This window comes from Vigna unguiculata, chromosome 7 (genome assembly GCF_004118075.2).
Source record: "Vigna unguiculata cultivar IT97K-499-35 chromosome 7, ASM411807v1, whole genome shotgun sequence".
Taxonomy (NCBI): Eukaryota; Viridiplantae; Streptophyta; class Magnoliopsida; order Fabales; family Fabaceae; genus Vigna; species Vigna unguiculata.
Genome location: NC_040285.1, coordinates 38,671,985 through 38,739,527, shown reverse-complemented (window position 1 = coordinate 38,739,527; position 67,543 = coordinate 38,671,985). Strand labels below are relative to the sequence as shown.

The 67,543-nt window shown below is 30.8% G+C and overlaps 6 protein-coding genes across 11 annotated transcripts; 2 read left to right on the top strand and 4 right to left on the bottom strand.

The window, feature by feature from the left end:
* The first annotated feature begins 14,562 nt into the window (after window positions 1-14,562).
* Window positions 14,563-24,049, top strand: LOC114190989 (serine/threonine-protein kinase prpf4B-like). 5 transcript variants are annotated; one of them, XR_003605908.1, is made up of 15 exons: window positions 14,563-15,055; window positions 15,608-16,746; window positions 16,906-17,075; window positions 17,721-17,887; window positions 18,012-18,080; window positions 18,399-18,471; window positions 19,039-19,195; window positions 19,295-19,337; window positions 19,458-19,586; window positions 19,698-19,812; window positions 19,920-20,083; window positions 20,315-20,389; window positions 20,491-20,894; window positions 21,171-21,819; window positions 21,919-23,550. XR_003605908.1 is itself a non-coding variant. In XM_028080097.1 (12 exons), exons 1-12 carry the CDS (start codon window positions 14,702-14,704, stop codon window positions 20,677-20,679), a joined length of 2,964 nt encoding a protein of 987 aa, XP_027935898.1. In that variant the 5' UTR covers window positions 14,564-14,701; the 3' UTR covers window positions 20,680-21,026. The 5 variants fall into 5 exon arrangements, 1 of the variants encoding a protein (XP_027935898.1); XR_003605906.1 differs by having other exon boundaries at window positions 14,564-15,055; window positions 19,295-19,586; window positions 21,171-21,230; window positions 21,768-21,819; window positions 21,919-24,049; XR_003605907.1 differs by having other exon boundaries at window positions 16,909-17,075; window positions 19,295-19,586.
* A 1,008-nt stretch (window positions 24,050-25,057) lies between these two features.
* Window positions 25,058-27,164, bottom strand: LOC114190634. Of its 2 annotated transcripts, XM_028079593.1 has the most exons (4): window positions 27,016-27,164; window positions 26,596-26,760; window positions 26,420-26,501; window positions 25,058-25,359 (listed from the first exon to the last, which is right to left on the bottom strand). In XM_028079593.1, the coding sequence occupies exons 2-4, from the start codon at window positions 26,710-26,712 to the stop codon at window positions 25,208-25,210; spliced, it is 351 nt and encodes a 116-aa protein (XP_027935394.1). In that variant the 5' UTR covers window positions 26,713-26,760; window positions 27,016-27,164; the 3' UTR covers window positions 25,058-25,207. The 2 variants fall into 2 exon arrangements, with proteins under 2 accessions (XP_027935394.1, XP_027935395.1); XM_028079594.1 differs by lacking the exon at window positions 27,016-27,164 and having other exon boundaries at window positions 25,058-25,356; window positions 26,596-26,965.
* Window positions 27,165-32,713: 5,549 nt separating this feature from the next.
* On the top strand, window positions 32,714-36,678 carry LOC114192308 (dihydrolipoyllysine-residue acetyltransferase component 4 of pyruvate dehydrogenase complex, chloroplastic). The gene is made up of 6 exons (XM_028081997.1): window positions 32,714-33,706; window positions 33,811-34,002; window positions 34,173-34,260; window positions 34,358-34,428; window positions 34,541-34,624; window positions 36,293-36,678. The coding sequence occupies exons 1-6, from the start codon at window positions 32,846-32,848 to the stop codon at window positions 36,395-36,397; spliced, it is 1,401 nt and encodes a 466-aa protein (XP_027937798.1). The 5' UTR covers window positions 32,714-32,845; the 3' UTR covers window positions 36,398-36,678.
* Window positions 36,679-37,858: 1,180 nt separating this feature from the next.
* Window positions 37,859-41,176, bottom strand: LOC114190663 (ACD11 homolog protein). The gene is made up of 4 exons (XM_028079636.1): window positions 40,603-41,176; window positions 39,461-39,633; window positions 38,993-39,138; window positions 37,859-38,198 (listed from the first exon to the last, which is right to left on the bottom strand). The coding sequence occupies exons 1-4, from the start codon at window positions 40,810-40,812 to the stop codon at window positions 38,092-38,094; spliced, it is 636 nt and encodes a 211-aa protein (XP_027935437.1). The 5' UTR covers window positions 40,813-41,176; the 3' UTR covers window positions 37,859-38,091.
* A 1,737-nt stretch (window positions 41,177-42,913) lies between these two features.
* LOC114192190 (ubiquitin receptor RAD23c-like) lies at window positions 42,914-46,595 on the bottom strand. The gene is made up of 12 exons (XM_028081825.1): window positions 46,330-46,595; window positions 45,268-45,429; window positions 45,106-45,156; window positions 44,884-44,963; window positions 44,687-44,773; window positions 44,372-44,549; window positions 44,034-44,189; window positions 43,887-43,958; window positions 43,746-43,793; window positions 43,555-43,664; window positions 43,356-43,434; window positions 42,914-43,267 (listed from the first exon to the last, which is right to left on the bottom strand). The coding sequence occupies exons 1-12, from the start codon at window positions 46,393-46,395 to the stop codon at window positions 43,145-43,147; spliced, it is 1,212 nt and encodes a 403-aa protein (XP_027937626.1). The 5' UTR covers window positions 46,396-46,595; the 3' UTR covers window positions 42,914-43,144.
* Window positions 46,596-51,262: 4,667 nt separating this feature from the next.
* On the bottom strand, window positions 51,263-52,201 carry LOC114192192. Its single transcript, XM_028081827.1, has one exon. It carries the CDS (start codon window positions 52,082-52,084, stop codon window positions 51,548-51,550), a length of 537 nt encoding a protein of 178 aa, XP_027937628.1. The 5' UTR covers window positions 52,085-52,201; the 3' UTR covers window positions 51,263-51,547.
* Window positions 52,202-67,543: the final 15,342 nt, after the last annotated feature.

Genomic DNA, 67,543 nt, shown 5'->3' with positions numbered 1-67,543 from the left:
TTAGTTCTAATTTGAGATAAGTTGGAGAAAGTCCGCATTCAATCAGGTAAAAGTTAACAATAAGAAGCATAACAATAATAATTTTATAATATTGCTATTAATAATATCAAAGAAGTAATAAATTTATATAATGACAATAATAGATAATAATATAATGTATTTGTTTGTTTATATGTTATTTGCTTGTGCACTTGTAACTTCATTTATGTATTTAAGTTCATTCTAAACATCAATTTAAGTATTTTGTTTTTTTAACTTAATTTAAATTTTACTTTCAATGTTTATATTTTAATATTCTTCTTATTTCATTTGACTTTTCAATTTTGTAATATTACTTTTCTTACACTATTATACACGATAATACCATTAAAATTCGTAATTATTTTACAAGCAGATATTCAGATGATGAGAACAATTATTTAACTAAATATGCAAGTTACAATTATTAAAAAAACGTAAATTTGTTAAGTCTAAATTCATTTTGAAGACAATGTAGAAAAATATTGGTTAAAAAATAAATTTTAATTAATATATTAATTAAATAACTCACAAATTTCTCAATTTTGTTTTTCATTTTTCCTCATATTTTCTTAATCCTTATAACATTACTTTCACTTTCAAGTTTCTTCCTCGTTTCTTGATCTCCACAGTCACTCTCGTTTTAAATATATCACAAGTCTCGTTTTTTATTTCTGGAAAATCAATCCGGTGATGTAGTGTAGTCCAGTTTTTGACCAAGGCAGAGCAAACCAAAATACTCAAACTTGTCATTTGTTTCATTTTAGATTTAATTCAATTTGAATTTTTTATAAATTTATAAATTTCTAAATGAGTTCTTTTAAAATTTTATGATTTATTGAATATTGAAAATCAATGGAGTACTTATGGTTAATTTTTCTTTTAAAAGGTAATATGAGGGTTAAATAGTGTAATTCTTATTTTGTTTTGCTTACTTATGTTTATGAGTAATTATACAATATTATAACTTTTAAAACGATTTGCAAATATATAACTTATAAGCGGATGGATTTGTGAGATAGTTTAATAATACCATCTCGTCTCTCACAATAAGATTTGCAGTGAATTGATAATATTTTACAATATTATCCTTGCCACATTTTCAAATTACCATACTTTTTTGAACATATTTTTATCTTTATTAATTATTATATAAATATTATTAATAATTATTATATTTATACATAAAAATATATATCATTCCATTATTTATTAAATATATATAATATAATAAATTATAATATTAAATAATGTATACAATAATTAAAATATTATTGAAAGTATAATAATTAATATATTAATTTATAATAATTAATGATGCATGTAAATAAATATTATTAATAATTAATAATAAGTGAAATTTTGTTAAAATATAATATATATATATATATATATGTATATAATTATTATTCATATACATATATATAATAATTTAAATATTGTTAAATATTGACTTTTGGCGCTCAACCATGCACGCTTTAAATGATGAACGTATTTTCTTGTGGTTCAATCATACACCTTTGTGTTCCTTTGAGGGGATGGATAAGTAGAGGTGTCAATTTGGCCCATAACCCATGGGCCAGCCCTGACCCACTCTTCATAAAGCCCCTTTTTAGGGGGGCCCCAAATGAGGGGGCCAAAAAAAAGCTTCAGCACCCAAAGCCCCCTCTCTAGTGGGTTAGGGCTAGGGCTAAGGTGGATTAGCCCCCAAAATAATACTACATTAAGCCAGAGTCAAAGATTAAGTTGAGCGACCCAAACGGGTCCGACGATCCGGACGGGCTCGACAACCCGGACGAGCCCAATGACCAGGACAGACCCAATGACAAGGACAGACCCGACGACAAAGATGAGCCCGACGACCAGGACGGGCTTGACAACCCGGACATGCTAAACAACATGGACGGGCCCAAAAACCCAGACGGGCCAAACGACCAAGATGGGCCCGACGACCAGGACGGGCCTGACAACCCGGACATGCCAGACAACACGGATGAGTCCGACGACCCAAACGGGCCCGAAAACCCGGACGGGCCAAACGAGCCCAACGATCTAAACGGGTCGACGACCCGAACGGGCCCAACGATTCAAACAGGCCCAATGATCCAGACAAGCCCAACGACCCGAACGGGCCGACGACTCGTATGGACCCGACGATCCAAACGGGGTCGACGACCCAAACGGGCCCAACGAGCCAAACGACCAGAACGGGTCCGACGACCCGAACAGGCCAGATGACCCAGATGGGCCCGACGACCCGAACGGGCCCGACGACCCGAACGGGCCCGACGACCCAGACATGCCCAATAACTAGGGATGGCAACGGGGCGGGGCGGGGACGGGTTTCACTATCCCATACCCATCCCCGCATAAAAAATTCATCCCCATCCCCATACCCAAACCCAACGGGTATCAAACTTTTTTCCCATTCCCATCCCCACTGGGTAACGGGTATAATCTCGTATCCATACCCGTACCCGTGTTCTAACTACTTCAATATTAATTTTTATAAAAGAAAAAAAATTACGGTAAAGAAAACATAATATTATGAAATATTCAATATTAGGAGGATTTTCTTCGATGTCAAATACCTTAAAATAAATTATAATTGTTTACATTTTATATTAGAATACCAAATAAAATTTCATGTGAACCAAAACATTTATTAAATTTGCAAACTACAACATTGATGAACTTAGTTGATAAAATTAAAAAATATTTCAAAAAAAATATAAAAGGAAAACAAATATTCAAATTAAAATATATTTTAAATGTTTGTTTACTTCAATTTTTTTAAATTCTAATGAATCTCTTTTTTATACACTAATAAAAGTTATAATATATCACTTGATCAAAATGACACAAAGAACAAATAATAAACATAATAATAAAAGAAAAACAAATATTCAAATTAAAATATATTTTAAATGTTTGTTTACTTCAATTTTTTTAAATTATAATAAATCTCTTTTTTATACATTAATAAAAGTTATAATACATCACTTGATCAAAATGACACAAAGAACAAATAATAAACATAATAATAAAATTTTGACATAGATTTTGTATCTTTTGAACTTCAATATATGTTGGATAGTGACGAAAAAATATTCATAGCAATTACATTAAATTTTTATATTGTAGTAAATAAAAGTTATTTATACAATTAAAGTGAAAAAAATTACAGTATGATTAATAGTGAGTTATAAAATAACAAATAATTAGATAGAATATATCGAAATATTATTCTACATGATGAAAAAAAACAATAAATAAAATTATTAAAAAACTAACAAATGTGTGTTTTAGAAATAATTTGAGAGACTATCGAAAGAAATCGCACAAAGAAATCAAATGTATAATTAAGGTATGATAAAATGAAAAATACCTTAGAGAACTAATTATAAATTACGTTTGAAGTGGTTAAAATTAAATAGAAATATCATTAGTGACAAAAAAATTTGTCATTAAATTACAAATAAATTAGTAATTAAATTGGTCACTAAATCAAGTATCGATTCGATCATTGAATCAGTCACTAATTTAGTCATTGATTCAGACAATAAATCAACTACTACCACCAATGACGAAAAATAATGACTGATATGGGTTACTAACTAAATCAGTCACCATTTCATGTTTTTCTTGTAGTGAATTATCATATATTATTCCTAAATATCATTATATATATATATATATATATATATATATAATTTTAACCACTTCAAACATAATTTAAAGTGAAAAAATTACATTATGATTAATAATGAGTTATAAAATAAAAAATAATTAGATAGAATATATCGAAATATTATTCTACATGATAAAAATAAAAACAATAAATAAAAATATTAAAAAACTAACAAATGTGTGTTTTAGAAATAATTTGAGAGACTATCGAAAAAAATCACACAAAGGAAATCAAATGTATAACTAAGGTATGATAAGACGAAAAATATCTTAGAGAACTAAGAAAACTTTTCAAATATCAACATATATACTTAATGGTTGAAAAATAACGAAAATTATTTTAATGAAACAAAAGAGTTCTTCAAATTAAATAAAAATTAATAATAATAATAATAAGTAAAGAATTTTTTTTTATATTACCTTAAATTGAGAGTATAAACATTCTCATGTGAAAGGAAAATTTATAATAAATATAAATATTAAAAATAATATAAATATTCAAATGTGAGGCATAATATTTTTTTTTATTAACATACATCATTTTAACATAATTACATAAATGTTATGATAAGATAAAAAATATATTGGAGATAAGAATGAGTTTCATGACAAATGAAATAATTAAAAGAAAAAAAAATAGAAAAAAAAATATATATATATATATAGGAGTTACTTGATTAATTGTGAATATTTTAATAATTTAAACGAGAATGGAGATATGGCGGGGACGGGTACTATGGCGGGTATATGTACATCCCCATACCCATCCCCATACCCAACTGAAAAATTCGGGGATTCCCCATACCCATACCCATACCCAGTCAATGCGGGGATTTCCCGTCAAAACGGGGACGGGTTTGGACAATACCCACGGGGACGGATTTATTTGCCATCTCTACCAATAACCAAGTCGTGCCAGACGACCCGAATGGGCCCGACGACCCGAACAAGCCCGACGACCTGAACGTGCTTGACGACTCAGATGGGCCTGACGACTCGTTCGGATTGTCGGGCTCGTTCAGGTCGTTGGACATCTTTGGATCATCGGGCCTGTCTAGGTCGTTGGGCCCGTTTGGGTCGTCGATCCCGTTCGGGTCGTTGGGTCCATCCGACTCGTCGGGCCCGTTCGGTTCATTGGGCCCGTCTGGGTGTCGGGCCCGTCTGGGTAGTCAGACTCGTCCTGGTCGTCAGGCTCATCCAGGTCGTCAGGCCCGTCCTGGTTGTCGGGTCCGTTTGGGTCGTCGGCCCCGTACGTGTCTTCGTGCCCGTTCGGGTCGTAGGGCTCGCCTGGGTCGTAGGGCCCGTTTGGGTCGTCAGGTCCATACAGGTTGTTGGGCCCGTTGGGGTCGTTGGGCCTATCTGGATCATTGGGCTCGTTCGGATCGTCGGGCCCATCTGTGTCGTCGGGCCTGTTAATATCGTTTGTCTCGTCCGGGTTGTTGAGCCTGTCCGGGTTGTCGGACCCATCCGTGTTGTCAGGTTTGTCTTGTATTCGGGCCCGTCTGGGTCGTCGGGCCCGTTCGAGTTTTTGGGCCCATTTGGATCATCGGGCCCGTTCGAGTCGTCGTTCTTGTCGAGGTCGTCGGGCAGGTCCGAGTCGTTAGACCTATTCGGGTCGTCGTGCTTGTCCGATTTGTTGGGCCTGTCCCACAGATAGTAATATATTTAAAAAAATAATATATTTTTCATGTGGAAGATGAAAGCCCATGGGTTGGCCCTGGCCCATAGGGCTTTTGTAGGATTTTTGGCCCTGTGGGCTTCTTTGTTGGGGGCTTTTTTTCAATGTGGGCTTTTTTGGCCCTAGTCCACATGGGCCAGGGCCAAACTCTGTGGGCTGGGCCAAATTGACACCTCTAGATATGGGGGAGAGTGTGAAGATGAATTTGTGTAAATTTGGTTGGATGAATTTTTGTGTTTTTTTTAGTGGATTTAGAGAGTAAAGTGAGTGGATTTGGAGAGTAAAGTGAGTGGATTTAGAGATAAGTTTTATGAAAGTTAGTAAGAAATTTGATTGATGTGATAGATAAAATTAATTGTTAAAATAGATATGAATATTAAATTACCATAATACCCTTGATGAAAAAAGATAATAATTTTATAATTTGATGATATAAAAATAATTATAATTAACTAATGCAAATTAAAAAGATATTAAAATTGTATAAAATTTAAAAATAAAAAAACTATGAATGTAAAAAAAGTTTATCCGATTTAATTTTTAAAAAAATTATACAATTAAATTAAAAAAAAAATTATATAAATAAAGTTAAAAAAAGTAAAAAAAAAAGTTTAAAATAATAATAATAATAATCATTATAATATATATATATATATATATAAATTAATAATAATAATAATAATTACATATATTATTAATTTTTAACAATAGGATAATTATTATTAATTATTATATACTTTTACTCATTAATAATAATAATAATAATAATTTTATATATATTACTAATTATTACATATTAATATATTAATAATCTTGCTAACAAGTGCTCTAAGGACACTGGTTAAGGATAATTAATATGCATTGGATCCTACAAAAGTACATAGATAAGTGTAATATTAAATAAAATCAGACCTAATAATCATTAATGCAACTTTTTTTTTAAGACAAAAATGCCCATAAATATTGTACATGTGTAGAGATGGCAAATAAACCTATCCCCGTGGGTATTACTCGAACCCGTCTCCGTTTTGACGGGAAATTCCCGCATTGACTGGGTATGGGTATGGGTATGGGAAATCCCCGATTTTTTTCAATTGGATATGGGGATGGGGATGAGGATGAATATATCCCCGCTATAATACTCGTCCCCGTCATATCTTCGTCCTCGTTTAAATTATTAAAATATTCACAATTAATTAAGTAAATCTCTCTCTCTCTCTCTCTCTATATATATATATATATATATATATTCTTTTTATTTTTTATTTCTTCTAAATGTTTGGTTTGTCATGAAACTCATTTGCATCTCCAATATATTTTTTATCTTATCATAATATTTATGTAATTATGTTAAAATGATGTATGTCAATTAAAAAAAATTATGTCTAACATTTGAATATTTCTATTATTTTTTAATATTTTTATTTATTGTATATTTTTCTTTTACATGAGAATGTTTAATACTCTTAATTTAAGTGTTTAATAGCATAAATATTTCATTTGCTTGGTAATTTAAAAAAAAAATCTTTACTTATTATTATTAATTTTTATTTCATTTCAAGAACTCTTTTATTTCGCTAAAATAATTTTTGTTATTTCTCAATCATTGAGTATATATGTTGATATTTGAAAAGTTTTCTTAGATCTCTAAGATATTTTTTGTCTTATCATATCTTTAATTATACATTTATTTTTCTTTGTGCAATTCCTTCCAATAGTCTCTAAATTGTTTATAAGACACACAATTGTTAATTTTTTAATATTTTTATTTTTGTTTATTTTCATCATGTAGAATACTATTTTGATAATTTTTATCTAATTATTTTTTATTTTCTAACTCATTACAATCATACTTTAATTTTTCCACTATAATTGTATTAATAATTTTTATTTACTACAATATAAAAATTTAATGTAATTGTCATGGATATTTTTTTATCACCGTCCAACATATATTGGAGTTTAAAAGATACAAGATCTATGATAAAATTTTGTTATTTTTATTATTTGTTCTTTGCGTCATTTTTTTATCAACCATTGAGTATATATGTTGATATTTGAAAAGTTTTCTTAGATCTTTAAGATATTTTTCATCTTATCATACCCTTAATTATATATTTGTTTTCTTTTGTGTGATTCCTTCCAATAGTTTCCAGATTGTTTATAAAACACACATTTATTAATTTTTTAATATTTTTTTTGTTTATTTTCACCATGTAGAATACTATTTTGATTAATTTTATTAATTATTTTTTATTTTCTAACTCATTACAATCATAATTTAAGTTTTTCACTATAATTGTATAAATAATTTTTATTTAATACAATATAAAAATTTAATGTAATTGTCATGAATATTTTTTATCACCATCCAACATTTATTGGAGTTTAAAAGATACAAGATATATGATAAAATTTTATTATGTTTATTATTTGTTCTTTGCGTCATTTTTTTTATCAACCATCGAGTATATATGTTGATATTTGAAAAATTTTCTTAGATCTCTAACATATTTTTCATCTTATCATGCCCTTAATTATATATTTGCTTCCGTTTTTGTGATTCCTTCCAATAGTCTCCAAATTGTTTATAAGACACACATTTGATAATTTTTTAATATTTTTATTTTTTGTTTATTTTCATCATGTAGAATACTATTTTGATAAATTTTATCTAATTATTTTTTATTTTTTAACTTATTACAATATTACTTTAATTTTTTCACTATAATTGTATAAATAATTTTTATTTACTACAATATAAAAATTTGATGTAATTGCCATGAATATTTTTTTACCACCATCCAACATATATTGTGGTTCAAAAGATACGAGATTTATGTTAAAATTTTATTATTATGTTTTTTATTTTTCTTTGCGTCATTTTGATCAAGTGATGTATTATAATTTTTATTAGTGTATAAAATATATATTCATTATAATTTAAAAAATTAAAGTAAACAAACATTTAAAATATATTTTAATTTAAATATTTTTTCCTTTTATATTTTAAAAAAAAATATTTTTAAAGTTTATCAACTAGGTTTCATTAATGTTTGCAAATTTAATAAATGTTTTGGTTCTCATTAATTTTTTTTTTTGTATTCTAATATAAAATGTAAACAATTATAATTTATTTCAAAGTATTTGATATCAAAGAAACAACCATACTCCTAATATTGAATATTTGATAATATTATGTTTCCTTTACCGTAATTTTTATTATTGTATAAAAATTAGTTAAAATTAATATTAAAGTAGTAAGAAAACGGGTATGAGTATGGGTACAAGATTATACCTGTTACCCGATGGAGATGGAGATGAGACAAAAGTTTGATACCCGTTGGGTTTGGGTATGGGGATGTGGATGAATTTTGTTTACGGGGATGGATATGGGATAGTGAAACTCGTTCATGCCCCGCCCCGTTGTCATCCCTATACATGTGTATTTAATATTTTATTTAATGTTCACAAATAAAATTTAAAAACTAATTAAATAATAAAATAACTATATTTTAATGTTGCTAAAAATTAGATATAAGAAAATTTAAATTAACAAAAAACCAACAAAAAAACAGTGTTAAACATCTAAAACTTAAAAAAAATAACATAAGAAAGTATAAATTAACAGAAAAAAAAATAGTGTTAAACATCTAAAAATGTTACAAAAAATGAATAATGAAAGTGTCAATTTAAGACTTAATTGATTTTTTTTCTTTTCAGTAGAAACCTTAAAAATTTCAAAATCTTGTTTTGTAACAGTAAGTTATTGTCTACACATTTAAAAGGGTATTTTTGTCTTTATAAAATTTATTATGTGCATTTATACTATTTTAATTACTTTATTTAATTATTTCAACTTTTAATGAAAAAATAATGATATCAAAGCACATTTATTATTCCTTAACCAGTACTCTTAGGACACTGGTTAACATTCTCCTTACATTTTTAATAATATTTTAATTATTAATGATTATTATAAATATTTTTAATATTTATTATTATAATTTATTATATATATACTTACATAACATATAAATGTTATACAACATATATGTCATATATGTTATGTAATCGGTTACGTAACCGGTTATATATATATATATATATATATATATATATATATATATATATATATATATATATATATATATATATATATATATATATATATATATAATAAATTATATTAATAAATCATATATAATATATAATTTATATATATTTATATTTGTATATTTAACAATTAATATAACAATTATGAATAATATATAAGTAAATATTTATTTAATGATATTTTAATTATTAATAATTATTATATTTATATATTTATAAAATGGGTTGTGGATGAGTTATTCTATGAATTATTAAATTTATTTTACTTTTCTTCAATTATGAATTAGTATGTCAGTTTTAGTTGTTATAGATCTAAGGTTATAAAGGTAAAATTTATAATAATTTGTGTAAATCATCTCAATATCAAGAGTATGGAATTTTTGTATCATCTCGCAAATCCGTCTTTGCATTTATATTTAAATCATCTCATTGAAACACGAAATTAAGTGAATATTCATCCTTCCAAATCAGCATATTTGATAAATCTTTACAAACGAACACGCCGTAAGTGTTGAGCACATCTCTCGTGGCTCAACCATGCATTACCTTAAGTATTAAGCACCGTCTTATCGTGGCTTAGTTCCAAAATTCATATTTTGGATCTTTCCTTGACCGCCTTACTATAGTTTAGCCGTGAATTTTGGGTTCAGCTACATCATTTTTAATTATTCAAGAAATTGTTATAAAATGATCAAAAAATCGTCAATTTCTTATTTTTCTTCTTTTTGGAATCTCATTGTGTAATTATAAGTTAAAATGGATTGTTTACTTACCAAATATAACCAATTAAAATATGATAAGTATCAAGTTAAGATAAATATTTTACGAATTCAAAACACTTATCAATATTTAGTACTTAATTTAATTTATTATTTAAAAATTTCACATAATTAATAATTAATTCTTTTTCATATTTTAGTTTATTCATTAAAAATATATGTTTATAATTACACATAATTATAAAATTATTTTATAAATATATTATCCTTTAAAATTCAATATAAATATATTGATTTTTAATACAATCAAGATTGAAAAAACAGATTTGTGAGTACGAACGGGTCTAATATTTAATCTTTTATTTCTTTATCAAATTTAAGGTGTGTCTAACAAATTTTCATCAAAACACGTTCCCTTAAAAAGTTTGTTTAACAAAACGTTTGAAAGACACACAACTTAGTTTGTTGACATCAATCAAACAAAATTTCTTAGAGAGTGTTAAAAAATAAATAAATGTACAATTCAACATTTTCTTATCCCTTTATTCTTTCTCAAATTCTCACAATAACTTCAAAATTAATGTAGTAGTAAAATTCATAATAATTTATTTTAACTTGCAGAACTACTAAATTTAAAACTTTAAAAATATTGGAATTATTTTAATAATGCATTAATTCATAGTTGGTTATTGACAAAAAATGAAAAATATTTAAAGTCTAGTTAAAAACAAAATACATGGTACGGATTCTTAGGTATATCTATCTTATAAGCATTACAATAATACATTTTAGGTTTAATTAGTCATTTGGACTATGTTTTTGTCAAAAAATGTCAAGTTAATTATCAAAGGTTTTTTAGATTCAATTTAGTTTTTATTTTGAAAAAATTAACGAAAATTGAGACTGAATTAAATATAAGAGAAGTGACAATGATATTGACTTAACATGTGGGAGTGAAAATGGCTTGACAAGTGACACTGTCAGATTCATGTGTCATAATGCTCGTTTGACACGTTAACAACTATTTCAAAACTAAAGAAAAAAAAATTTAAAATTTAAAAAACCACACAGTGATACATTATTGATAAAGTTTACCTTCTGATAACAATTTAAACGTCGTCACGAAAAATGACTAAATTGACCACAATTTACAAAAATTATGACCTTTTTGAACATTTTAAAAAAATGAGGATCAAATTTAATAAAATAAACAAAATTTGGGATCAATGATATATTTAAGTCATGATCTGTCATCAACGTTAACACATTAACACAAGAATTATGTTAATTACACTAACAAAACAAATCATAATTATTAAAGACTTCAATTTTGATGAAAATTACTTGATCCATTTCAATAAATTACATAATTTTTTTCACAAATCAATACCAAATTGCATTAATTTTCCACATATTAGAATCAAATTGCATCAATTTTCACAAATCGATATTAAATTGAAACTAAAAAAAAAAATTAGATGACGAACTAGACAATTTTAGATGAAAATATTGACCAAATGACTAATTAGACCTATATTTTAATATAGGTATAAATACACATTTGGTACCCAAACTTTTTCAGAAAGTTCAATGTGGTACCCGAACTTTAGGAATGTTCAATTTGGTACCCCAGTTTTCTAAAGAGGTTCAATTTGGTCCTCTCCGTTAAGTTGGAGTTAACACCGTGTCCGTACAGGACACGTCAAGCCATGAAATTTTTATTTTTTTTTTAATTTTTTTTTCAAAAAATTTAAAAAAACTGTCACGTGTCAGTTTATCATCGTGCCATGTGGCAGCTTACAAGCATGACACATGGCAGTGTAATAGTTGTTTTCAATTTAGTACCCAAATTTAAATTTTTGGTTCAATTTAGTACCCTAATTTTTTAAAATCATTCAATTTCGTCATCTTCCATTTGAGACCAAATTAGTAAATAAGCTTAATTACAACCTATATATACATGTTACAATAACTTTTTATAATATATATACATCAAATCATTTCACCTAAATTCTTAAATTATTTTATTTTTTTCATTTTAACCTTTGTAATTTTTTATACATGAAATTTTTTACACTTGTAAAAAATAAAATAATTTGAATATTTAGGTGTAGTGATTTGATGTATAAATTCAAAACAATTATTTTAACATGTTTATATAAATTATAATTAAGCTTATTTACTAATTTGGTCTCAAATAGGAAAGGACGAAATTGGATCATTAAAAAAAATTTGGGTACTAAATTGAACCAAAAATTTAAATTGGGGTACTAAATTGAAAACAACTATTACACTGCCACGCGTCATGCTTGTAAGCTGCCACGTGGCACGATGATAAACTGACACGTGACAATTTTTAAAATTTTTAGAAAAAAAAAATTATTTTTTTGAAAAAAAATAAAAAAAAAGAAGAAATTTCATGGCTTGACACGTGTCCTGTACGGACACGGTGTTAACTCCAACTTAACGGAGATGACCAAATTGAACCTCTTTACAAAACTGGGGTACCAAATTGAACATTCCTAAAGTTCGGGTACCACATTGAATTTTTCGAAAAAGTTTGGGTATCAAATGTGTATTTATACCTTTAATATATCTATGAGATATTTTTTAAATGTTTATTAAGAATATATTGTATAGATGAGGTATGAATCTACCCTATTTAAGATTTTTTCTCCATTTTAAAGTAAATAAAATCTTAAGACAATGAATTTATGAGTTTTTTTTATATGCTTTTTAACTTTGTTACTTTTACCAATTGTTAAACTAAATTTGTTGTAGATTGTTCTTAACAATCCACCCTTTTAAGAATGAGTCGTTTCTCCTCTAATGTACAATAACTTATACTGATATATGTGTTGTAGTGGTTGTTGTTATTGTTGTTATTGTCATAGTGAACTAAATCGGTCACCAAGATGAACTCATGACTATGATATCATTAATTGGTTTTCTTAAGATATAAGAGATATTTATAAACTAAAAGATATTTATCAAATTGAAAGATTTATAAAAAGTAATTTAATTTAAATAAAAGAATATTAAGTAAATATTCTAAAAAATTATTATTATGACATAATGCAAATAAAATTTCACATAAAATAAGTTAATATAAATATGTCAATTTTAAAAAAAACTGTTGAAAATAAAACAAAACAAAATTATTCTACCCAATAACTAGTAAAAACACATGCTTCACTTTTTTTTTATGATATACAAATAATAAAATTTAATTATAAAAGTATGTGTAAATAGTTTTTACAATTTTGTAGACATTTTTATTTATTTACTAAGGATTTTTTTTATTAACAGTTTATTAATTTAAAAACATTAAGTAAGAGAATAGTCAAATTAAAAAATGATTAAATTTAAAAAAAAATCCCTTAAAAAATAAAATTAATAAATAATAACCCAAAGAATAAAATTTAAAGACAAATATGTACAGGTAAAAAAATATTTTTGTACAATAATATAGATGTACTAAAATTTACAAATACTACGAATTTATTGGTATAGTAAAATAAACATTATATTACATATGCCTAAACATTCTAAAATTATAATATATTATATTATATTATATTATATTATATATATATATATATATATATATATATTATACTTCTACAATTCCAAATCATAAACCTGTGTATGACTAGGGATGGTAAAAATACTTACGTTCGCGGATATCTGCGGATAAAATATGCGACGAATAGTTAGTACCCGCGAGTATTTATTATCTGCGGGTAGCAGGTATTTTAATACCCGCTTATAAACGGGTCGGGTGCGGGTATCATACTATCGTAATCGCAGGTACCCGTTACCCGCAAAAAAAAAATAATTTATATTTTATTAAGTCAAATTTAATTAAAATTAAAATTAACAGTATATTTTATTATGTCAAATATAATTATAATTATAATTTAATTTAATTTATTTATTTTTATAATTTTATATTAAAAAATTTATAAAATATATTTTTTTAAAAATATTTGTGAATATTAGGTACCCGTGAATTTTAAGAATATCTACAAATATTTTTTAAAAAAATACCCAACAAATAAACAGGCGGGTGGCGAACAAATTTGTTTTTATGGATCGAATTGAGTTACAGGTAAGCACTATCCCTACTCGACCCAACCCGTTTGTATAACGGAAGAACACATTAGTTGTCAAATAATTCACAATAATTAAACTTGCTAATGTATTATGCTTTTATTTAGCCATAGAAATAATAAAAAAGAAAGAATAAGAAAGAAAAGAAAGATAATAAAGAATCAAGAAGGATTACTTGGAGAGGCCTACAAGTAGACGCGCTTGTGAAGCACGTACAAATTAACTAGTTGGTACTTGTAGGTCAGGTCCTTCAATCTGATCCAATACCGAAACTCCGCGCGTGCTATAATCGTTCGCTCTTCTGCCATTGTAGCTTCATATACAAGCACGAACCCAAAAAACCCTAACCCTAACTACTCATCCAATCATGGCTACGGATGCCCGTGACTCGCGTCACAAGCATCGCCGATCACCCTCCCCGGAGGACGTAGACAGATCCTCGAAGCGCCACAAGCACCGCCACCACGGCCACCGCCACCGCCACCGCCACGGGAGCAAAAAGCGCGACGAAGATATTGAATTCGATGATCGAACCATTGCTGCTGTTCCTTCTCCAACTCCGCATAGACATCTCCCGGAGGACGATGTGGAGGAAGGAGAGATCCTCGATGACGAAGCTCTCGATAGTGAGGTAGGGAGAAAAGAGACGGAATCTGATGTCGAACCTGGTGAAATCAAGGTGACTGGAGATCGAGATGTTCAATCTGATAATCAAAATTCGGTATGTTTCGATTGATTTCGTTTATTTTGTTTTAGTTCACTTGTTTTCATTTTTGTGTATCAATAAACGTGATATCTGTTTGGTCTCGGAGAAAGTAGAGGCAATTGGAGTAGATTTGAAAGAAATTTCTGTTTTTCGTAATTCTGTTTTTTGGTTCGAAATGGTTTTTCTGTCTGAGTATTTTAGGTGTTTCGGTGTATCTCACTTCCTCTCGATGACCAAACAGAGCACAGCGATTCTTTGTTTTCGGACGTATAATGAGTTTTATTTTTTTAATTCCTGAGAGCTTTGGTATAGTACCCTGTCAGTGTCTCATAGATATGTAAGAACCTGGTTGCACTACACGAACATGAGTGAATTGCAAAAGAAGTCTCTCTAGGCGTTTCAGTGAAGACTGGTGGCTTACAGTTAATTTGTAAGAGCTGGTTATGAGTTTTGTAAATTTAATTTTGCTCATGGACTGATTTTAACGCACCGTTTATTTCATTTGGCATCACCTCCAGCACTTTGGTTTTCTGCATGTGCACTCAATTTTTCATTTGTGCTGAACAGGGACACCTGGCTGTAAATTCAGAAACTAATGAGGACATCAAGGTTCATAAATTTATTACTCCTGCAACCAATGCAGATGGTGTCTCTCCTAATCGTTTAAGTGCCGAGACTCAAGATGGAAAGCTTGCTACAGATGGTCTGGACAATGGTTATTTGAATCCTAAATCTTCCAGGGCGGATAAGTGGCGAAATGGGGAACCTGGACATTTTAAAGGGAATGAGAAACTAAAAGGTGACTTTGATAATGAAGCACTGGAGGTTGATGTTAGGAAAACATATTTCCATAGGAATTCGTCATCTGAAAGTGGAGGAGACAAAGGTAGAATATCAGGAAGTTCTCCTTCTCATGGCAGATATAGAAGTCGATCAAGATCAATTGGTCATACAAGAGACAGGTCTCGTTCTCGTAGTGTCATTGATGAATATGTTCATTCCAAGAGAAGGCGCTCTGACTATGACTATGATGAGGAAAGAGTGAGGGCACGAGGAAGGGAACATGGTCATGGAAGTGTGGTAGATGATAGAAGGGAATACAGTAGTGGATATCACAATCGCGAGGCCCATGATAGAGATAGGAGTAGGGATAGAGACTTGTACAGAGAAAAGAAACAAGAGGAAACAAGCCGGGGTAAGGAGATTGAGAGGGACCGCCAAAGGGGAAAGGAACGTGAAAGGAGCCGTGAGAGATATAGAAGGGATGTAGAAAAAGATAGGAGCAGGGAAAGGGAGGATAGGGACAGGAGGCAAGAAAAGGAAAGGGATAGGAGCTGGGAGACAGTATTTGAGAGGGATATGAGAAGGGAAAAGGAAAGAGATAGAAGTAGGGACAGAACAAGAGATGCTAAGAGAGATAGAGACCTGGAGAATGAAAGGGATGATAAGAATCGAGAAAGAGATAATATAAAGGAGAGGGAAAGGCGAGATGATAGATATAGGCACAAAGATAGAGACACTGCAAATGGTAAAGATAGGCACGTGCGTCATGAAGATGGTAATGACAATGGAGATAGATATAGAAAACATTCGAGACATGAAGAAAATGATTACCATTGGGATAGAAAAAGAAATTCTGGTAATCCTGTAAAGGATTATACCTCAAGGGTAAGTACTGCAGAAGTGGATGAAAGCAAACGAACAAGGTATGTTTCATAGACTAAATCCCATTTTCTTCTATATACATTATTTTTCTCCACTTTTCTATCACTTTTAGTTATTTTTTAAACAATGCACTCAATCTTTCTTATTTTTTTATTTTTATTTTTAGAAATATTTATTTTGTATATGTATATTGAATGCAGCAGTGAGGTTGAACCAGATGACTTAGAGGAGGATACATTGCACTTACCTGACCAAGAAGAGGAAGATCTCAACAGGATCAAAGAAGAGAGTAGAAGAAGAAGGGAAGCAATAATGGAGAAATACAAGAATCAGCATCAGAAAGTAGAAGTGGTTGGAAATGAACGAAAAGGTTTGTTTTCCTCATTTCTTTATTGATCTGTATGATGGGTGGATAGTATCAATTAAATTACCTCTGGTCACAAGTTTTAATTCTGTCTTCATCTATAGTCTTCTTGTTGTCATTTTGATCTTTAAATGATTACTCGGTACCTTAATTCTTGCATAGGAAATTAGCCTTTTTCAACAACACAAGTATGGATGAATCCACAGGGAACCCCCCACCCCTAATTTTTTTGGGTTTTTTCCGAACATTTTTCATCAAAAATATTGAGTATTTATGTCTCAAACTCTCTCTCTCTCTCTCTCAATATATATATATATATATATGTATATATATATATATATATATATATATATATATATATATATATATATATATCCTGTAAAAGAAGCATCGGAGCGTATGAAATATTAAATATTAACATTACATGTTTGGGTCGCACCTGAAGTACACCATTGAAGATTCATGTGACCATTTTTCTAGTTTTAAATAGTTATTGATGTTTTATTATATTATTACCATTATATTGAATTATGAAATTAGAAGATTTTTTTAAGAGAAGATATGTGAAAAGTGTTGATCATTATTTCATTTTCCCCTTGTTATCTCCCTACTTGGACTACTTTTAGTAACTTTGTAATGTGCTCTTATTAGACAAGGATGCAGACATTCACACTGAAATCTCTGAAGCACATGATGGTAAGAATGATGATGCTGATTATGTGGAGCCATCATTTGCTGTTGGAAAATCTCCTGAAAATGTGAATGTTGCTTCTCAGAAGATATCTCTCGCTGGAGGCCTAGGAGAGGGTACTCCAAAGGTCCGCCCTTATTTTGAAGTAAAAATTACTTTACAAGTTTGAAATATATATATATATATATATATATATATATATATATATATATATCTGGTGGATTTTTTAATTTCATTTGTCATACTCACAGAGTGAAAGATCAGAGGACAAGTACTGTGACGATATATTTGGGGAGACACCAACGGGAGTTCGAAAATCAGTAAGTGTTCTGGTCATACTATTCTAATTTGTATTATGTGTGTACCTGAATTGTAGTGTATTACTTCATAGTAGAGTGTTGAGACACGGAATGTACTATACTGTGATATCGTTTCTCGTTATGGATGGATCTAATATATCTGGTTTCTGTATATTTTCCATCACATACACTCTTCGATACAATTTCACCACACTTATTACAGTTGCTTCTGGAATTATGCTCAGTATCTTTTTCTTGAATTTAAACGTTAAACCATAATTGTTTATTCATATGTTTGCTCTTACCTTAACTATTAAGATGTACTACCTTCTTTTTCAGGGAAAAGGTGATGGTTTAATGATTGAAAGGGTTGGCCTACATGACAACTGGGATGATGCAGAGGGATACTACAGTAAGTAATTCGTTGGATTTTATGTATCTGTTTTCCTAACTTTCTTTTAATTTGTTGTATTGAGACCTGAGAGTTTGACGAATATTTTTTGGCTTGTCTTTGCCGGAAACATTATTAGTTGTTTACATAACTTATTTATTGGTTGGCTATTGTTAACATGTCTTTATATTTGTTCTTTCAAAAATGTAACAGCATTGAATTTATTTTTAATTTTTTTTTTGTTTTATATCAAAGATGTTACATTAATTTTGTTGTTTTTGGAAGGAATGACTGGAGATAATCAATACATGAATGCAAGTTCCCCCTGCCCCCCTCCCCCCCAAGTTGAAATAGCTTCAACTATCTTTTAGTTTTTGCCTAAATGGTGCAATTTAAGACCCAGAGTGGTCTGTTTTGACATGTTACACGTCTTTATTTACCTGTGGCATTTACCATGGATCTATTGTCGAAACCTGTTAACATATGGTAGAATCTTTGGGGGCTATCAGATTTTCTTGCAATTGTTGGAATTTCTCTGATACATTTGTTTTTCTGTTCATTGTGTTATGCTGTGACGTTGTTATGCAGGCTATCGAATTGGTGAAATACTTGATGGCCGATATGAAGTCGCTGCTGCACATGGGAGGGGTGTCTTTTCAACAGTTGTTCGGGCAAAGAATCTGAAGGTGGGAAATGGTGAGCCAGAGGAAGTAGCAATAAAAATAATTCGTAATAATGACACCATGTGAGTGATGTTTGTTTCTTGGGAATCATCAGTGAGCTCTTTTTCTTTTGGGTCGTTTTTTGATTTTTTGCTCACTGTTCTACATATGTGACGTGCCAGGTACAAGGCTGGTATGGATGAATTGGTCATATTGAAGAAATTAGTAGGTGCAGATCCAGATGATAAACGTCATTGTGTTCGTTTCCTTTCAAGTTTTAGATACAGGAATCATCTTTGTTTAGTTTTTGAATCTCTTAATATGAATCTCCGTGAGGTTTTAAAGAAGTTTGGTCGCAATATTGGCCTTAGGCTAACAGCTGTGAGAGCATACGCCAAACAGCTTTTTATTGCCTTGAAGCATCTCCGGAACTGTGGTGTTCTTCATTGTGACATAAAGCCAGATAATATGTTGGTATGCCCTAAAATACTTGCTTTTATAACTTTTTTCATAGTTTTGTGCCATAATTTCAAGAAAAAAATCTATAGTCTAACTTTTTTATCTTCAATTTTCCCTTCTGATAAGGTAAACGAGGCTAAAAATGTTTTGAAGCTTTGTGACTTTGGTAATGCCATGTTTGCTGGTAAAAATGAAGTTACACCATATCTTGTGAGTCGTTTTTATCGTGCCCCAGAAATAAGTAAGTTCCATTCATTCTATTTACGATTTTGTGATTCCTAACTGCTTTTTTCTTGTTGAATGTCTGATGGTTGCCAAATGTTTGGGCTTTTGAATGTTTGTATGCAGTACTTGGCTTGGCATACGATCATCCGTTGGATATTTGGTCTGTAGGCTGTTGTTTGTACGAGTTATATGTAGGTAAGGTTCTTTTCCCTGGGCTTACTAACAATGACATGCTACGACTTCACATGGAACTGAAAGGCCCTTTTCCAAAGAAGATGTTACGAAAGGTATACATTTATTGTTTTATTTATTTATTTTTTATTAGTGTCCAGCCACAGTTTGGTTATTGAGTATGGATTATTTCAATACTTGATACAAGTTTGATATTGTGTATCTATTTTGACTTTAGTTCCTAAATCACTCCTTTTATGTGGCTGTACCTTCAATTCAACTTTTGGTGTAAATAAATTTGTTATTATTAATGATATCCACTTATTTTTTTATTATCTTCCTTACAGGGAGCATTTACTGAACAACATTTTGATCAGGACCTGAATTTTCTTGCAACCGAGGAAGATCCTGTGACAAAAAAGGTAAGGCAGACTTTAGATTGTATTTCAAGCTGGTCTATTATCAATGGTGAATGGGTTTTTTGACTAGTTTGAATAATGATGCCATAAATATTCCTCAATAGGCCATAAAGCGGCTGATTCTCAACATCAAGCCAAAAGATATTGGGACACTCATCACTGGCTCTACCGGGGAGGATCCAAAAATGTTAGCCAACTTTAAGGATCTTCTGGAAAAAGTTTTTGTCTTGGATCCAGACAAGAGGCTGACAGTGTCACAAGCTCTGAACCACCCATTCATCACTGGCAAGTGAACAATGTTGCTGAAATTGACTCCCAAAACTGATATTTGTACATAATGATCCAACTGATGTTGAGGTTCTAATTTTATTTGGCACTATCTATCTTCTGTGTATGGCCCAAGGAGTGTCATCACAGTTGTCAGCATGTTGAAGTGAAAAAGGGTGATGTCTCCCTACAGGCGTACAATTTACTGGCGGTTCTTTCAGTGGAATGTACTGTTTCTATTGTAAGACAACTTGCCAATGGCAGTTTCCTTTAGTGTAGCTGTATTTGTACTTCAAACATTCCTCTTCCAATTACATTCTCGGAAAGTTTAATTTTTGTATTTTTTGATAGGCTGGTTCATTCTTTCTTCACTCTTTTCAATTTTGTGTAACTTTTATTTTGTTTTGCTTATACTATTTGCATAGATTATATTCTTGTCACCCTTGGTTTTCTTTATTACTGTCAATTCATATATATTCCTTGGATTCTGGAGATTCTAATTTAGTTTCTCATTCAGGACACAACTGGTTTGAGGCATCCCTTCATGCTTAGATGCTTAAAAGGAACCCAGGAGAAGGTACCTTGGCTTGTTTATTGGGAGATTAATTTCACCGTGCTGGAATGAGTTTTGATTTCCATTTTTATTAACAGTGGTAATAGAATAACTACCACATTCGAGTAGGAACTTATTTCAATGAGCTTGAACTGTCTATTTTTTTTAGGAGAACCAGTGGTTGTTGGTGCTGTTTGAGCACGTACTCACGTTAATTGTTGTTGTTAGCTGGGTACATGAGTTAAGGGGAGGGAAGTGGTCAGTGTTGAACCTGCTTCTGCTTCTAGATACATGTGCCACTAGGCCATACGCCTAGTTTTTACTGTCTTTTAAAATGTTTCATGGTCGAATTCGTAAGCAACAGCTTTTTCCCCATATTTCTTTTTGTTTTCAGTCATGACTTAGGTGTGTTGATATCTTATTTCTTGAATTGTACTTGAGCATGCCTTTCCATCTGTTGTCTTGTGTTATTTTTATTATTACTTTTTTCCCTTAAATTTACCCATACACATATCCTAATAAACTTGTGTTGCATCTTATCCATGGCGGGTCATTTTGGAGGCAATTCCACTGGATGTCTTTGGCTATGTTCTTGAAGCAAATTCGTTTTACGGTGAGCAATTCAAATTCAGAAACTATTGTTCTGTTAAGCTTGTGGTATGGATTAAAATTGCAAAATGAATCTGATTCTTATTTCATTTTTAAATCTTAGGTACTGCATCTTGGTCCTGCAATTTTTGTAAGTATGTTCAAGTCCAAGTCCTTTCTCATCATTGTAAGTGTTGAAGGCATTGATGGTCCTTTGCATCCAGTTTTGTACAATGTGAACCTAGTCTTTATTCCTGTTTCTGAATTTGTGGAATATCCATTTGCAATTTGCGTTAAAACTTTCTTGCTGCTTGTTTCCTATGTTGAATGTAGATGGCGCTTAGGTTTGATTGCCGGGCAGTGTGCCTTACTTCCTGAGTTGTTTCTTCTAATTAAATTGTGTTTTTTGCTATGCTCATGTTTCATGTTGTCCTAAACACCTAATATTGTTTGTTATTGGCCAATCTTGTTCTTTTCCTTGTGATTCATTGACGAGCACGTTGATTTCATGTTTTATTTATTTTTTAGAATGGAATTGAGTTTTATTTGTCAGTGGAATTCATTTCTTGTAGGGATGACATACGCATACGTATTTTAAAATTTAGTAGAATTTAGTGAAAGAAGATGGTCGCGAATAGGGTTGGGATGCCACCATAAGGGGACTAAAAAATAACTCAATGCTGTTAAATTATCGTTATGGTGCTGCCATGATGCTATAACGTGTTATTTTCTTTGCTTATTCTTTCTGTTCTTCAATTTAGATATTCGTCATTTCTTTTTCACTCATGTTTCTCGATGCATATATTTATGTTCACCATCAATTCAATGATACTGTGCTGAGTGTTTTTTTTTTTGAACTTCTGAAACACGTTGCTTTTTTTAATTAAACCTATGTTGTTTCCAATAAAAATTTCAGTTCAAGGACTATGTGAAACACACTGAATCAAATTCTTTCAAGATTTGATTCCAGTCTATGATCCTGTCGTTTTAAATTTATTTTTGCAGTCTTTTTTGTTATGCATTCTCCATGGCTTCCATCATAGACTGAATTTGGAGTTTTTTGTTGGGTTTTTTGGTGATGCCCTTCTGCCGTGCCTACAAAATAGACTTTTGATATTTTAGAACATATTGAAAGCTTTTTTAATATTCCAATATTAGTATATTTTGAAAACTCAGCAGAGACAATACTAAAATCTCAACAGAGTCTGGGCAGAAAAGGTTGGTCAATTCTTTTGCAGTCTTGGGCTGGCTTCAATGCATGTACACTTTAGCTGTCAGTTTAGCTTTTTTATATTTTAATTTGATAATGAATAGAAAATAAAACGGCTTTGCAATTTAAGTAGCAAAAGAGAGAGTCAAGGTTTACATGACTGCCATATCTTACTAATTTATGACTATTCTAAAATTGGAAAGATGAGACTACCATTTTTCGGTAAATGTTGTGTACTGGAGAACAAAGCAGACCTGCCTCACCCAGTGAGAAAAAGCTTTACTTGATTGCTATAGCTTTACCAATTTAGGAGTTCTGAAACTTGAAACGACTTCCTATTGACTACCGCTTCCTATTTTCTTGGATAATTGTATAAAATGTATCTTGGAGAAACGTAAGACCTATCTCAAATATTGACGTAGTAATGTAGATGTACCTTGGCTGTACAAATCAATGGTAAGCTTTTGAAACGAGATTGTCCTCGGATGTGTATATTGTGTACCTACAGAAAACTCTTTCGCATGATATCTGTGAACCGTTTATTCATTCAATATCTCGATCTCTTGGATGTGTAGCTTAAATAGCATGTTTCATGAACCATTTTTGGTGAAGTATCCAAAAGGAAAGCAGGTGCTATCTAGTCGTTTATATGGATCCAATGGTGGCGGTTTTTCAGGTAAGTAATACTGGTATTTTGAGGGAATATTGGGACAGCTAACAAAGATATTTTAGGATAGTTTGCTATATTTCATGTGTGAAATCCTAGGCATGGGAAGTTATCTGAGCAGAATTCTGGCCTTGCCGGTCCTAATAACCGGGCAAAAACACTAGGTCCTCGTGCATGATCTAGATATGGAAATAAAAATACGATCTGGTGGAGTTGGACCCATAATAAATGGTTTGATCGGCAGTGGAGCGGTGATGTAAGTGAGTGGGAATAGTAGAACCGTCTCTTCGATTTTTGCTTTTTACTCAACTTCTAAGTAGTCTTTAGTTCTAAAACAATATATTTGGTAATTTATAATACGATATTTAGAGTTGTGGTAGTATTTCATTACCCATTTCTAAATCAATTAATGTTAATATTATGAATAATTCTGACTATTATTTTAATTTTAATGTTAGATATTTAAATTAGATTATAATAATTATCTAATACCACAAATAATTGTTATAGATCAAACTCTTCGGAAGCATTATTTTCACTGATTTTAATAATGTAAAAAATGCAAGGAGTATTTCAATTTTATAATAAAACTTTAATACGTTACAACTATAGGAACATATAACAAATTTAAGATTGTTTTGTTTTAAAAATTATGTAATAATAGGTTAAACACTTCATAATAAGACAAATAAGGTTTGCTACATAGATTCTGTACTGCACTACTTGTAACTATAAAATAAGATGTGCATGAGTGCTGATGTTATTTCTTTTGAAAAAAAAAAAATGGAACTTTTGATTTATTAAAACAAAATTTACTTATTCGGCACACCTTATTTTTAATTTTTTGAAGTGCATGTATGCACAACGAGCTTGATACTTAGAAGGACTTTTATCACTACATGGTCGATGAAATCAAATGGAAGTGATTAAAGTTTAGATTGATTACCTTAAAATATTTGGAGATCAGGCTTTTTTTATTTGTAAACTAGATGAAATAGTTTGGTGTTGAGTAAAAATTAAGCGAAATGAAATGGAGGTTGCGAGTATTTGTGAAATAGATGAATAAGATAGCTTAAGAGGAAAAAAAGTCATGTTTGTGTACTTATACTTAATGGAATTATAAAAAATACATACACTGGAATTCAGCTAATTAAAGATGCTGACCAGGATGTTGTGTAACACTGAGTGACCCTAGTTATGATACACCAAACATTATTTACAGAGGGCACCAAAGAAATTGACCAGACAAAATAATTCGGCTCACCAGAGACTTTTTAACACTCAAACGAGACAAATCTGAAATTAAGGTTAACTTAGTTACATATTCCTCAAATTTGTTTTAATCAAATTAATTATGTTTTCCTCTAAAATAAACAGACCAAAAAATCACTTGGAATGTCCGTATCTCAACAAGGCTGATTCAGTGAGAGGCAATTACAAAAGAAATTCAATCATAAATGCAGTAAATTTTTGCTGTACATGGGGAAATCAAATTACAAAAATCTTATGCTCATGTGGGTCTCTTGAAAGCGATACTTAGCTCCGTGAAAAACGAAATATCCTTTTGATAATTGCAACTTTAGGGAGAGGAGTAATTTGTTGAGAGACTACTTTACCAATAGTTGTTAATCTAAAAGTAAGCACCACCTTTTTTTCCAACACATTCACCACCACTGACTCCGTTTCTGCTGAAAAATCATAACATCTGCCCATTAGAATTACATCTCAAAAATATTAAATAGAAAAAGGTGTTTCAAATTTTAATCTCATTTGTTTATTGTCCAAATAAAAAATAAGCGCAATGCTAATTCTAAGAAACAAAAGGTTATATCAAAGATAATGCTTAAACATTCTTTATGGTAAAATAAGTGCAATTGTGGACTTGTTTTTTTTTTTTAAAGGTCAATTATGCTTGACAAATAAAATAAAGCTTATTTTAACTTTTTTTTTTCAATTAAAGTATTCTTTGTAAATATGACTCTAATGTAAAATGCTCACAACTTCACTTTAAATAAATAAATAAATAACTAAAATACTATTTTTTAACCATAATTTCTAAATAAATGTTAAAGGACATTAAAACCGTCCTAAACAAAGTACAACTTCAATACCAAAATAAATAAATAAATATTACTTTATATTATGAAGTATGATCTACCATATACATAGTTTCTTTATCCAAATCCTAATTTCCAAATAAAATTGTATGGTGGTTTGTAAAAAAAGTTTTAACCTCCATTCCACCAGACCAATAACATTTAATAAATGTAAAATACTTGTATCAAATTAAAATACTTTTACTTTAAATTTGTTGAACTTGCATAATGTTTGGGGGAAAAGGCCAACACAAATAAGAAGGTAACAAAGTTGCAAAAAGAAAAAGACCAAAAACAGAAGAAATAACAGTTGTTGGTTTAGTACAGAGTACAGATATAAATAACAGTGTTCCCCAGCCTTGCAGCCGAAACACATGCCACCCTAATCAAATGTGACAACAAAAACAGTATGGGCCAATGAACTTTTCCTCTCTAACCATTTCTCAGTGTAAAAGATAATTAGTTAGAAATTCTGAATTTCTCAGTCATATGAAATACCAAACAGTCAATTCTCTGCAAACAAGTAGTCATACTAACCCTCAACAAGAACGGTGAGATCTCTCAGTTCTCTATAGAGCTTCAAAGCCAATCATAAAACAATGTCCAAATTTTGCAATCACTAATCCACACTCAATGTAAAATAGAGGCCTACCATTCATTTTAGCAATAATATCAGCTACCCTCTTCTGGCACTTCTCACATTGCATATCAGCAGAAAGAACAACTTCCTGAACCTGTTTTCAACTCAAGAACCAAACTGAAATCAGAAACAATTTCATGGTCAATTTCAAAACTGCAAAAACAGAGTAAGGAAGGAGTTTACAGTACCACTGGCAAAGACAAGGACTCCATAGATGCAAGAGTAGTCCTTGTAAGAGGAAAACGGTTGGAGATTTCAAGACCAACTTTCTGTATCTCCTTTTTGGAACCATCTTCAAAAGCCATAACAGCATTAATCTAGCAGACCCTATGTATTGCAGGCTCAATACCATCCTACATAAAAAAAGACATGTGCAGAAAATGATGTATGACTGTGAAAATCACTTTCTACGGTGATAGAACAACTTCACCACCACCTGGGATGCTTGTTCATGGTGGGCAGAAAATGGAGAAAGCATGATAGGAATGAATGGCAAAGAAAGTGAAAAAAAAGATTAGGTTTTGAGGCTATTTTAACGGAGATGATTGATTATTGTTTCACTCTGGAGCATGCCCCACATAGTGCTTGGTTGGTTTTTTTCTACTTACCAATAAAGTAACTGAACTGTTCCGCTACGCTAATGATGCACTTAGTTGACTCTGCTAGGCTTAAGCCAGTGCAATTACACAACCGTTGTATGAATACACTTTACTCTAAATTTTTCTGGTGGGAGAGTAAAGGAAGGTAGAAGTTTGAGTATTTATTGTTTAAGTAATGATGGTAGATAGCTATGACTATGGTGAAGATTAAAAGCATTGGATTCATTATCGTAGGTCCTCTTTGTGTAACTAAAGTCAAACAGTTGGTTCCAGCAGGGTCCTTTTATACAGATTGAAGTTGTGGTATTCTACTTTCAAAATGTCTCTGTCATCAAGCTAAACACGGCAAAAATAGGCCAAATGTGACAGTTCTATGTATAAACACACCGATCTCCCTCTTGTTTCATAATTTCAAACAATTTCTTATTGCTTATGCTTCTACGATTATTTTCCATGATGTAAAAGTGTTAAAAATGGATTTTATATTTAACTCCGTTAGAAATCTCACGTCAAAATAAGATAATCTAGAAAAGACAATTTCACAAAGATAATCTAGACAATTTTATAATATATAAGTAAAGTACGTATCTCAATTTACAAACTGACTTTATAGAATTAAACTTAAATTCGACCTTCGATTTGAACAAATATTTAAAGAGGTCATACAAAATTTTCATAATTTAAAATATTTTTTAAAGAAAAATATATGAATTCTTTAAAGAAATATATAGATTAATAAGTTAGTTTCTTTTATGAATTCTTGTATGTATATAATATAATATAATTATACAGGATCATTACATAAAGATGACATCAACTATCCAAACATTTAATATGATAATATGATAAAATGGTTTCAATTAATTTCATCATAATAAATAAATTATTGTGATTGTTTCTCAAGAATTTGGCTCCATGTCCTCAACAAATTTATTCCATAATTCACTCATCATGCATGTGCATGCTTACATCTTTTTTATACCATACATTGATCTATGTCTAGATAGATATTCATACGAGTTGAGAATCCTAATTTCATGAATTAAGGTAATTTGAAGCCATATAATATTTGTAACTGTTTCGGGTGTGGCGACCAAGCACCTACAATCAACACTCAAATTACCTTTTTTCTCCTCTTGTCTGACGTCCTCCTTAGCGAGCTTATACAGTTCTTTCTCTTGTTGCTCGGTCGTCCAGTCAAGATCTTCTCGGATTTGCCCACAGTTAACATCTAGGTCCTGCATTTCGCTCCGTAGCTCGGCTCTCCTCCCGTTCGCTTGGTCGGGCGATCGGGGTACCTGTCTAAAAGGCTCCGATGCTTAAGTCAGTTTAAGACCGATCAGTAGATAGCAGTAAATGCTGTAATAAAATGCGAGTTGAAGGTCCTTAACAACTTACCTTGGGCTTCTATTTATAGTTTTTGGTTTGGGCCTGTGATTAGGGTTTCTTAATCATGGCCCAATTACGTTTTAAACCTGATTATTGATCTAGGTTTTGGTGTGGCCGCCCGACCGATGGGTCGTGCGTCCTGTCGGTTGTCTTCATAAAAGAGGATCCGCCTGACCGATGGTCCTTGGTCCGCCTGACCGATGGTAGGCCATACTGTACACAAGCCCCCCAAGCCTTGAGCAATGTTAGAGATGAAGCGAAAAGGGTTTATCCAAAAGCCCGATCGAGGCACAGTGAAAAGATAGGATTCTTTGTTGATGACGATCAGCTTACGTGTTTGCCTTACATTGGTTATTTATTTGTTAATCAGCTCACGTAGGGGCATTCGTTGTAGGGGCATTTGTTTTGACAGCGCATACAAGTTTGGTTCGAGTCCCTTAGGGAGCCTTGGTCGGCCTATCGGCCCATCGGCCCATCGGCATTGAAAAGCTATTTTTAGCTAAGTTATTGTAAAGCCCTGTAGGGGCGTTCCTTTTGACAGCGCGTGTCGCTTATACCCTATCGGGGTTTCGTTTGACCGCTTGGGTCGATGTTGTTCGAACGGGGCTTTCGAGAAAGCTCACCGCTTGATCGAATAAGCTTGGTTCGAGTCCCTTAGGGAGCCTTGGTCGGCCTATCGGCCCATCGGCCCATCGGCATTGAAAAGCTATTTTTAGCTAAGTTATTGTAAAGCCCTGTAGGGGCGTTCCTTTTGACAGCGCGTGTCGCTTATACCCTATCGGGGTTTCGTTTGACCGCTTGGGTCGATGTTGTTCGAACGGGGCTTTCGAGAAAGCTCACCGCTTGATCGAACAAGCTTGGTTCGAGTCCCTTAGGGAGCCTTGGTCGGCCTATCGGCCCATCGGCCCATCGGCATTGAAAAGCTATTTTTAGCTAAGTTATTGTAAAGCCCTGTAGGGGCGTTTGTTTTGACAGCGCGTGTCACTTATACCTTATCGGGGTTCCATTTGACCGCTTGGGTTGATGTTGTTCGAACGGGGCTTTCGATAAAGCTCACCGCTTGATCGAACAAGCTTGGTTCGAGTCCCTTAGGGAGCCTTGGTCGGCCTATCGGCCCATCGGCCCATCGGCATTGAAAAGCTATTTTTAGCTAAGTTATTGTAAAGCCCTGTAGGGGCGTTTGTTTTGACAGCGCATGTCACTTATACCCTATCGGGGTTCCATTTGACCGCTTGGGTCGGTGCTGTTCGAATGGGGCTTTCGAGAAAGCTCGCCCTTTGATCGAACAGGCTTGGTTCGGGTCCCGTAGGGAGCCCCGGTCGGCCTATTGGCCTATCTTCCATCCTCTGCTGCAAAGCGCTAATCATCGCCCTGGTGTCAACTTGATCGTTGGCCTTTCCTCCTCCTTCTAGCGCCAGGCTTAGTTCGGGTCCCGTAGGGAGCCCCGGTCGGCCTATCGGCCTATCTTCCATCCTCTACTGCAAAGCGCTGATCATCGCCCTGGTGTCAACTTGATCGTCGGCCTTTCCTCCTCCTTCTGGCGCCAGGCTTAGTTCGGGTCCCATAGGGAGTCCCGGTCGGCCTATCGGCCCATCTTCCATCCTCTGCTGCAAAACACTGATCATTGCCCTGGTGTCAACTTGATCGTCGGTCATCCTCCTCCGTCAGCGTTACTGGTCCTGTTACTTGTGGTCACCATAAGGGTATAAGGTCTATCGGCCTATCGGCCCATGACTGCTCGGCCCCACGGTGGGCGCCAAAATGTTTCGAGTGTGGCGACCAAGCACCTACAATCAACACTCAAATTACCTTTTTTCTCCTCTTGTCTGACGTCCTCCTTAGCGAGCTTATACAGTTCTTTCTCTTGTTGCTCGGTCGTCCAGTCAAGATCTTCTCGGATTTGCCCACAGTTAACATCTAGGTCCTGCATTTCGCTCCGTAGCTCGGCTCTCCTCCCGTTCGCTTGGTCGGGCGATCGGGGTACCTGTCTAAAAGGCTCCGATGCTTAAGTCAGTTGAAGACCGATCAGTAGATAGCAGTAAATGCTGTAATAAAATGCGAGTTGAAGGTCCTTAACAACTTACCTTGGGCTTCTATTTATAGTTTTTGGTTTGGGCCTGTGATTAGGGTTTCTTAATCATGGCCCAATTACGTTTTAAACCTGATTATTGATCTAGGTTTTGGTGTGGCCGCCCGACCGATGGGTCGTGCATCCTGTCGGTTGTCTTCATAAAAGAGGATCCGCCTGCCGATGGTTCTTGGTCCGCCTGACCGATGGTAGGCCATACTGTACAGTAACTCATAGCATTTGAAATATGTAATAAATTCTCATTTAGTTTTTTTTTTATCACATAATATTTTAATATATGTTATTTAAAATTGAAATTTGATTAAAATAAAATATTTCTTTTATAGATTACACTGGACATTCACAAACTCATCTCATTTATCATCTGACTGTGACTTTAATTCTATATATTTCACTATATTCTATATATTCATTGCATAACTTATAACCAAAGGAAAATCCATCTATCATTGAATTATCAAGTCAAGTATGAATCTTTATTGGTGTAAATTATATATATTTTTATTTAAAATATTACTTATTTAATAATGATAATATAACTTTAATTTGAAAATATGGATTGATGAAATTATATTAGTTATACTTTGTATAATATATACTGTATCTATTAGTTATTCATTAATTTTAAAATTATTCATTATTCTAGTAAAATAACAACCTTAATTTTTACATATATTTTAAGCACGGTGCTAAAGATTTCACTTAATAGGTGAATTTTACAAAATTAAATTAAGTTTAAGTTTTATTCTATGAATTCTCAATATAGAAGTCCATCTCCATTCATCCATGTGCTCCAGATATAAGAATTTCCTCTACCCACCATAGTACTGATCCAGCATTATTCAAAATTTCAATTCAATAGTAAAAAAACAATTAACTATTTTTATTGAATTATTAATTTAAAAATAAATTTATTATGTTTTTTATTTTATAAAATAGGTACCTTTTGATTTTCATTTCTAAAAAAATTATTTAGATTAAAAAAATTATTTTTTATCCATAGTAATTGTTAAATGTTGAAGAAAAAGATTAATTACCACTCCAATTCAATACCTCTTGTAATCTAATACTACTGTATATAACACGTTAAAAAACTTCAATCCTTTATTATAAATACTGTTTATCTATCTTGAAAGTAACAATAAAAATTTTAAAAATAAATTTAAATATTGAAAAAAAAAAAAAAAATCCTACCCAAACTAAAACCAAAATTTATACTTTTGTTAGACTAATTTTGTTATTTTGTGGATACGATAAAAAAAAAAAGGAAAAGTGGGCTAATGATCCAAACAAAAGCAATCAGCAGAACCATGGGCTCAAAAGGTACCTATTTTATATATGTTAAAAGTCCTTAATACAAGTTGTACCTCTGTACAATTTATATATTACGTAATTTTATTTAACTAAAAAATTATAGAAACTAAAAGTTAACATATTGACTAAGTTTAGTTCACAATTAAAAACTATTAATTTTAATTATCCTTTCTAGTTTCAAACATCAAAATAAAGTTCTTTTTAACTAAAACTCGTATGTATATCTCAACTAAAACACATAAAAACAAGTGCAAAACATAGTTAATGGATATAATTGGATTACTTATAAATAATCAATTTTATGCATTCTATACGATTATCTTGCTTTTGATTTGATATACATACCTAATTGATATTTATTTTATCTCCTAGATTTATGTTAATTTAAGAGAATAACATCTCTCTTTTATCTTCTAGATTTTTGGTACCAACGACTCTTATCAATATTAGATATAACACATTAAATGCTTTTTAGATTATAGTTTATCAACTCTCAACTACTTAAACACGTAACTTAACAATATTTTAAATTTCAAGTGCTATAATTAATAATACTGGAAATCAAATTAAAATACATGAATAATGTGTTTTTGAAAACCTTACTAAATTATAGATTAAAAGATTACTAATTTGTTATAAAAATTACTTTAAATAGAAACATTTCTGAAACAGTTAACGGTCTATTTTTTTTCTATATAAATTAAGAGTTTTGAATTTTGTATGAATTAAACAGGTTATAACAATTCATCGACCAATTAGACTAAACTATTTAATGTATAAACGAAATGTAATTGTTATATTACAGTTTGTAATGCATCTATTAATTTCTTATTACCATGATGATCTTGTTTAATGATCTAGAAATTGTCTCGTTATTGTTTTTATTTGGGCGATAAGTACTAAGTTAGCGAGGCTTAAATGAGATAGAAATTCCAAAGTGTTGATCGATATTTGAGGGAGCGAATTGAGAACACAAAGAAGTGAGTGAACCAACTAACAAACACTTCATAGGTGTCTCCGCCTTCTCTTTTCAAAGCAACGATCACAATGGCATCTCTCCCTAACACCCTTTCCTTCTCCTCCTCCCTCTCCACCACCGCCACTCTCCTCCCATGCCGCCGCTTCATCGCATTCCCCCGCCGCCGCTTCTCCGTCCAAGCAAAGATCCGCGAAATATTCATGCCCGCCCTCAGCTCCACCATGACCGAAGGCAAAATTGTCTCCTGGATCAAATCCGAGGGCGACAAACTCTCCAAGGGCGACAGCGTTGTCGTCGTTGAATCCGACAAGGCCGACATGGACGTCGAGACCTTCTACGACGGCATCCTCGCCGCCATCGTCGTTCCTGACGGGGAAACCGCCCCCGTTGGAGCCCCCATTGGCCTTCTCGTTGATTCTCCCGAAGAAGTCGCCGAAGCAAAAGCCAAAGCCGCCAAATCTGCTCCTTCTCCCGCCGCTCCCGCCGCCGCCGCTCCCGCTCCCGCTGCTCCGGAGTCTACGCCGCCACCAACTCCTCCGGCAAAGTCCGTTTCTGATGGGCCAAGGAAGACCGTTGCCACGCCTCAGGCTAAGAAGCTCGCGAAGCAGCACAAGGTGGACATTGCGACGGTCGTTGGATCCGGTCCGTTTGGTCGGATTACTCCTGCGGATGTGGAGGCTGCGGCCGGAATAGCTCCGTCGAAGAGCAATGTGTCTCCGCCGGTGAGTCCTGCTCCGGTGGCGCCTGCTCCTGCACCGAAATCTCCAGCTGGTTCTGCTGCACCGCCTCCCATTCCGGGTTCGAGTGTTGTTCCTTTCACTACGATGCAATCTGCGGTGGCGAAGAACATGGTGGAGAGTCTATCTGTGCCTACGTTCAGGGTTGGGTACCCTGTGACTACTGATGCACTGGATGCTCTTTATGCGAAGGTATGGATATGCTTACGAGGAAGTGTTTGGTTTATGTGAATTATGTTTATTGGAATGAGGAATTTTTAATGGTGTGTTTGTGTTGTGTTCTTTCTTTTTGTTAGGTGAAACCGAAGGGTGTGACTATGACGGCTATTTTGGCTAAGGCTGCTGCAATGGCACTTGTTCAGCACCCTGTTGTCAATGCCACCTGCAAAGACGGTAAGAACTTCGTCTATAACAGTAACGTTAGTGTTGCTGTTGCCGTGGCAATTAATGGTGGTTTGATCACTCCTGTTCTCCAGGATGCAGATAAGGTGTGTGGCTTCTCTATCCCAAATCAAAATTACTGTGTTTCTTGTATAATGCTGTGTGCTGTAGCCAGGGAATTTGATCAATCTTTATCGGAGTAGCTGACCTCACCTAGGAAGATAGGGCTGTTGTTATTTGTCTAATTTTATTGGGTACTTGTTTTTGGCTGTGGCAGTTGGACTTGTATCTTTTGTCCCAAAAATGGAAGGAGCTAGTGGATAAAGCTCGTGCAAAGCAATTGCAACCTCATGAGTATAATTCAGGTTTCTTTGTAGTTATTGTCAATGTGGGCAATTTGTTATCATTATGTGGAACTTGAGTATTTTAATTCTGACTCAAATTTGATCGTGCGTGCAACAGGAACTTTCACACTTTCCAATTTGGGTATGTTTGGAGTTGACAGGTTTGATGCCATACTCCCACCAGGCCAGGTTAGTGATGACTTTTGGGACTTTTGAAGTCTTGCTTCTGGGAGATGCTGTTGCTCATTTTGTGGCACGTTTTTATTTGGGGGTTAAACTTTGCCTTGCTCTTTATTTCCAGGGTGCTATCATGGCTGTTGGAGCATCTAAGCCCACTGTTCTGGCTGATAAAGATGGATTCTTCAGCGTGAAGAATAAAATGCTGGTGAGTTACTTGTTATAACTTCTTTTGTTTGTTTACGCACTTATGCTTAGAACAATGGACATAGTCCAGGGGAACACAAACAATTTTTTAAGGAAGTAGAACCTTTTTTGCAATGCGCCAGAATTATCATGTAGGCAATTGGGCATAAACCTTATACTGTATTTGCATGGCGTTATACTGCATAATGATACTTTTCTGAAAGTTCAGTTGTCGGGCCATAGCCTAAATTTTGGACATCTGCATGGAGCTGTGCTACATGATTACATTTTTGGGTAGAGTTAATAAATGGGTTTAAGATTTGATTTTAGATTACATCTGTGCGGTGTTATGCTTCAAAATACATTTTTCTCCAGATTTAATTCAATGGGTTGTCTAAAATGTTGACCATTTTTATTATTATCTTTAAAAAATTTGCTGGATTACTGTCCTTAAGAGAAAAACCAGAGTCCATCCTCTGAAGTCTCCATTTCTTGAAATTTTGTTTGCTGCTACTTTTACCTTGCGGATTTTTGTCCTTACAAATAAATCATTCTTATCTGGCTTGGAATGTGTAGTTCTTCTCTCTTGAAGAAAGTGTTATCTAAACTTTCCCCCCTGGTCTTGGATCCTTAATTTGCTTAAGTCTTGGCCTCTCATATCAAAAGAATTACTTTTTCAAATTAAAATAATCATCGACATTGTTACCAAGACATCCTTTAACATCCTTTATATATAGAAGGTAAAGGCCTGCAGAAAGCTAGATACAGACAGTACTAGGTGTTGACTTGTGCAACAGTCGCTAAACTGAGTATTTTACTCTCAATAGCCTAATGTTAAAAGTAGATTTAATTAGTAATTTAGTCTCTATATTTAAGCCTTTGATTAAATTGATAAGCGAGCTACTAAACCTGTTACTAAACTAACAGTGATTGTGTACTTACTCTGACACTCTGTTACATTCCTTGACCCATTAAATGACCGGACTTTTTTATCTTTGGTGTCGAAAGAGAGGGACTTCCAACCTCCAATATGAATATCCATCTAGATAGCATGCCTTTAAATATATAACCACAACCACTAGAGCCTTCACTACAGGCTTTCGCCAATTGATGATGGAACAATCATACCCAAGCCCTAGTTTTTATCCTGTTTTGAAATAGCCTTTGTAAAACAGCATGCTATTGCGCAAGGTTTCCACACAATAGGTCAAGTTAAACATCAAATCTTTCAAGGAAATTATCATCTTGTCCTTGCACAGCATTCGTATAAGGGAGAGCTGCCGTGGTCACTTTTTTAATTGTTAAATTTCCCAATTTATACAAAAGTATAATCTATCATCTGAAAGTTGGAGGATTGTTTCATATACTCCGGAGAAGTTTAACATTTTCTTTCAAGCTTAAGTTCTTCCTAGGAATGTGAACTTAGGAAGACAACATTCCGACGATTGTTAACTAGTTTAAAAAAAAAAATTCCTAGGCGTTGTTGCTCCCGAACAATGTGTTATCCTCATATTTTACCTGCATATTGGAAATTACAATATAACTTAAGTACTCAACAACGTTTCCTTTCTGCTCTTTACCCTTAAGATGCATGGTTGCATTACCATATTTAATGTTTTTGTTTTAAGTTTGTAGAGCTGAATTTGAACCATTAAATGCGATTAGAATTGATTTAAACTTCCTTTTTCAGGTGAATGTAACTGCTGATCATCGAATAATATATGGTGCTGACTTGGCTGCGTTCCTCCAGACATTCTCAAAAATCATTGAAAACCCAGAAAGCCTGACATTATAGTCATTATGCACTTCCAACATAAAAGTATGGCCACCACCGGATCACGACTTGACACTTTGGTGAGAAGCTGTTTGGCTCAATGCTGAACATTTTCTGATTTCCCCCCCTCAACTTTCATCATGTTTTATCTTTTAGGAGCTATCCTGAGGACCATTTACTAGATTTTTTGACAGGGAAAGCAACGTTGTAAGGCAATTATGTTGACAATCTATTTGTAAGCAGTAAAGCAGCTTTAAAGGTTCGATTTTTTAATAAAAAACATTTTACTTCTTGATTTGGTATTGGATTCTCACTGGTCCGTTGGCACTCATCGTATTTCGATTGTTTTCTTCACCTTCAACAAGGGCCATTAACAAAAGAATGTCCCAAATCAGGACATGTGTCATCTCATCGTGAATTTCTTTCCCACCAAGAATATATTTCAGCCAATGCTTTCTTTTCCTGCATGGTAAATTGGTTAGGAAGGATGGGAGTTGTGATGCGCTCTTCCTTTCTCCAACTGATATCATCGTCTCTCTCTTATATCTTTATCCTATTTTGATTACCAAATGTTTTTTATGTGTTTAGCTCAGTTGGTTCAACTCACTTTAGCCAAATCAATCATGTTTCTAAACATGCTGGGTTATTTTTGTATTTTATTGACTCATTACATAACCAACGTGCTAAACTCGTGCGTCTTAAGTAGTGACTTATTTGTCTAACTGAGTAATCTTATCAAATTAATTCGGTTTTAAGAACATCACCTCAATTAGTGAACATGTCTAGACAAGCGTAATAGTAATTGTAAGCTCTTTTTTCATACCTATTTTATATTAAGATTGTTTAGTGTTTTGACTTGGTTCTTAAAAATATACCGAACCAAACACTACCTAGTCACGAAGCTTACCTTGTCTGACGAGAGTAAAAAGTTTCAATTGTTTACATATTTTTTAGTCTAAAAGGAAAGTCACAGTTGATTTAAACAGGGCCAGGCCTAAGATAAAGTGAAAGACCATTTATATATGTAAAGTTTAGCAATAGTTTCCAATACACATTTGCCAAAAGGCAGAAGATTATATGATTTTTATTTGTATATTTCTTTTAAACCACTAATAAAAAAATTGAACTGGTGTAAGTTTAATGAAACTTGCACACCTTAGTTTATGAATGTTTGATTTCATCATTATAAGAAAATTATACAAATTTTAACCCTAGTGTACAGGTTTCGAGTGCGAATTCGATGCCCCTGTCAACAATTTAAAATCACAGATGAATAAAATGTACCGAATATCAATTCATCCATCAATAAAACCTGCATATAATTTTCGTCGTAAAATGCTAATTTGATATTTGGTAATAATGCACCAAATGCGTCGCATCCTCATTTCATAATTGTACTTTCACAGGATTCAAACGTAACGGTTTCTGTAGTTCTAAACAAATTATGTATACGTGCATACAGAAACACAAAAACTATAAACCAGCTGAAAATTTCGCATGCATTTTGATTGTAATTTAGTACAAATCTATTTGGTATCTCTAAAGGGCCAAGAGGCGTCGAGTAAAACTAACATAATTACATCTTTTATATATATAGTACAAAAATCGAAGCATGTGTACTTAGGTTGCTGATATATACAACAACACGACACTGCCTTCTAACAAATAGAAAGGGCATTCAACTTAGTAGATTTTCTCTTTTTCTTTTTATAAACTCACCAGTCCAACGTAATATTTCGAGAAAGGTACAGACTATCAATGTATTCTATAATCGGATGTGAGGCAGCAATATACCTTTTCATCTTCTTCTCGGCTGATTGCTCTGCAAAAAGAATTTATGATATTCTGTAAGAAGGACTGGTGCAAGAAAAATCTATCTAAATGGTAATGGGATAAAGTTTGTTTAAAAAACCCTTTGCTCATATCAGAATTTATGCAAATTTTTTTTTTATAAATTTGAAAATAATTAAATAGAATATGCTAAGAAGGTAAGTTGTTTAACCCCAAAATGAAAGCCAACAATAATGAAATTATACAGCGAATAGAAATATGTTGTGTATAAGTTCAAATAGGAAATTCAAAAGATGACTAACATGTTAGGATTAACGACAAATTCAACAGTAAGTGGTAACTTTTAAACTATAACTGCCAACACACATATGGTTGTAGTTTTTCAATGGATTCACTTGAGTAGAAATAGATTAGCTCACTCCATGAGCTTTTAAGGTCTTATATGTCATGTCGGACCAATGCTTTCTAAAAATTTAGTTGGACATTAAGTAACAGTGATTTTAATTCTCGTAGTTTTTCATTGCTTTTACATTTTTTTACTCTATCATTAGCCTATTTAGAAATAGGCCAAACATAGCTATTCTAAAATAACTATTATAAAATAAAATTCTAACATCACAAGACAGTTTCTGAAAATGTCAAACCATACTTGAAAAAAAAAGCTATTACAACTTGAGTTTTTTAAATAAATCTATATCTATCCAAACAAAACTATATTCAACCCAATCTGTTACAACACCAATATATCTATTTAAACACATCATATATTTCATTGCATATACTTAATAAGCACATCACCGAACATAATAAAACAATGCAAATTACCTGTTTCATTGAGCTTCATCAAAAGTTGTTCTCTCGTTGGAAGTGTATACATCCCAGCGTACACAGCTGTTCGTACCGCCCATGTGTGAAATGGTGCACAAACCTGCCCATAAGCTGTTGAAGCCACCTCTTTTAGAGAAGAATCTCTGAAAATGCCAAAATACAAATCAGATATCACAACTATCCACAAGGCACTTAAATTAAGAAAGCAAAATGATAGAATTTATGATGTGGTGCTTCAACGCAGGCGAAACTAACAGACAGGAAAATGGTACTCTTTTCTTTTCTAAAAAAAGTTTCTTCTGACACCATTTCACAATGGTTAACAGAAGTTATTTTTTATATTTCTAAAGAAAAAGTGAAAGGTAATAAGGACTAGTGTGAAAACCATTTCCTTCCTTTCCTAATAATTCACACGGAAAATTCAGCATTGTATTTATGTTGTTGTACACAAAAAAGGTTTCTTACTCAGTGGATAAAAGTTGTTCGAATATAGCTCTGACGAGATCAAGACCCTGCCGAACTCTACGCAGATTACGGGAATAGCTTCCAGATTGTTTCACTGTGTCACTGGCAACATCAACTTCAAGAATATCCTTTAGAGTGGGACATGTCTTTGATGCTTCCAGTAGTCCTTCTAGCTGTTCATTTCAACATCGTATGTTCATAAAGTTAGGAACAATGTCAGACATTCAAATTGAGCCAGAAAACAGGATGAAGTGAAAATTTTAGGAGGTAAAGCAAAGATGATGCACTGAATATAGAGAGAAACTAGTTGGATGAAAATTAACTCTGAAGAAACCAAATGGTGTACACAACCAGCGTGGTTAATTGCAAAATGTAGGAGCTACTAAACGAAAGTTATGTGTTAATTGCAATATTTAACACCACAATATCCGAGTTTATAAGTGCATGATTTTTTCAAACAATCCAAATTCAATATGATCTAAAAAATTGAAAGGAAAAACAAAGATAACATGATTTTGACCACAAGGAGTAACTCGAGGAAAATAGAGATTAAAATACACTAAATTCTGCAATCATAACTTTTAATCGCCTGAGCGCAAGAATCACCGTTTTCAGTTTTCTTTTTATCATTTTTCACATGCACCATTTATCCAGTGTTCGTTCTTCCAACCATTGTATCTGGAATTCAATTATTTAAGTGAAGCATTTTAAACAAAATAAAACTACAAGATTTTTTTTTCTTTATTTTCCTAAAATATCCTCCTTCCAAATAAATTTTGTCAGAGACACAATTCAACACTACATATTCTCCAGAAAACAAAAACAAAATAAGTACCATGATTGATCGCGTCATGAAAACCCAACTCTCCTCAGTAGATCAACGGTCACAGTTATTAATTAGAGAAATGCAAATCATGCTGTGATTATCTTCAAAATTAAAAAAAAAAAAAAGGATACTGTATGAAATTCATACGAAGAGTCGGTTGGAGTAATTTGTTAAAAAAAAAAGGACTCAAAATAGAAATAACTACACATGTCTTCTTCATCGAATGAGGACCACAACGGTCAATCTCGTGTGGTAGTTTTGAAGTTTGAAGAGAAGAAAGTGTGATTTACGATTGAAGTAAGAAAAGAAGATAAACCTTGGCGACGTATTCCAATTCAGCGAATTTGAAAGCGAGGCCGAGACAACGGAAGAGAACGGAGACGAGAGAGGCGGCCTCGCAGAAAGTGTCGAGGCGAATGTGTTTGCCGTCGTTATTCTCCTTCATCCACTTCGACAGCTCCTCAAACGCCTCTGCTATGGCCGTCAGAGGTTGATCTATAACCTCGCCCTCATCCATCTCGGGCATCCTATTCTTCCTTCGATAGCTGGATCGCTTATCGATTCCTTTGATCTCAATGTGTTTGCGAACGTCTCAAACGTCAAAAAGGAATTGGAACTGGAATTCGCAATGGTAAAAAGCAAAGCGCGTGTTTAGACGCTGAGGGAACATTCGCTACAAATGCGCTCTGCCACAACATTCCTTGCAATTCATTTCCCTCAAACTCCTGAAAGACAAATGTCCACCCCTGCTAACTTCCTGCTCCCTTCGTATTCAACATTCGCGCGCCATCGCCTCCTTATTCTTCCTCTTTCTATTGGGCCCTGGCCCAACCTATTCTCTTTTTAGGATCATTTTGTAACACCCCATAAGTACTTGTAAAGAAAGTTTCTTAAATTAGTTTGAAATTTACGAACTATGATAACATACGAAAGATATGTTTTTCAAAATAAAACATGTCCCAAATCCTTTATGCAGTTACTTGATCATTTTATGAACATTCAATTTTATCTGCTCTTATATTAAATAGATTCATAACAGTTATCATATAACAAAATAACAAACAATAGTCAGCTAATGTAAAATAATCTATGGTGTACATATTCAGTTATATTTTATATTATGTAAGCAACCATTCTTATCTCGAAAAAAAACATCCAAGTTTCATAATTACACATATTCGTGAGATCAATGGAGGTCTAAGAAAATAATATCCATGTATTATTTTCTTACATGTATAGAGGTGTAATAAACTAGATCATCAATTCTCATCTTACGTCATGATGGTAAAGGACTAAGGAATAACGATGCACTCAGGATTAGAGTTGTCCAAACGAATAACCTGATTCGACCTGGCTCAACTCACCATGGATTGATAATTTAGTGAGTCAACCCAACCCAGCTCACCTTTTAACGAGCCAAAAATATTGAAATTCAACTCGATCCACTACGGATTGACAGGTTAAACAGATTGGCTTACGGGTTCATTTAATTAAAAAATAATAATTTTTTATTTATTTTTCAGTCAAAACGAAATTATAATTCTAATTAAAATCTAAATAAACTTTAATACAATCCAAATATAAACCAAAATAAAAAAAATACAAATTATTTATGTGTTGACTAAAAAATGCAATCTAAAGTCCAACTTAATAAAAAACACTAGTGTGACCCTTTTATCTGCGGGTTGGCTCACCAACTCCGACTCATCACGGGTTCAACCCGAATGAGCTAGGTTTTAAATGAGCCGAATCAAAAATCAACCGGTATATAAATTTGTAAAAAAATTTCAACTCAACCCGAATTCATGATAAACCAGATTGGCTTGCAGGTTCTAACCCATTTTGACAGCTCTATTCAATACGATAAAAGTCAATTCAAATCATCACTAATACTTAACATTCTGTTTATTTATTTCTTATTTTCTTTTTTTCGTGATAATTTGTGAGATGGATAAGAATGGGTAACAAATGAATGAGGGAGATGGACTGATCAGAATACTAATGATTTGTCAGGCAGAGGTAGACGTGGACTCATAAAAATAGCATCGCAGGGAAAATTGGTGACATATACGAGTCTATAGGGGCGGTGGTGATTCAACGGATAACAATCACTAGTTAGTAGTTCCAACAGCTTGTCAGATCAAAATCTATTGTGCCTCTATTTTTGTAAACCAATCCTGACAACAATAGCCACTATACTTCCAGAAACCAAAAACTCAAATTAATTATTGCAACCAGTAGCTTTATATTGAAGTCTACATGGCAGCGAGTACACTTAACGAGGCACATAATTTATAAGTTAAATCATGTTTACATTAACTATACAGAGTTATCCCAGTTCGTTTTTTTTTTATGTCACCCCATACAAAATTACCTAAGTTTCATAACCGTTAACGGAAAAATTCAGTACAATAAGAAACATTTAGAATATGGTTGATTTGATTTTGAATAAATTCTTAACATTTTAGCTAATTCCGACATCTATTCATATTAATTTTTACGATAAATACTCAAGATGATAACTACTTTTAAATTATTTCCATGTATTCAAAAGAGGACTAATTTGGCATCAATCAACTACTGGCATATAAAACATGCAGAATCTCAAACGTTAGAACTAGAAGGGATGCACAAAAACCCAATAAGTTGGGGGCAAACAACTATGTATATGAATACTAATAAAATCTCGAGGGACAGGGAGGAAATGATAAATACAAGGGCAATAATAAAGGAGAGGCTAAAACTTATCCACTTGAGATTGTCATTATCAAACATCAACTCATTAAACATCGAGTGTAACAAAGACCCATCGAGAGAAGAAGTTGAAAAGAAATAATTTGGCAAATTGGAAAGTAGATCTATTGGTGTTCATCGAATTCGTGCATGTGATCTATAAGGTAGTTCGCAGCCAATTCCTCATTTTTGTTACACGCGAAGTAAACCTCCAATACGATCGCACGATCAAAACCCATTGCTTCAAGCTGAAAACAAAAACCACAACTCAGATTACTATAAATTTCAGACGTATCAGCATATATACATCACATCCTAAAAAGAAGTCAAACTTACACGCTCAATAGCTTGGCGCTCCTCAGGAGTGACGGTCACTGCTTGAGGCATGCCACCAGCCATCTGCCCCAATATATTCCTGAAGCACATTAAATGAAAAATATAATTCAGTGAACATGCAAAAGATATTCAGAAAAGATACTTCCCCTCCTATCTATACACACTCAAAATTACAAAAGAACATCAGATGATCCCTTACCCTTCGCCACCTTCCACAGGTTCATTTATCAGGCGAAGGAAATCAGCTTGATGATCTCGAATCAACCTCATAAGATGAGGATTTTGTTTGCCGAGCTCCTGTAGCATAGGCTGCAGCAAGAACAAGAATCAGGGAACTATCAAGAAGACAACATATGATACAGTGATACACTACTGAGCAAAGAAGAAAACCTGCAATATTTGTGGATTAGCCTGCACCATAGCCCGCAAGGCTTGGAACTGAAATGCGAATGAACATAATTGAAATATCTATTTAAAACATATCTATGAAGCAAGAAATTCTGGGGTAAATGAAGAGAAAGATAATAATACTTGTTGACTGTTGCGTAGAAAATCCAATGAGCCAGCACCAGCAGCACCAGAACCACCCACATTAGGAAGGCCCTGTTACACAAAGTTCAGTATACAACAACCAAAAGCTTTCATTCTCTCTTCAGTAATAAAAAATGTAATAGCTACCTGCGGAAAAAGGTCTAAAGGATTAGCATTAGGCCCAGTTGAGGTAACCGGAGCAGGTTGTGCTGTTTGTGGAGCAGCAGCTGCAGGAGGATTTGCGGGTTGCGCACCTGCAGGAGCTCTGGCTACAAGTGGAGCTTCAGCTTGCTCAGGGATACCCTAATGTTGATGAATGATATTTGGATTTAAAAAAGGAAAGATGGCAAGAAAATATCACAAAATAAAAGAGTCCACCTTCCACCCAAATAACTACGATACTATATTAAGCTAACTATATGCGACTGAAATACTTGTAGGACAAATTCATCAAGCACAGTATTTAACGTCTAAAATTCACATACCGAATACAAATATTCAACAGCTCTCTCAGGGTTGTTATAGGCAGCTCGAAGAGCACGGACAACAGTATCCCTGTCCCAGCTCCCTCCACCCATGTCAATAATTTGCTGAATAGTTCCCTCCAAATGACTTCCAGCAACGAGATTGGATGCCGCCTGCCCATAGATATCAGACCCCTCCCTGATTAAAAAGACATTTTTAGCAACAAAATTTAAAAGAAGAATCAAGCAAGTTGAAGAGTTCTGTCTTTCCAGATACAAAAATAACAGCAACTATAAACTCTACATTCTACACAGGGCAGGAAGCATAACACATACACAGGAGTTCCTGAAGAAATAGAAGCAGGAGCTGGAACTGAAGGTGTAGATACAGGTGCAGGTGCAGGTGCAGTAACAGTTTCCGGCCTGTCGAATTGAAATGAAGCCTTTATATAGCACATAATACACATTAAAATAGTTTAAATTGACATTTATCTAAACAAATAAAAAATATCCTAGAAAGATTAGCAACTCACGGTGCCTCAGTTGCAGCTGGAGCTTGAAGAGCTGTTGACACTGGCGCTGTTGAAGTAGGAGGTGCACTAGTCTGTGGTGTCTGGAATGAATACATAATTTTTAGAGAATGTTTAGATAACGCATAAGAGACATTATGCTTGTCTTATCATATCCCATAACAGGGTAAAGTCTACATGATAGAAATATTGCAAAAGTTTATAACATTTAAAAAGTGTTTTCACCTTGGTCGATGGTGCAGTTGTAGTAGATCCTTCACCAGAAGTGCTCTTACTCTAGCATATTTTAAACATATAATTCTAATTTAGTTCAACATAAATTTGAAACAGAATATGCAACATATTATCATTTTAAAAATAAATAAATAAATGAACCAAAGAAACTACCTTTGATAGCATAATTACAATGAAACTACTTTCAGCTACGTTATTATCCTCCAAGGTAGTAGCATCCTTCAGAACTTTCCCTTGGTGAATTAGCATTTGCTGGGCAGCAGGATAAACATCTGCACCCTGAACAGTTTCAATACTTTTCTTCACTTCAGAAACCTGAAAAGAATATTCACGGTTGAAAATAATGTGACAAATCAGTTATTGATGTTAAACAAACCAGAAGAAAGTAGAAGTGAATCACAAAGCCCTTAAAAGATGAAGCGTCGACAAATTTGATTATATAGAACTCCACATTTAGGTCACATCAAGCATTTAGAAAAATTGGATTGTTAGAAACGTGCAACCCCGAAAACACTAAAAAGCGCTCATTATTCACATATCAACTGCAGTCCTAGTTACCAAGATAACATCCATTCTGAGAATAAGGTAATAAGTCAGTTTTTGGAGCAAGTGTTAGCGGTAACAGTAAGATAAGCCGGGCATTTAAATTTCCATAGATATGAGTAGCAATTAGAATTTAGAACCAGTACTTATCAAAAAAAAAAAATATAATACAAACTGGTTTGATATTCCTAAGAAGTAATACTCCAGATATTGTCAATGCGGAACTTATTCACTATCACATGCCCCAAGAATCCCAAACATAGAAAACAGATTTCCCACTAATAATAGAATCATCAATAACAAGTTTGCCACCAATTCACACGAGCAATGATCCGGAAGACAAAAAAGTTATTAAAAATATGGTTATCTAGCTAGAGAATGTTGTTATGACGAGAATAATAGACTTCATTCGTTCCCCAGCATATTCCATATACCAAATCAATAGTCACTCCAAAAAAGCAGGAATTAACTTTCAAGTAACAAATTAAATCCAAATTGCCATCAAAATTAAATTAGAATTCAAATAAGTGAAACCCTAATTAACACTCAATCTCAGGTTCTAGAGGGAGGGGAAACCTTTGAAAGAATTCAAGAACAGGACGCAATTAGCGACCGAAATAGAAAAAGGAAAATCGCAAAGAATCCAAATCGATAAAGTTTGGAGTAACAAACCGTATTCTGAGGCTGCACTTCGATTTCGAAGTGAGTGCCTTTGAGAGTCTTCACGAAAACCTTCATCTTCGTCACCTATCGCAGTAAGGCGTCACAAACAGCGTCGGAAGTCACGCCGGTACGGTAAAGTTCCGCCGATCCGAATACACCAATTACAACGTTGTAGAGAAGAAAGGAACAAGAGAGAGTGAGCCAAAGGCGCAACAAATGTGAATAAAAACCTCTTTTACTGAAATAAATAAATAAATAAATAAATAATTGGAAATATGATATGATATACCCGAAAATATGCTAGTTTATGTTAGTGGTTGGGTGAGGAGTATCACACGCTTTTTAGAGCGTGATTAGACGCGCAGCTTCGGTGAGTTGAGGTGGTGACGTGGACGATGCTGAAGAATTGGCGTTAACGTGGAAGAAGAATGGGTGGGAATTGAGATGAGAGAATTAGCTAGATTTTTGTGTGAGAAGACCATTGTGCCTCATTGTAAACCTTTTATAAATCTTTGGATGATGTATTTGTTTTTAAGATAAATATCATTATTCTTTTTATCTTTATTTTTTTTATCTTTATTAAGATTAATATCATAGATTCTGTTATTGATCTGTATAACGATTTTTTATATATATTATTTAAGATAAAGATTAATATTATTACTGTTTTTTTTTTCAACATTATATTTAATCTATTGTTATTGTTATATTAAATTATCTACTATTTCCTATAAATAATAAATCACTATTTATTAATTTTTCTTATATTACTTATATCACATGGTTAAATAAATAAAAGTATATATGATATATGGTTTATATACCCAAAAATATGCTATGGTTTATATATCCGGAAATATGGTAGTTTTTACTCTGGCAGTAGTTGAGTGAAGACCATGACGCGCTCTGTCTTTGGGGATGATTTTATGGGCCTTGATGGGCTTTAGGTAACGACCATGGTTAAATAATTCGTCAACTATATCTTAATGTGCATTCTCAACAATCAAAGGGATTTTGTAAGATTTTAGATAAAAGATAAGAAAGTAACTTTAAGGAGATTTTGTATATATAGAATATTTTCAATAAAAAATTATTAAAATGAATTTTTATTATTAAGAACATAATTTTAATTAAATTATTGTAAATATATGTTCATTAAAATTGAAAAAAAATTATAAGACATGAATTTAAATAATATTTCTTTAATAAATAACCTTATTTTAACAAATTCTCATTAAATTTGCTCTTATATAACTTATATATTCCACTAAGAACGAAAGAGGTGAAATGTTTTTCAAAAATATATTATGTAACAAACCTTTCTTCTTCGGTTTTTTAATGAATATATAATTTGATCATATTTTAACATTTATTAAAAATATGTCAATTATGAAAAATATCGTTGACCATTTCATAACTTTGTGTTAGTTTCTTAAAAAAATTATAATACAAGTTACTTCTATATTAAATATTAAAATATATGTCTTAAATTTGTGAAATAATTTATAGTGTCTTCCATATCAGGAAAATTATTGTATCTGAGTATTATACAAATAAAACTATCACAAAATGCAAAAAATTTACCATAAGAAAAAAAAAAGTATACAATCTCAAATAAAACCATCACATAATGGTTTCTTAACAACTATACAAACGAGCTGTTAATAACTTGATATTAAGCTTATAAATTTTTAATTTTACTCATTTAAATAATTGAATCCAATCTCAAAATTGTATCTATTTCCGGAATTATTTAGTTAAGGTTTCCAACATTTAAAAAGTCAAATTCAAATAATTCATACATCTTGTTTGTTTTGTAGGTAACTTGCTTTTTGGGCTGAAATAGAAAAACTGTCGTGGGCAGGGCTTACACTTTTCGAGCCCATACCAATGAAAGACACCAGTTTTTTTTTTTTTTTCAACTCGAAATTTTAGCTCTATAATTTATAAGCACAATCAAATGAATTAAAATTGAAAATCAATTAAAACATTACATCAACTATTTCAATTTTCAATTAAGTATCCTTAAAAAAATGATCGCAATATTCAAACTAGGTATCATCATTCGGACGAGAAACGAAACAAACTAACGACCTTGGCTCTACATCAATAATCTTTCCTCAAAGGTACAAAAAAAGGCCTTCCTAATTTTAAATTTATTGTAACTATTAATATAGCTTCTACTCCATATATTAATAAAAGGATATATGTATTCTGTGCTATTATTTTTAATGAAAATAGAACTTGTTCTTGCCAATAAATATAAACCGATGCGGTCGATACTCGGCCCGTATCTAACGGGCCAGACTTGGGCCGAAGTTGCAAAACTCCTTCGCTATCGAATTTTTCTTCCTCTTTGCTCTTAGTTGTAATATTTTTTCTTCACAGAAATTAAAAATATACCCACGGAAGTATTTAACTTTTTTTTAAGTATATGACTCCGAAAAACTACAAGCACCAGCTTATTTGTCCTTAGACTTTGGTATAAACCAATAAAAAATATTTTTTTGATAAATTAAAATAAAAAATATATATAATGTATCTACACATAATTTTTTGACATGTGACACAATTGTGACTTGACACGTGGACAAATTTTTTGAAATTTAAAAAAAAAACAATAATAATTAAAATTTAAATTAAAAAAAAAATCTGTGACATGTATTATTCAAAAACGTTAACTATTTAAACACCGTCAATGAAAAAGACTAAATTGACCAGAATTTGACAAAAATAAAGACTTAATTGAACATAAAAAAAATGAAAATCAGATTAAATAAAAACAACAAAAATATGGACCAAATATATATTTAAACCTTTATTTATCCCCTATGGATGTATTCATAGACAAAAAGTTAGAAAAATTATTTGAATATGTCATACCAAAAATATTATTAAAATCATTTTTGAACCGCTATTTTTAAATTTATATTAAATTGATTATACTGTTTTAAATGCATATATTTATTTATCTGTCTTACTATTAAATATATTGGTCTGTGTAAAAAATAAACATAAAAAGTTTCAGAATAACTTTATATATAATTAAACAGTCGTATTAGAACTTTTAAACAAGTCATTTTTTATTATAACACCTATACATAAATTATTCGACATATATGGTATTGTGAGAAAAATGTAACCACTAAGTAGTTTGCTTAGCGGAATAGTACACCACAAATACGTCAGTCTTTTAAAAACTTTATGATAAAACAGATTTTCTTTTTAAATAACTTATAGGTAAGACTTTCATTCAAATGGCACCTCTGAACAAAGTGTGGGGTGGAATAACTAATGCGGAAATAGGGTATGGTCTATATGTGTAAAATAGAACAAAAAAAAGGGTGAGTATCGAAAGAGCTTAAACTAAAATGGTGACGTAAATGAAGCATTTATTATGTGTATACTTTTCAATAGTGGTGTGCACCATCATTTTCCTTAACGGGATTAATCCATCTAATTAATTTTCTTTTATTTGGGTGTGAAGTCGTGTTGGATGAGTTAGGTTTACCTATCATTTATGCCTACCATAACTCTTCTCCATCGGTTCACATAACAAAGAATATGTAGAAAAGGAAAAGAAACCTAAAACCATGTCCTTTTCTGTCTTCCAAATACAACGTTGTTTATTTTTGTTTATTTTGTAAATCTGAATTAAGTTTTGCAGTAATTGGTGAGGTGTGAGCCACTTGTAAAGCTTATAGAAGCTACAGTTGTTTACTCACCAAAAATGGCCCAAGTTAAACGTACGGTGCACCAACAAGTATGTAAGTAAAATGTGCAAGAAATACACAAAAGTTAGGCCCAAAATCCACCATCCTCCTTTCTTCGTCTACCACCCAAGATTAACAATGGCATCATCACGTGCTATACTTTGGTATTGTCATTCTTCTCAATCAAATTAAAGTATCTTTCAGCTCCCAATATATCGTTGTTTTTAAGTCTACCAAACTTTAGTTTTTTTCTCCCTTAAAGCAACCAGAGATAGATTAATTTATAGTATATCAAAATTTGTTATTTGTTAAATGTATTTTTCTAACTACTATTAATATATTATCATATTAAAAAAAAATTATACACGATCAAAACTTACAAAACGAAACGAGAGAAAATAAGAAGTGTTTTTCTCAAAAAAGGTATACAGTGAGATGAAAAAAAAATGTTTTATTCATTATTAAACACTTGTATATCATATGTTGTATCGTTCTTATAAAATGAAATCTAAAAGTAATTATTATAGTTTTTTTTTTCTATTTGAGGTATTAATTCAAAGTACTGTGTTGTATATGTTGAATTTATTATTTGTTTATACAGGACTGGTCGGACACTTTCTTCAAGTTCATGTCTTGGTCTCCGATTGTTTTTATCTTCTCTTCAAAGGATAAAAGATAATTGAAGTACTTTTTAACAATTAATTACAAACATTTTAAGCGTGCTAACTAAAATATCCCAATATTTTAAAATGAAAAATTCTATAACTAGAAATAGATATTATTTTTCTTCTAGAAAAATAGAATCCCCAATTCTCTTCTCTTTCTAATAATAGAAGTTATAATCCATTTTTTTTATAGAATATAGAACATAAATAGATGAAAAAAAATTGAAACCAAAAAAATTATCTATAATATTAAGATCACTTAATTAGAAAACACAACGAACCAAAATTTATAAAGCAGATGAATACCACTTATTAAGAAACACAAATACTAGTAGCCATTGTTGCTAAATAAAATAGAATTTGATAAAAATTGAAGAACAAACCATAAAATTAAATCAAATATTACTAATAAATTCTTTATCGTATCAGTCAAATATTATTTTCTCAGTTTTTTTTTTTACTTTCCACGCCAAACTAAAATTCAAAATTTTCAAGTTGTGTTTCTTCAGTCTAGCAGCAGTTCATCTAGCAGAGAAGAAGAGAGATACTATTTTCCAGTTCTTGTAATTGCAAAACCAAATCAACATTTTATTTCAAAAAATCTCTTGGATAATTAGATTAGACGTGCAATTCAGACTCTAGATTTTAATATAGTGAATATTCCAGTAATTTACTCCCTTCATAAAGTATTAGAAATATAACTAAGCAATTTCCTTTGCATCTGTTATCCTAAACTTCTTCTGTAATTCCCTTCATCAAGAAAAAAGGGAACAAAAAACAGTGAAAAATATGTACATCTCTAATACTTTTATCTTTTTATCTTTTTTCTTTTTCCTTTTAATTAAATATCTATTGTGTGGGCAACGTCTCATGCCGCCATGTATCAGAAAAATCAGTGGAATCATAATACACATCCGAATGATCGAAAAGTTTCTCAAACGCAGCGTATTCCGTAGCAGTATCGCACTCGTAACCGAATCCCATTCCCAAATCAAACGAATCGTATCTTGAACTATGGTCCTCAAACTCCCACAACTCGCCGATTCCTGACGAGTCAGACGCCACTCGGATCAACTCATTCTCCTCGTTTTTCTTCTCCGGCACCGACGAGTTTCCGGCTGGAGGAAGCCCTAGCTCGTCGTCGGAAGCCTCCAGGAGGTATCCGATCTGCGCCTGAGACTCGCCGGAATCTGACGTCACGCCGGAGATCTCCTCCTGCAGACTCTTCATGACGGAGTCAAGGTCCTGAGTGGACGGCGCATCGTCGGCGTCGTCGAAGAACTCGAGTAAATCGTCCCTGAGTCGCTTTGCCTCGGGCGATTCCAGAACCGAGTCGTCCGAGTCATCTCGGACACGCTTCTTGCAACCTGAATCGCTATCACCCATACTTAGAAAGGAAGGCCAAAACGGTAGCGTTTTGGGAATTAGATTTAAGAGACACGTTTAATCGGTGGTGTTTCAACGAGAGTTGACACGGCGGGTTGTGGTGGCGAAGAGATCTCGTGAGGCTTATATATAAAGGGGGACAATGGAGAGAGAAAGAAAAGAAAGAAAGAGAGAGAGAAAGAAAGAGTACGGTGTAATGATGCTGACGACGCAGGCGCGTGGGACCGAATTCTTAGCCCATTACACACAGACTTTGATTTTGCCTTTTTGTTTTCATGTTTCTTATTTTTTATTTAAATATTTATTTTTAGCTTTTTATGGTTTTGTTGTAAAAAGAATATGGTGGCTGCTTTTTCCTTTTTTAAAATATTAAATGGAGTTGAATTTGGAGTTGGAGTCCGGGTCAGTTGCGTGGGTCCCACTCGCCTAGTCAATGACCGCTTTTGGTGCTTTATTCGGCCCGGTTCGGCTGGTGTTTTTTTAGGTGTTTTGGTTGGTACCAAAAGGAAAAGAAAAAGAAAAAACGGACAAAGCAAGGGTTAAGTGTGAGGGTGTTTTGGGAATTAAAGCTTTTTCATTATTCATTTTTTTTAATTTTATAACAGTGATGGGATTTGTTTAGACTTGAAAATTGCATTCAAAATTGCAAACTTGGTCGAAGGGAATTATGGGTTGGCCTTCTGAGAAGCTTTGAAATGAAAGGTTTACTTGAGTGGTGGCAACGTCAATAAAAATAAAATTAAAATTAAAATAAAATAAAAATTGCATTAAAAATGCCTACGATAATGTTGCCCACTATCACTGCCTCAATCAATGGGTTACACCAATTCTTATCTTCTCTATCTTTATTATTTATCATTTTAACTATTCCTATTTCCTAATTGCTAAAAAGATACACCTTTGCTTTCCAGATCTCAACGTTTCTCATGTGCTTCAAAACCTCTTTACTTCATCATCTTCCCTTTAAACCAACTATTTATTATTTTTTAAAAAGCTTACTAATAAAAAATAACAACTAAATCACACACATATAGTAATTTATAATTACTTACCTTCTTAAGTTTATATAATCTTAAATTAAGGCGTTTCAAAATTTTCATGTTGCACTATTTCTCCGAGGCAGTTTATTAATATGTATTATTAGTCATTTATAAACATATGTAAATTATATGATTTTCGCTATCATTTTTTTATATTTTTCAAAACACTTTTTTAATTTATTTCCTAAATTTAGACGTTCTCATAAAATAAAATGATTATGGTATCCGTTAATTTTAATTTTTTTTAATAAACATCCTTTTAGAAAATGCATCGCAGTTTTAATTTTTAAATTGGTTATTAGTTCTTATACTATTATACAATATTTATATTTTTTATATTTTAAAATAATACAGCAACATAATAAAAATAAAGTTTGAATTAAAATTAAAGTAAGCTTGATAAACTTACGGTCGAACCGGTACGATGCCACCTGTATTTTCGTTAATAATTTATAATATTTTTATAGCATATGAAATTTAATAGATCTTCGCATACTCTATTCATGGTGATGCGTTACTTCTTATAATTAAATTTAATTAATAATGTTTTTATAATCCGTCTAGTTTGTAAAATTATAACTAAATGTCATATATCTCATGCTATTTTGAATTTGATGCATGTTTTTCGGTAAAACTTAGTTGTTAGTGTTTCATTGTAAGCTACAATATTTTTCTTAACAATAGTGATAAGAATTAGTTATGTTTTATAAGTAGATTTTTAAAATAATTACAATTAACACTTACAAATAGAAGTTAGGTATTATTTTTAGTTTTTTTTTATTTATAGATTTTTTGCATTGATTTTAATAATTTTAATTAAAGGTGTCAATGAGTCAAACTATGAATTAACCTATTTCATTAAAAAAAATACCAAAATATACACGTGGTATAATTTTTTATTTCAAATTATTATATTTAAAAATCAGAATTAATTTCATAACCTAAGTTTTAAAATACATGTTTTATTATAAATTTCGTAAACTAAAAATTCATTGTTAAAGCAAATTAATTTTTTTTAGTTCAACATTATTGTCAAAAGCTACCTAAAATGATGTGGTTGATAGGTTTAGATATTATAATATGTGTAGAGTTTAGATTTTTTTTTTTTTGTCTTTAAAATACACTTATGTTAATACTTAAATTTTTTTTTTAACATAACTTTAGATATTTTCTTTAACATATCTTAAAATATCAAAAGAAATGTTTATCGGTATATTGTAAATGTACAACAAAGAAATAACACAAAAAATTAATCAAAAAATTAAAATTCATTTAGTAATAAGTACGGTGTCTATTTATTACTGATCTTATCTAAATAAAATTTAAAATTAAGTCTTTAAAATATAAACTTAGATAAAAAATAGTAATTTTAAAGTACAATTAATAAATTTGCATACTAAAACACTAACACAAATGAAATTAGTTATTTTCTGAAAACAAATTTAAATAAGTAGACCTAAAATATAAGTTTAAAAAATAACTTCAATTTTATATCTTTAAATAAAAGATAAAAAGTTATATGAAATCAAACTTTCAATCATTATTCAATAACTCAGCGAATATTATATACATACAGGTTGAATACCATAAAATTTGTTCCTTAATAATATTTGTTAAATACCCATACTAAATATTTACATATATCAACTAAAAAATATCTATTTTTACAAATTATATCCACAAATATTCACAGTTATGTTTTTTTTTTTTTCAACTAATAAAACCTAAGGTTCAAATTAAACCTAAAATTCATAACCTGGTTAGAATATTATGAACTCGGTCCCTCACTTTAACTCTTTTGCTCTAAACTAATAGTAAGTTACTAACTTATCGTTAACAGTTACATATAAGAATTATTTTTTAATTCAAGTCATGCATGTAAATTTGGAGATTTAAGATTTTCACACTAATATTGGTGTGTGGGAATTGTGATTAGAATATTGTTAATCTAAAAAATATAGATTCTTTGGATTTGATCCTTCATTAACTAGCTACTATTATACCTATATATTCCTCTACAAAATTATCGAGTCAAACTCGTGTGGTCGTGCGTGCTTGTAGCATATCTTAAAAAGTTGTGTATATTATTAACACATTCCATCTTTTAATCCAGAAAATATTTTGGGTACACGATTTAAAATAAAAGATATTATCACTTTTTTTTTCATTTTCATGCCTTGTATATTTTAAAAATCTGTTACAGCAAGATTCACACGTGCAATAATAGTATTTATCGGTCATATATTTCTCAGTAAGTGATAACGTGTTCCTTAAGACAGTGAAACTAATAAAAACATTCTGAAAAAATTCTGTAATTGTTTAAATTATATGAAATGTAAATATATAAAAAATTGTCTTACATCAGCTTGTGTAGTCAATAGTTGTTGTTAACTTGCTATTATGATAGGAAAGTAACTTGACTATTGTGATTAGTACCTTCACTAGTGCAGAACAACGAAGGAATTGGAGTTTTTTAACTCTACGAAGGGATACTGCCTCGGTTATTCGAAACCGAGGCATATTCTACACTTACTGTCTCGGGTAGGCGATGAACCGAGGCATATATTACCACTACTGCCTCGGTTATTACAGAACCGAGGCATATTCCTTCAGTAAAAAAAAATAAAAAATTCAAATTAGGGGTCAACGCAGTGGTCAAAATAATTAAGTGTCTCTACTGCCTCGGTTAAGAGAGAACCGAGGCATATTGCATCAGTGAAAAAAATAAATAAATTAAATTAGTGGTCAAGGCGCTGAGTCAAATTTTTTTTAGTTCTATATGCCTCGGTTATTATGACAACCGAGGCATAAAAGTTCAATTTAATTACAAAACTGCCACCGCGTGCTTTTATGCAGCGAGTCCACATGAACCGAGGCATATACAGCGCTGTAAAATCTCTAAAATACACTGGTGCTTACTTTATAATGCAACAACGAAACCTAAATTGTTTTAAAACCTGGGGCAGATGGGTCAGTGTTGGCTTAAATTATTGCAATAATAACACGTTATGGACCAGAAATGGAATAAAATTTCATCCTTAATGATTTGCTTAGGCCACACTATAAGGGGTTTGTTTCTTGATTAAAATTTATTTAAAACTTTAAAAAAATATAAAAAAAAATTAAATAAGATATAAAACTTAATAGGTTTTGATTTGAATTAAAATGCGTTGGAACAGATTATATGTTTGAGGGAGTTGCGAAAGAATTAAGGTAGAAGAAAAGGTGGTTGGGTTTCTCAACCACCACGTGAAGGGAGGAATGAAGTAGAAGTAGCAGTAGTTGGCAAGGTGAGTTCATGCTCCCAAAATATCTATACTACCATTTTTATTTTTATTTTTTGAGATTTTCTTAAATTAAACTAACATACCAATTTTTTTTAAATTATGCATAAATTTCTCATTTATTTTAAAAACATTTCATTATCTTCCATTATAATATAAATGTATTTCATGATTTTAAAAGGACCACACATATCTTCTAATCTTGTGTTATATGTAAGCATTTAGAGAGTTTATTATAAAAAAATGGTGGGTATAAGAGTATTTTGAAAAAATGATGATGAATGTTGGTGTGATTTACTCCAATATCTAACAAGTTCCCTCCATCGGCCCACAGTGCAGCAACGACCACTTCTTCCATCCCCACTTCACGTGTATGGTTTATCGGTAGGTTTTGTTTGTTTTTAAGAATGGATCGAGAGAATAGAGAGAAAATTATTGAGTTATTTGTTTCAAGGATGGACAGACTAAAATGAAGATATTTGACTAAAAAATTTATGAAAGGTTTTAATGGATAGGTTAAATTATCTGTTTGGTTTTCATTTTTTTTTTAGGAAAATATCGATTTCATTTTTTTTAGTTATTCAAATGTAATAAAAAATAATAATAATACAATAATTCTTTTTTATATTACCCAATAAATGAAAGGTTTATACTATTAAACATATCTCTTATAATTATCATATCTCTTGTATCTCTCATATTTTTTAAAATGTTTACAAATTTTAAACCTTCGTAATATTTCATATTGTAATTATATGACTCATCATATTTATGACTCTTAATATTTCATATGTCTGTATTCCAATTAAGTCTGGATCAAACTCTCAAGATCAAAATATAAACTTAAGTGAATGTTTACTATATATAGGATAGGGATAGGTATTTTGGGGACAGAAACGGGACAAATATGTACAACCTCATCCTATCCTCATACCTAATTGAAAAAAATAGGATCTTTGGTGGTAGATCTTGGTCCTAAAATTTGGAAAGGCCAAAATAATATACTTAAAATTCATATATCTCCCAAAAGAGTTAATACGAAACTCCTATCTTACAACTATAATTCTTTTAATTCTATATAAGGTTCCCTCTAATTCAAAATTAGGATTGTGAATAATTCAAAATTATGTAAAGTAAAATTTATCTTGTTTTCATCTCTACAGGTATTTTCTCTTATCATTCCTAAACAATAACATATTATTTTATTGTTCATTTATATATCTATTTAAAAAAAAGTAAAAAACAATTTATCAAAATTTAATACAAAATTGAAATTTAATACATATCTTTTTATTCTATACCCATAAAACAAATACAAAAAAACTCACGAGATAAAAAAATATACTATTTATTGAACTAATATTTTCCTATAATAAACAAAAAAGAATTACATTTTCTATTATAACAGATGAGAAATTAAAATACAAAGGATGAGTTAGTGTTTGTCTAACGTCTTTTTTTTTTTTTCATAAACAAAAGAAAATATACCAGAGTAGAAGATAAATACAATATGTGATAAAATCATAATGAGAGAGAAGACACAAGATATTTTAATAATTTTGTTTATTGTTTAATTTTATATTTTATCATTTATTAACATTAAATGTTATAATTTATAAAATAAATAAATTATATATAATTTAATTTTCATAAATAAAATATGTACTGCATATAGTTAAAAAAAATTGGGAGGACCATGACTCCCTACGGATTAACTAAGACCGGCCGATGCCAATACCCATATTCATACCCAATCAATAAAGAGAAGTCCCGTCAAAACAAAAATATCTCCAAGGACAAACTTATTTATGATCTTAATTGACATTAGTTTTACGGGACAATTTCATATTTTTAATTTGTTAACTCATTATATGGTTGGTATGACTTAGTGAACCAGAAATAAAGACGACGTATATTCAACATTTTTTCTAAATTAAAATAAAAATAGTAAAAAAAAATTTATTATAATTTTTAGGAGATACAAATATATAAAAGTATTATAATTTAAATCCGACTAATTTAAATATTAATTATAATTAAATAATTTAATAAGTACACATAATAATAATAATAATCATATATATATATATAACAAAAAATAATATAATTATAAAAAATTTAAACAGGTCAAGATTCTAATGTCACTTTACCATTATAGATCTGTAAGTAAATTAGTCTCATTTTTTTCACCCCATATTTTGCCAATGAAAATGAGTCTCAATAATTCCTTTGTCATTCTTAATTATGTCATTTGTTAAAAATTTAATGATTGAACTAAAGTTTAGAGTTTAGATGTACATCTTTAAAAAAATAAAGTTTAGCAGGTTAAATAATATTAAATTTGATTAAACTAATTCATTTTATAGTTTATTCTTTTATAATTTATCGAAACTCTTCCTTTTATGTTAAATGTAGTTGAATGGGTTAAAAAAGAATAAAAGAATAGTGATCAAATGGACACATGGTAAACGTGCTCAACTAATTAGACAAAATTGATATGTTGGTTGTTTATTTTCATGATTCTTTATTATAAGTGTTATATAATATTACAATTTATCGTCGTAATTGTGAATGACAAAAGAATTTTTTTTATGTTTATATTATTTGAATCTGTCATGATTTTAATCGAGAATTCATATATTAACTGAAAATGAATACAAATATTGATAATACTTAGATTTTTTAAATTAGCTACGGATAATATGGACGAATAAGTGTATTTGTGTCATTATTTTTCATATTCATTTCCATTTTAATTACTAAAATGTATTTAATTAATTAGATAACTTAACATACTTATATTAATTATCTTTTATCCTAAGTTTTGAAACTTATTTCTAAGACACTATAATTTCTACTCTTCTTTAAAATTATTTTACCTCCATCAAATTATTATTTAATATTTATATAATTATAATTTTATTTATTGGTATTTTATTATAATAAATAGAATATGTTTTTTTACGTTGAATATGAAATAATATCATATTTTATTTGGTGTAATATTTATTTTTTGTAAAAGATATTTAATTAATATTTGATAACAATAAAAGGATGGGTAGGGTATATCGTTTTTGTTAAACGTTTTTTTTTCTTCTTTTCTTCTAAATTTCTAGAAATTTTTTTTATATAATGAAATAATATTTATACACAAATATTAGAGAATATAGTAATATAGACAAAAAAAAAATGTTTTAAATAAGTGATTGTTTTCTCTCAAATATTCAAGTTTTCTTTTTTTTAACAGTTAATATATAAATAGTTTGGGTGCATGTGACATCTAAAGCAAAAATATATGTATTGTCTTTATAATGACCAATTTAGATATTAATTTACAAAATAAAAAAAATATTGGTTACTAAAATAATTACTATTATGAACAATGTTCGGATTACAAGTTCGATAACATCGTTGGAATCAACCACTATGTTCTCGAAGCATTATTCACTTTGAAGTGTGGAGATTTGTCACTGTTTTGTCCTTAAAAAATGTCTGAGGGTGGAAGAATGAAGAAGTATTTAAATTGCGTCTAATATCGACTATTAAGTGATATGAAACTATTGGATGTATCGTAACAAATAAAAAATTATAATTGGTCACTAAATTAGTCATTAATTAATCAGAAACTACTTTAAAAATGAATTCCTTTGGTAACCAAAACCTTAGTAGCTAATGTTAGTGATCAATTTATAAACTATTTTTTTTTTACAGTTAAAACCTTGGTAGCTAAATTTTAGAGAGAAATTATAATTTGTTATTCCTAATAGTGACTATTTTAATAAAAAAAAATTATTTTGTAAATTGATATCTAAATTGATCACTATAGTGACTAATCATATTTTTTTTTCACTACAATTAGTTGTTAATGAGAGATTTTATTATAATGATGAAAACAAGTTATATTTTTTTCTCACATTTTTACTTTGAGCAAATCATTAAAAGAAACATAAAGTAAAGAAGGAAAAATACTTTGAATTCAATTCTAACTTATGAAGTATTTTATATTGATATTGTTGATGTCGAATTTTGAGATGTTTGAAATGAATTGGGTAGTATTTTTTATGATTAAGTATGCTTTTTTGTTCCTTAACTTCAACTTTATGATTAGTCATCTTTTCTAAAAATGCATGAGTTTAGTTCTTTTAACCAAATTTTATTAAGTTTATTTAATGTTTCAAACACGTTTCTCCGCTAACACTATAATAAAAATATTTCAAACTGTGTAAATAACTAAAATGTTTTCATCAAACGTATTTGAAACGTCAAATGAACTTAACAAAATATGTGTTTTAGTGTATGATATCTTAAATTAAGTGATTTGAGATCTAACACTTAGAATAATATATTAACCCATATAACCTTGGTTATCTTTGTCTGCAATTTACATTCTTACATATTCTTCACCATCACTCTCTTCTTCATATGCAATTCTTCATTTTTCTTTACTTTTTTATTCCTCCACTTTTCATCCTTAATAATAGAAAAGATACAAAAATATTGTGATTTTAATCCACAAGTAAATTGTCTATGAAATTTGTTTTAATTGTAGATGCATAAAACACTTAAAAACTTTGAATGAAATCGAAAGACGTTAAGTTTATTAGTCCACTAAAGACATTGTAAGCATCAAATCCTTTTATATATATATATAACGTAGAAACTCCCAAAATCGGATAAAAACTACAACCAAAAGAGGGTAACACTATATGAAAATTTGTATAACATATATACTCAAACTTCACATCACTTTATTACAAGAGTATAAGAAAAGTTAAATACAAGTTTTAAAGTGTGTTTGACTAGGACAAAGAACATCATAGACTTAGAACCCATTATATAATTACTAGTACATATCCCCTTAATTATCCTAGACGATGTGGTATTTTCAAGACATGTTATTTTTATAATCACAATAAATAAATATATATATATATATATATATATATATATATATATATATATATATATATATATATATTAAACAATATGATATATGTGTGGGAAAGTAGATAGAATTGTCGATCCACATGACAACGAAACGTGGGTAGCATTATTATAAGAAGAACGCATACATTATTAAATAAATAATTGGTATGATATGAAAATCAAAATTAGATTTTTCTTATTTTTAACATAGTTTGCATCATTTTGATACTTTGAATTGGTTCATGTCTCGAAAACTTCTAGATAAAGATGTTTGTTAAAGATGTTTGTTGCCGTTCGTACTTAACATGTGCTTGGCTTCACTTGTATTATCCATAAAAAGATTAAAATACCAACTAGCATAATTTTAGATTAATTATGTCAGGTTTCATTTTCAGTTAGAAATAATTTGAAATTTAAAATCATTTCCAAGTTAAAAATTAACCTTTTAAAATTTGTTACCGAATAAAAAATTGTCTTAAAATTTACTATTAACTTTTTTTTTTAAATAAAACATCATTTGCAATATATGTCAAGGAAAATTAATTTATAACTAAATTTTTCGGGTACTTTTCCAAACATGTATTAAGGATGTCAAAATGAACTGTCTCAATTAAAAAATACAGGATGAATAATACATAAATAATTAGATGAAAAAAGTGCATGCTTTGATAAATTAATTCATACACATACATGTCTTATAATTTTGCGTTGGACTTCATCAATATTATCTTCTTAATCATGCTTAGAAGATGATAATCTTGATTTTATCCTTTTTTTTTTCATTTGATGGTTTAAGTAACTCTTGCTGTTAAAGAATATCTGAAAAATCGTCTTAAAAATATACTCATGCAAAACAAAAATCCTCTATAATTATGCACCATTCATTCACTCTTTTTCCTCGTTTATCTACCAAGCCAAACACGCTCAACACGCGGAATGGTGAAAAAATCTAACTAAACTTATCAATCGCTTTCAATCTTGTAAATTCACTATTGTGACGTTAAGGATGTTTTTTCATCGATTTTCTTCCATCTACAGACTCGAAAAATTGACATAAATAATTAATAATCAGAATCAGCGTTTATTTAAATAAATTCATAAAAAGTGTTTTTTTCTTTAAAATAGTTAATTTCTATTAGAAGCCAGTTTTTATATAAAGAAGTGAATGAAATTTGAAAATAATGGTCGAGGTTCTATAAATTAAATTTTTCCTGATTTACAAAATAATTTACTATTTAAATTTCAGTCGATGTTCCAATCATCGAAATTATTATATGAATAACTTAATTCTTACAAATTAATTGAAATTGAAGAAAAAAAGTCTGAACAAAAATAATGTAATGCTATCTATTCAAGATATCCACCATGATACTTGTCTCATATTTAAACCATTTAAGTCACTCTCACTACGTCACGTCGTGTTAACTCATTTGTGTATAATTTTATTTAGTGGTAATAAAGTTTAGTGAGTGAAACAACCTTTTAGAATTGTTTATTGTCTATTTTACAATCAAGAGTTTTGTTATAATTTTACTTTTAAAAGACGTCTTAAAAAATTAATGAAGAAAAAACATTTAAATTATAATTAAATTTCAAAGTTTCAATTTATTTAAAAAAAGAGAGTTTGTTTTTCTAAACTTTATATTGTTTATGAGACCACATGAATGTAAAAATAAGATTATTAGATCGAAGTGAGAGTTTTGTCTCACTTAAAAACAATATACGTAAAACTATTGATGAAACAATATAAAAGGACATAATAATTAATACAATAAAAATGAAAAGTAAAAATATTTATTTAAGGAGTAAATAGCTAAAAAAATTGAATACTAAATAGATAAAAAATGAGTATCCTTAATTCCACCGATTTCTTATGAAAGAGAAATTGCTTGAAGTAATTGGGTAATTGCTTTCAAACTTGGTTACGACTTTGGGTGATTAAGTATTCGCATTTACTTGGTTTTGAAGGAAGTGGCATTGATATTTAGCTAACTTTTGACAAAGCATTTTCCTATTATAACCTTTTCTGTGTTATTTTTCAAAGAGGAATTAGTCACAAAATATATATCACTGTTATTCAAACCTCTTTCTCAATCAACCCATCTTGCTTCCTATCCCCGTTTTTCAAGTTCAACTTTAAAACTTTTAATTTCTTCCCATTTTGTCCTATTCAACTACTGATTTTACCAGAATCAACTAATACCATTTTGTTGAATACACTCAACTTATTGAATTTGATGGAAAAAAATTGTACTTTGACATTCCTATTTTGATATCATAATTTCTTTTACATTGACACTGTTTATCTTCATTTTTATTTTCTATAAATATAAAAAATAATTTTTGTTAAAACTTTTAACTTTTTGCTTTCAATTTTTTTTTTTTTGTAAAAATATGTTTTTTTTAGCAAATATGTCTATATTCTTCAAAAATGTCTAATACTTAAGTTTTGGATATTTTATACTACTAATTTATAGTATTTATTATTAATAATAGTAAGTTTAATATTACAAATAAAAATATTGATTTAATATAATTAAGGTAAAAAAAATGAAAAATTAAAGTAACTATATGTTTTAAAATATATAATTTAATTGAATAGTGTGTGTGTTATTTTTTTATCTTTTTATTTTGTTCTGACCTGACTCAAGTTGATCTAACAACATCATTAGAAACAAGGATCGCGTTCCTAAGATATTGTCCGCTTTGGAGTGTGTAATTCTGTTACAATTTTGTCTTTAAAAAGTACTTCAGACGATGAAAGAAAAAAAAAATATTTAAATTGCACTTGATCTCTGACTCCTACATAATATGAAACTATTACTTAAACATATTTGATAACCTAATTTAAAATTTTACTTTAATTTAAAATATTTATCTTAAAATATATATTCTTGTTGTCGTGTAAGTCAACAAAATAAAAAATAATATCTTTTTAAAGATGTAAATGTAATCTAAGAAATATTAATATGGAAGTCTTGGGTCAAAGATTCATTTTCTTTGTTTTTTCTCTTATTTTTATTTCTTTTTGGAATTTTTATTCCTTCTCGCCTACACTTTTTATTCTATTTTTTTTTTTCTTTAACTTCTCCTTTCATTTCTGATACGTTTTTCATCTTTCCAAAAAACAAGTGACAACTAGAAGGTTGAAAAACGTGAAACATTTCTATCCATTTAAATTTAAATTTGGGTTTTTTTTTCCCATTGCAATATGTTTTCGCCAAAAATTCTTTGATTTTTTTTGTACTATAAATATTTTGCAGTTTTAATAGCTCTATCAAATAAAAAGTACTTTAATTTGTGTTTTTATTGTTGTGATAATATTTCTAGAAGTCTTGATTACTCTTTTTTGTTATTCTCTATAATATTACCATTAATTGTTAGATAGCAAAAATTATTTGGAATTTGATTTTAAATCAATAAGTTGTTGTTGATGAATTGTTGGTATTATGTTTTGAAGAGTTTTAGTTAAATTAGTTGTGACTGTGATTTCATTAATTTAAAATATGACTTTAGGTTTGGATATTCAATCCGAGTTATACTTATTATATAATTAAATTGTGCTTTACATATTTTAAACATGTTGGAATGTATGAAATAGTTGCTTTTAGAATTGAAATTGGTTTTGAGTAATTGGGCATACTTTAAAATTTTGCATAATTTATTCGGTAGATGCAATTTTGCTCAACGAATTATGAAATTAATTTGTTCAATAAATCACTAAGCCACCAAAAATTTATTTATTTATATATATCAATAAGTATTAATATAATTCTACGATTTTTTAAATTTGTCACTTTTTATTTTAGCTTTCATAAATATTTTTTATTTATTTACAGAAAGTCGTTTAATAAGAAGATAATAGGCCTTAAGAAGCACTAATTTACGTTAAGATGTGAAAATGTTTAACATTAATATATTTTTATTAGACAAAACAGTTTTAAATAATTTACCATTTAACTTGAAAAAGTTGCTAAATATATAAAAAAAACAAAGTAGAAGTGACAGATAACTTTTATTTAAGTTATAATTTTCAATTTTTAATCTTTAAATTTGCTGAAACAACTTTATCTTAAAAATAACTGACAAGTTTTAGATAAGTATTAATTGGACAAACCGTAATATACAGACATGCTTGATTTTGTCAATTCAATTTACTTTTACAGTTTTTCTATCTAACTTTTGTCCAGAAATAGGCATTTCCATATGAAATAAAATAGTTCTACATCTTAAATTGATGTTATGAGCTAAATATATCTCTTATATATGAATTTCATACATCTAGATATAATTATTTACATGGTTAAAATATTTCAAAATTTTGGAATACCATTTTATTTTCTGTTTTTTTTTTTAAAAAATAAGCAACCGTAATAACACCTATCTAATATCTAGTGAATATATTCTAGAATAAAAATTCATGTGCACATAAGAAATAAAAAAAAAAAAAACAAAAAGTAAAAAATTGTGCAAACTTATGTTAGAATACTTCAAAGTAGGTCAAGTAATTATGTTTAACACGTATTCTATTTAATATAATATTTTACTAATATTTATTAATGAAGTATTTAATTTATAAAATAATAATATTTTTATAATAATAATAATTTTTAATTTTATAAATATTTAATAGATATGATTTTAATTTGAATTCCTATAACAATCGTATAATTATTATTATTATTATGTTTTGAAGAATATTTGTATATCTTTTAATATACATACATCTTTTAATAAAATTCTTTCCTTTTCTTTTACATCTTTTAATAAAATTCTTTCCTTTTCTTTTTTCGAGTGTGTGTGAATGAGAAAATGCTTTGAAAGATAGTTGTTAGTTGTTTGTGGGAAGAGAGACTACAGGACAACGAGGAAAGTGAAGAAAAGACTTAAAATTAATGATAATGTGTACGAAGATGTTTTTATCAATTATTTAAAAATCAAGATAACTTATTGTAATAAAAAATAATTGGTATGAAAAACACATCAGATTACTTTTTAATTTAAATCTGATTAAAAATAACATAAAGGACAGCAATTAACATGTCTGGGACAGATCTAAAGGTTGGAACTTTTTTCAGAACAACTGGCCAAACGGTGAATAATTAGTTTTTTTATTGTGAAGTACTATGAAAGATGAACATTAATCAAAACAAATAATGGAGTTTATAGTTAGAACATGGTCGACAACCATTTACTTTTCTTTCAATTTGACCATTCGTAAACAGATTGGGCATGCTTTTCTGTGGTTCACACGAAACTGGAATATTATTATAATTTGGGAGAAAACTTTGATAAAGTTGATTCATTATTGATGATGTTTCGTACAAATATGTTCCTTGTTCTGGAATTATTTTGTACCAAAAAAAAAAATGGTCCTTTTCTTTTTCTCCCAACCCACGCATCCAACACCAATAATATTCGAAGGCCATTAATCTTCTCTTTTCCTGTGTCTGTTCACGCACCAGTGGCCATGTGGTGGAAAAGTCCGCATCACGCACAAGAAAAATAAGTTTGAAACCTAACATAGCCGTAGATAACCCAATCAATTCCCAACATCAATGTTTATCTGTTTAATGTAAAGACAAAATTTTGACATAATTGATGAGTTTCATACTCATATTCTTTAAAAGTGTAAGTTTGAATTTTGTGATCCTTATACAAACTCTGTAAAGTGTATGAGAATAGTTTTAAGGTATGTTTATACTCGTGAGATCTCAAAACCCGATTTTAGTTTCTTTCACAAAAGAAAAAGAGAGACAAAGGTCCCTTTTACACACACCATCCACTTACTATTGCTAAATAGGATATATCCTTCCTTTTAATGTAGAAAGATCATAAAAGTACATGTGCGGCTGGATATTCATATTCTATATGAAATATCTTTGTTAAATTACTATAATTGTTTTTTTAATTTTGTAATTAAATTTATATGTTAATTGTAACATATTCAAACATTATATATTATCATTGAAATGCATTCTAAATTATTCATAATAGTCACTAATCCTACGTCTTAGGACATGAATTGTTTTCGGCACAATTTTATCAACATCTTATATCAGTTCGTGTCATTTTGAAGATTTTATAATATTTTTAAGCATCAGATATATCTTTTTTATCTCTTAATTCTCACTTAATATTGAAATTAGTCTTCTTTTAAATGTATTTTATTGAATTTATTTAACATTTCAAACATGTTTTTAACCAAC

Bases quoted from the DNA above. Each gene is read 5' to 3' on its own strand.
- LOC114192308 (XM_028081997.1), top strand. From the start codon at position 32,846: ATGGCATCTCTCCCTAACACCCTTTCCTTCTCCTCCTCCCTCTCCACC. The intron at 33,707-33,810 runs GTATGGATATGC...TCTTTTTGTTAG, and splicing joins TGGATGCTCTTTATGCGAAG to GTGAAACCGAAGGGTGTGAC. The intron at 34,003-34,172 runs GTGTGTGGCTTC...TGGCTGTGGCAG, and splicing joins TTCTCCAGGATGCAGATAAG to TTGGACTTGTATCTTTTGTC.
- LOC114190663 (XM_028079636.1), bottom strand. From the start codon at position 40,812: ATGCCCGAGATGGATGAGGGCGAGGTTATAGATCAACCTCTGACGGCC. The intron at 39,634-40,602 runs GTTTATCTTCTT...TGAAATGAACAG, and splicing joins AATTGGAATACGTCGCCAAG to CTAGAAGGACTACTGGAAGC. The intron at 38,199-38,992 runs GTAATTTGCATT...TTCTTTTTGCAG, and splicing joins GATGAAGCTCAATGAAACAG to AGCAATCAGCCGAGAAGAAG.
- LOC114190989 (XM_028080097.1), top strand. From the start codon at position 14,702: ATGGCTACGGATGCCCGTGACTCGCGTCACAAGCATCGCCGATCACCC. The intron at 17,076-17,720 runs GTTTGTTTTCCT...TGCTCTTATTAG, and splicing joins GGTTGGAAATGAACGAAAAG to ACAAGGATGCAGACATTCAC. The intron at 20,084-20,314 runs GTATACATTTAT...TCTTCCTTACAG, and splicing joins CAAAGAAGATGTTACGAAAG to GGAGCATTTACTGAACAACA.
- LOC114192190 (XM_028081825.1), bottom strand. From the start codon at position 46,395: ATGAAGGTTTTCGTGAAGACTCTCAAAGGCACTCACTTCGAAATCGAA. The intron at 45,157-45,267 runs GTAGTTTCTTTG...AAAATATGCTAG, and splicing joins TTGTAATTATGCTATCAAAG to AGTAAGAGCACTTCTGGTGA. The intron at 44,550-44,686 runs GTATGTGTTATG...CTTTTTAATCAG, and splicing joins ATTTCTTCAGGAACTCCTGT to GGAGGGGTCTGATATCTATG.
- LOC114190634 (XM_028079593.1), bottom strand. From the start codon at position 26,712: ATGGCTTTTGAAGATGGTTCCAAAAAGGAGATACAGAAAGTTGGTCTT. The intron at 26,502-26,595 runs GTACTGTAAACT...AGTTGAAAACAG, and splicing joins AGTCCTTGTCTTTGCCAGTG to GTTCAGGAAGTTGTTCTTTC. The intron at 25,360-26,419 runs GTAGGCCTCTAT...ATGATTTTTCAG, and splicing joins TATTATTGCTAAAATGAATG to CAGAAACGGAGTCAGTGGTG.
- LOC114192192 (XM_028081827.1), bottom strand. From the start codon at position 52,084: ATGGGTGATAGCGATTCAGGTTGCAAGAAGCGTGTCCGAGATGACTCG.